The sequence below is a fragment of the Carlito syrichta genome, unplaced genomic scaffold (assembly GCF_000164805.1).
Source record: "Carlito syrichta isolate Samal-C Ts95f unplaced genomic scaffold, Tarsius_syrichta-2.0.1 Scaffold302985, whole genome shotgun sequence".
Classification (NCBI taxonomy): Eukaryota; Metazoa; Chordata; class Mammalia; order Primates; family Tarsiidae; genus Carlito; species Carlito syrichta.
The window spans coordinates 200,203-272,291 of NW_007247081.1; positions in this window are offsets into that span (position 1 = coordinate 200,203).

A 72,089-nucleotide genomic window follows, 5' to 3' on the forward strand; every position below is an offset into this window, starting at 1 on the left:
CTGCTTTGGGATGATGAACTACAGAAAAGGGAATTCCTTAAAAAATGCTGGTTTACAGAGTTGAATGCAAAATCCTATGTTTTGTTTATTGCTTGACATTGTTATTAATTCAGCAAATATTTACTGAGTACCAATTAGGCACCAATCACTGTCCCACTGCTGATAGTTACCCAGTAAACCCAGTGCAGACCCATGCCATGCTCCTTTATAATACTGCAGAGGAAAAGCTGGTCAAATATTTCCTTCAGTCTCTCTGCCTTTCCATCCATTCCCCAAAGCTCATTTGCCAAATATACAAAAAACATAATTTTATGATGCCATTCCATAGCTCAAAAATTTTCACTGGTACCCATCATCTAGAGAAAAAAAGCAGAAAACTTACTCATAATATTTTAAATCTTTTCACTGCCAGGCACAAATCTAACTTAGCATTCTCTTCTTTTTCCTTTTCCAGTTTATCTTCAGGTACTTGAAAGTCCATTTAATCAGTTACCTAATAATACCTTGTCACCCCTTTACTTTGACTTGTATGTTTCCATCTTCCAGGGATGTCTCTATCTCCAGATCTCAAAATTCTCACAATTCTTCAAGAGAGTTAAGGCAAATTATTATTTTTTATTTCAAAAAGTTTAAAAAAAAAACTAAGACAGTAGCTATAGTAAATATGGTCAAGTCTCTAATAAAAAATTTTATTCATAAAGTTCTAATTCTACCTAATGATACTGCTTATTTTTAAAACTTAGTTGACGTATATCTATATAGAAAAATGCACTATAGTTTATGAATTTTCATAAACTGAACACACAGCTCGCAGTTCAAAGAAACAGGATGTTGCAAGCACCCCAAAATGTGCCTTTCTTTCCCTACCAGTCACTACACCTCTCAGTAGTAGCTCTTTACTGGCTCGTAACAACACAAATATGCTTTGATCTCTTCTTGGTGTAAATAGAATCATACAGTTCCATTTATTCTCTTTTTGTGTCTGACTTCTTCCACTCAATATATTTATAGGATTCTCTCATGTTGTCGTATGTGTCTAGAATTTATTTGTTATCATGGCAATAATGTAGTTTATCATGGAACCAAACTGCAGCTTAGCCATTTATTCTACTGCTGATGTGCATTGGAGTAATTTTCAGTTTTTGCCTATCACAAATAGTGCTGCTATGAATATATTATGTGAACATATACATGCATTTCTTTTGGGTATACAACTATTTTTTAACTGCTTCCGTAATCATACAAGACTATATGCGTCTTCAGGGCAATGTCTCAACCTGCTTTTTTTCCCCATCATTTTTCTTACAGTATTCATGCAATAAGTATGGATAGGTTGAATATGTTAGTGTACAAAACTTATTACTTACTACTTTATTTAAAATGAAACATCTTTAATTATTATTGTTATTACTTTAAATAATTGAGGTCATTATTTTCTTAATGGAATCCATATATTTCACTGGATGCCACTAGTTTTTCACAGTGACCCTGGGAAAGGTCAGTCGTCCTTTCCTAATTGCTACAATCTTCAAATCCAAGTAATAGAGTTAAGGTGATAAAATCTACAAAGAAACACCCATAAGTTAAGCAATAAGTATGTTAGAAGAGTCACAATTAAGATAAAATAGGGTATCCTAGGTGCAAAAGTCCATGTACTTTTCTAAAATGAGCAAATCTCCCAGTCAATGGAGCCGATTCTGGTTCCCATAAGACTAATAAAGTCAGTGTATGGCTCTCACTAAAACTGAGATTTGTGCATCTCCACATAGCTCAAGCAACCCAAGAGAGATACTGTAAATTTTTCCACTTGCAAAGGAAAAACGGGCAATGAATTTTGCTAGTTTTAACACCCGATTCACACATGCTCTAAAAATGTTCAAGGGCAGCCAGTCCTTATTTATAGTAAGTCACTCTTAACACCAGATATAAACTTCCTAAGTCTTAAATTTATACCTCGATTTGTGGCCATTCATTATCCCTGCTGTAGTTAAGTATGTTGTGAGCAGCCTAGGTAAATCCATTGTGATGTACACACCTGATCTCTTTAGCATTTTCTATAAAATAGCACATAAAACCACAAACATGTTCATTTAAACTGCCGTAACAGGTACTGCAGCTGAATTTAATCAACTCTGAATACTCCTCCCACCCAACTCTCCCTTCTGCATTCTTTCATAAAATGACTTGACAAATTTAGTTTTTCTCTTGCCTACCACTTCTGCTGGGGACCAGTTTCACCACGTTTGGGATTTTCAAAAAATGAACAGTGCTCTGATTTTTGAGGTTACACACACAAGAATCAAAGTATTTGATCTGATAAACTAAAAAGGATCTGTCAAAAAGAATATCGATCATTTGACTTTTGATAATACTGTAAATCCTGTATTCAACATTTACCAGACAAATAGTCTAGAAAATATACAGATCACTTTAAAACTTAAAAAATAAACTTAAAATATTTAAAATGACCTTCCAACTACCTGAACATTTTGGGGGAATGGGGTGGATATAGGCAAAAGAAAAGAAAAAGAACTGATTTTCATTTGCATTTTTACTAAAAATTCTATTTTCCTCTTGCTTATTTACTTCCTTAGACAATATATTCAATTCTTTTGTCTTCTATAAGAAAGGCAGACTTTAAAAAATTCTTCACTTACAGGTATCTAGCTGAACACCCTAACTATACGCTTCTACATATTTTATCAGCGTAAGAAATAAAAATTTAAATATCATGAGGAAGCATCACAGGAAAAACAGACAAAAGAAAGTACGTTTTCAATTATGAATTAAGAAAAAAAAATTTGAATGACCTAAAACTAAGCTTCTAATTCATTATCCGCAATGACTAGTGAGGCAATTGGGAATTTAAAAAATAAATAGGTCCAAATTTCAGTCCAAATTGCTTGTCTTATTTGTAGTTTGAAACAGATATAAACTTTTCTGAGAAATAACTAATACTCATTGATACTCTCTGTTAGCTCACTTCAGAGTGTGTGTGTGTGTGTGTGTGTGTGTGTGTGTGTGTACACAGGCACTAGTGTTGAGGATAGGGAAAGATTCTGTTTGGACATATATTCTAATCGGGCAACTTTAGGTTCACAGGAATCTGTCAACCCTTCTGTCTCCTGAATAATCTTGCTCTCAAGTCTAGCAAATCTTTGAAAAATGGTCAAGTTACATTTAAAATATTTCTTCACCTCGGAAGAGATAGGAATGACAGTCACTATTGTTCCTGGAAGATGATCCAGTGAAGCTCCGACCATTTAATCACAGCACATAATGTATACATGTTATAACAGGAGAAGGAAATGTAGAAACATTACATTAAATACGTTTACATATCTCTGCCCAGAAAAGTATATATGCTTGCCAGTTGGCATGTATTGTGAGTATATACTTTGAGCCAGACAATGGTCTAGAAGTTTTGCACATATTATTTTTTTCCGTTTAATACCTTATCAACATCTCTTGTCACATCTCCTAGACCTCTTTTTGCTGCTAAAGTTGCTTCAGTTACCAGGTATAATCTGACAACATCTTGCCTCTGTGTCACAATGAACCTCCCAGCTTCTGTCCCTCCCAGCTTCTGTCCTCCCAGCTTCTGTGCCAGAGCTAGGAGAGTCTCCTATAGAAATATTCTGTATACATGTGCAAACCTACACCTCCAAGAGAGTGAGCACCCTTCATGGGCCATCTTTGGCAGACAGAATGGAAGGTTTTATAGAAATATTCCTTTCCTCAATCAGGTGGAGACAATTCTACAGTGCATTCTGCACAGGCCTCAAAGGGTCTGCAGCAGGGTCAAGCCCCAGTGTCCACAGCAGCTTACAAATATAAATGTGGATTAATTTTTCTCCTTCCCTGTTTTACTTTTTCTGTGCTCCTATTCCTTAGAATCGCTCTGTGGTACAAATCACCCAATCCCTTGTCTTAGTCTGTACTTTTGTGGGAAAATCAGACTGAACAATTCTTCAAAACAACCTAGTAAGTGTAGTATTATATTATCCTCATTTTAAGATGAAGATATTGATACACAAAGAGGTTGAGTAACGTGCCCAAAGTCACACAGTTTTTAAGTATTAAAACCTGGATATAAACCTGACCAGTCCAGCCCAGAGGCCTGTGTTCTTACTTCTACAGCGTATTGCCTCTCCAACCCTCTCAGAACCTTGTGGATGGGAGAAGTTACTCCCAAAGAGGACCATGCTACCTATTGAAGGCAGATAGGTTATAACTCTGAGAAAAACCAAGCAAATACATGCATGTATACCTAAAATAGCCATCCACTTCATTTCAGATTTCCTTCAAAGACTGTGCTACTGAATTTTTGTTTAAAGTCAAGAAAACATAAGGTCTGATAAAATTATTAGCCAGTGTACTTCCTTTTCACATCTGTCTCCGTTCTATTGCCTAAGGTAATAAAGAAAAGTTCCAGCCTAAAGACGAAAGTCTAGAAACCCAGCCTTACTCCTTGATGCTGTACTTGATACTCTTCCATCTAGTGACTTGGAGAGAAAAGGTATTTAATTAGAGTAACATAAAATATATGAGAAAATAAATTATTAACTTTTTAAAAGTTAGATATGGAAAGCATAATAGTTACCATTTATACTACAGAGACCACAAAAAAAAAAAAAAAAAAACGGAACTATTTTTTGGAGGACAAGCCTCTACTAGGTAAATGTTCTAGGAACCCATCAGTATTCGTGTACCAGCTAACTTTGCTGTGAGAGACTGCGTTTGGCTTCAGTGGATTTTTTTTTTCCTTTGTAAATCCTTTCAATGTGTTTGCCCATTTCATGATGGATAATAAGTGAGCCCACCTGCCCACACCATGCTGAGTGTTCCGCAGTTTTTGACCAAAGCAGCATGACTCCAGTGTCCCACTCTACCTAGTCACCTGATCTTATCCCAACCACTTTTTAAAAACTTTCCCCATATGAAAAAATTTCTCAGAGGGAAACATTTTGCTGATGTGGAAGAGGTGATACAAAAAACAGCAGAAGCATGAAAAGGCATCAAATTTGATGAGTTCAAAAACTGTTTTGAGATCAGAATATCACATGTTCTCACTCATATAATGGACCTTGAACATCCAAAGTAATACTATAAGAAAATGACTGACGGTACTGGGAAACTATGGGGGGGAGGGGGATGGGATTAACAGTAGCAAATATCTGTCTGGGGCTGGGAAAACACCTCTTATCAACAGGGTGCCTGAATGAAACGTAATTGTACACCTAACCCTTAACTGTACCCCACAAAACCATAATAAAAAATACTGATTAAAAAATAAAAACAAAAAACAAACAAACAAAAAACTGTTTTGAGCAGTGGGTAAAGCATCTTGACTAGGTATATTGCATCAAATGGAGAGTACTTTGCAGGTGACTGAAGTTTAAACATATAAGAATACACACTTTTTTATAAATAAATTCCATTTTTTTGGTTTCCTTTCATATACATGCCAAGGTATATGAAAAGTTGGAAAGCATGATATTAACTTATTTGTAAAGTTAATCTTATTTGCATTTTCAATTATTTTTCTGATACATATTTCAGAAGTACCTTTAAATTTAAAGCAACCCATCCAATTATAGATAATTTGAAAAATACAATTCAGTACTTTACTGCAAAGCAGTGTCCAGTGTCTTAATTTTGATTTATTTTATTGTCTATACGTGCCTAGCATAGTACTCCTGGGGGTTGGCACCTTTCCAAGCAAATACCATGTTAAAAAATTTTTTTTTCTTTGTATGGTTGCCAGACTGTCCCCTAAAGTATATAAAATTTGTAAGCCTTTACTACAAAACTGAATGATGCAAAATTATTAAATTCAGCAGTTTAAGTCTAGGTCTAGGTAATGATGCTCTCTGAAATGTTTAAAGGTACATCTGACTTTTAGCTATATTTAAAAAAGGTTCAGAGGTTTTTTTGGTTTTTCTTTGTAAGTTCTCCAGGGAGCTCCAAATGCTGAATGTCACTCTGGCCTTGATGTCCTCATGCCCTGACATGAGGTGGCAGGCTGCCTCCTAACTACAGATAGGACTGCACCTATCCAGTCTCACAATGAAGAAGGTTCAAGGCCATCTCTCCTGATGTCTTGAAATCTGTACCCACACAGATAGTGTTGTTGTTTTCATTCCTACTGAGACTTGCTAATGTAAATACTAGTTTTCCTGAAGGCCCACACATTGCCAGGATATTTTCATCTGCCTGTCTCCTCTCACAGTGCGCTCCAAATTCCATCTGAAGTGCTGAGAAGTCATTCCCTTAATTCCCTAATTTTTCCATGGATCTTTCTAAAGATTAGGAGCATCAACTCACAAAGCACTGACTGTATTCCAACCCTACTTTCCCTCTCTCTCATCTGTAAAAGACTTGGGTTATTTATTTTATTTGTGCATCAAGTGATGCTCATTTATTATCCCACAGTTCTGTACCTCTGGTTTCTGGATATAGTGTGGATCTACTGTGTCCTCTACTTAGAATCTCATAAGGTTGAAATTGTCCTCTTGTCTGGAGGTGCTTAGGGAGGAGACTACATTTCTGAGTTAATTTCACTTTCTTGTAGCTATAGGACTAAGGTCTTTTCCCTGCTGACTCTCAGCCCTGGTTCACTCTTTGCCCTTCGAGGATATGACCACCTGTCTCAGAGCATCAAAGGTACTTAAAATTTTTCTTGTGCTTATAGTTTCTCTGATTTCTTTACAGTCACATCTCCTCTTCAGTATATTATTTAAGCTTCTCTTACCTCAGTGTTTTTATTTGCAAAAGATTGACCATAACACAGAATCGGTCCCAGGGCTGGTGTATAAAAGTGAATAAGATGCTACATGTAAGTTGCTTAATATTATTTTTAGAAAATAGTAAGAATTCATAAATTTGGATCTTTTCTTTGGTTTGAATCCAGCATCTCTTTTTCAAGGCCAAACTTTAGTGTATATACAACTAAACTAGGTGCTTTTCTTGGTGGCACCAATACTCAGTCTCAATTTCTGCCTATCATTAGGTGCTCAGTTTATTTCAAAATAAAACCCATAAAATGACTTTGTTTTCACTGCCTTAGAGTTAATATCTTTCCCAGATTATTTTCTTTACTTTTTTACTTGCATCTTACTTTTTTATCTTCTCCTCACCCCAACTGCCTTACAATATTAATCTTTTTTTCCCATTTTTGTACTGTTCTCTTAATTCACAATTCCTGCCTTCTGTACCATTTATTTATTCATTCTTGCAATGAATATCACCAAGTGCTTGCTATATGCTAAATAGGAAAATAGTAGAAAAAATAAGACAAAAACCATTCTATTAATCTTTTGTCTCTGACATTTTAATTAACTGTAGTATCATCATCTTAAAACTCATAGTGAGGCTGGGCGTGGTGGCTCAAGCCTGTAATCCCAGGCTTGATTCACTTCCAGAGGCTGAGGCAAAAAGATTGCCTGAGCCCAGCAGGTAGAGGCTGCGGTGGCCGTGAGCATGCCACTGCACTCCAGTCTGGGCAACAGAGTGAGACTCTGATTCAAAAAACAAACAAACAAACAAACAAACTCATAGTGAATCAATTTACATTATCTTTGAAATATCAGATATCATAAGAAGTCACATAAATTTGGATGAGGTTATTTATCAAGGATAAATAGGGATGCATACTTTCAATGTTCAAACATCACCATTAACTTCTACATTGTACTTTTCTTATTTTGCACCCAAAATATGATGATCTTCTTCCTACAGTTATTAAGCAAAGACATCCACACATAATCACAAAGATTATGCTTAAGACCAAGCTTAATAACACCTTGACTTACAAGAGCCATTTGGTGTATTTTTGAGCACCTATTGCTTCTCAGCTTTCTACATGCCATTCTACCTAAATGGTTTATATTTCAATGACTTCCATCTTAGTACAACTGTTACCAAGAAAAAAATTTTAAAATAGAGAAGAAATGTGAACATTCAACAGTATTTTATAACTCCCTGTGCACATTTTCCCTCCCTATTCCATCCCAAGACACTTCATAACTAATACTAGAAGTTTAGAAACTAGAAACTTGATTGCATTCAAAAGACTGCCTCATTCTGTCCCTCCGTGTATTTGCTTATCTAGAGTCAGTCTGTACTCTGAATATATTTGCACCTTGATTCTTTGTGTAAGGTATTACATTAAAGTTAGCAATATTGAACAAAAAGAGTGCTTCACAATGAACAAAATTGCAGTTATAGATGTATTCAGCAGATTATTTAGTGATTACAATATATCACCATATATTAGATAATATTTCTTTTGAATGTATTGAATGAAGACACACTTAAAGTCAAGGTAATGAATTCACTGATTCACCTTAAATCACCTTCTTTTTAAATATTGGAGGCAAGGTAAAATATTGAGTTATACAAGTTATTTATAAGTTAGAAAAGAATAAATCTGTGTTTTTATTCAGGGGAAGGCATTAGATGCTACTTAGATTATGAAATAATGAATTTACATCTTCTTTGCTTGAATTGATTGAAAGGTTTCTAACAACATGAACAGTACTTTCAAAATGTAATTGACCTTCCCTTTGAACAAAATAAATTACAAAGAAAATGAAAACATGTTCAGTAATGCTAATGACTATCTCAGCTGGTTAGCAGAAAGTAATACAACTTTAGTCAGGTATTTTCAGGACAAGACTATACAATGATTAAGAAAAGTAATCATATACTTCAAGTAAAACCAACAAAAACAATACTTTGACCTGAAGAACTGAGGCATTAAGAGTCTACATTAAAATTAACCACTCTTCATTTAAGAAGAAACCAACTTGGTCATAAAAATACATATATATATATGCAAAAATACATTTTAGATATATATATAAAATCAGCAAGGAACAAAAATGACAAAGGCCAAGGTCAGCAAATTTAGAGAAATTATGTATGAATAAGAATGCCCCAGTGAGGTGAAGAAAAACAATATCACTAAAACAAAAACTGAGTTTCAAACAAAACATAATTTACACACATGTTCAGATATGATAGTTTAATTTTTATATGAAATAAATGAGTATCCGATACAGACTTTGGAGGGAGATAGAACTGTAGACCCTCTATTGGGAGAGAGGTACAACTATTTAATCCTAGATCACAAATGAAGGACCAACAAACGGTAGCTTTTGAATAAACTCTAATGTATCTTTTCCTTTTGAGTCAAATAGTATCAGCTCCAAGATTGCTTTTTATAAGTCTAAGATGTACATACAGTTACACTTAAAGTCCAGGAAAGCATTTTCTTTGGATATTTTTTTCTTGGATAAATTAGAATTAATATAGACATTTGAGGCAAGATGAAATATAACTTTAACATTATGCATGCTTTAATTTTGATTGAAATAAATCTAGTTGAAAATGATGAAATTACTGACACATTCCTACAAATAATTTGTATGATACAGAAAACCATTTTCTTTTAAAGAGCTGTAATTATTTTAAAATTAAGTATTATAAAATACTTAATTGCTACATGTTCCATTGGTAGGCGTGATCAACTGCATTGCTGCTTCACTCTCCCTGTCGTGGACTCAGTGTGAGTAGAATATATCTTGCTGACCCTTGACTTTGGATGTGTCTGTGTCACTTGATTTGGCAAATGAAATACTGGCAGAAGTAATGATGTGCCATTGCCAAGCACAGAAGTCTCAGCATGACTTTACTCTTTTCACTTCTGCCACCACCATAAGCAAAGTATGACTTGGCTCTCCTGTGTTTCAGGAGCTCTAAGAGACATGTGGAGGAGAGCTTTCCAAACCCTGACAACCAGACCTACAATGAGAAGAAGAGCCACCCAGTAGCTGCAGTCTAAGACAGCATATCCTAACCAACCCTTGTTCAGTCATATCCCAACCAACCTGTAGACACACAGACAATAATAAGTGATTATTGTAGTTTTAAGCCACATAGTTTTAGATGTTTGTTACATAGCAAGAATGAACTAATACAATGGGGGGGAATACATAGAAAATGTAACTTTAGTTACTTATACCTTGGTTAAACATTTCTTTATTTCCTATGGCACAGTGAGATTTATGTTTTTTAGCCATTTATTTATTTAGTAATTTTTATTATACACCTACTAAGTACCAGGCATTGTATTATACATTGGGAATATACTGATGAATATAATAAATAATTAGACTGTAGTTTGATAAATGTTGAAGGGAGAGGTATACAGTCTTTATGAGCACATTAAGTTTTGCAATCCTTGACTTAGGTGAGCAGTCAGGGAATATTTCTCAGACAAAATGAGAAATTAGTAAAATCTAAAGAATGAATAAAGATTCAACTTCCTCTACTCTACTGGCAGCAATGGTCTTGAGTTTGCAAGGGCAACAGAACTCATAAGACACAGCCTATTTCAACTAGCACTAGGTTTACTGAAAGCTTTCCTTTGCAGAAAGGAAGCATGCTCAAGTGCACTGTAGAATTCCTGTGACTCCCAGGCACATCTTCTAAGTATTTCCATACATGAGAGAGGCATAGTCATGAGAGATGAGCTAAGTGTATGCAGAAGCTCTGAACTCACTCCACCTTTTATACTTAGCTCGTTAGATACCCACTCATGAGTGTGACTTGCCTCCATACTCTAGGATAACTGTATCTCATCACCACACATTGCTCAAAAAACAAATACTTCAGTCAGTTTTATCCTGACTGGATTCTCACTTAACTTTATCTGATATAGGTAAATTCTTAGCAATTCTTTGAGTTTATGTCACAAAAAGAATTAACCATGGGCAAATCTCAGATGTCAGGAGGCTAGAGTAAGGGCCACACATTCAGCTATTGACTCCTTTCATTCATGAGATTAGCTAGAAATGGGAGTGGAGAAGCAGGAGATTATAGCTTGAGAAATGACAAAAAAAAAGGTGCAAATCAAAATAAAAGCATGTTTTTCAAAAGGAGGGGGAAGAAGAAAGAGTATCATCATTATTCTGGAACTGAAAGTAGTTCAATGCAGATAGGTGATAAAATTTGAGGGTGATACAATATGAAATGGTGTTACACAAATAAATAGAATTAAGAGGTAGAGACAGAAGAGACTACATAAACTCTTTATAAGCCAAATTAGACTTTTAGAAGCTTATCCTCAGAAAAACCAATGAACTTTAACACGCATACATGATATATACATACATATACGCATATGCACATATCTATACAATGTACACATATACATGCTTATATTATTTGCTTTTGAGAATGTTGTTTGCAATGTAAAGAGGGGAATGGAGTTACAAAGGGTTGTGACAATAAGATTAATTAGAAGGGCAACACTATAATTCAGGCAAATGATATTAGCCTTAACTAGACTAAGGTCTCAAGGATAGACAGAAATTATAGATTAGAAAAATACCTAGGAGGTAGCATTGGCCTTAATTGGTGAACAAAACATAGGATTAAAAAACAGATTGAAGGAGTCAATGTATTATTTGAAACTGTAATTTGAGCGAATGATTGGAACATATAAGAACAAGGAGGAAGATATTGAGCTCCACCTTGCAAAGTCTGACTGTGAGGTGTCTAGGGAACACCAAGACAGAAATAACCAGCAGAGAGTTAGATAAATAAGTCCAGAGCTTAGAGCTGCTGAGAGGTTAAATGAGATAAAGTCTTAATAACAACAAAGATCGTGTTCGTCTATTAAGAACACTGCAATCATATTGTAGAAGTCAAAATCTGAGTTATAAAAAAGTAAAGTGAACAGGGATAGAATACAATCTTACCATACATTTGACTGAAATGAAAGGTCAGTGATATACATGATGGGAACTCAATCACTATCAATCATTTGATGGCGACTTAAAATAATAGGGATAAAAAAATTCTCTTTCCAATTAAAAATAAAAATCTAAACTATTCATTTTGGATAATGACTTGCATCCAAGATTATCTGACTGTGCTTATTATCCATATAAAATTGCTCTTGTTTGCCCACAATCACCAAATTTCTCCTCACTATTTTGAGTTATGAAATTATTGGTGCATATTTAAAAATATATTTTCTTCATAAAAATAAATCTTATCTTTATTACAAAAAAACCTTTGGAAATTCTGGGGCTTTTAAAAATTTTTTAATGATACAAGTTATCCTTTCTCTGGTAATGTAATAGTAAACAGTTTGATTCATGCAATGTTCTTTGTGTGTTCGATTGATAATTGATTGATTATGATCTTCAATCTCACCTTGAAGGGTTATCTGGCTATAATTAATCAACTTTATATTATTTATTTTCTAATAATTTCAAGAGTCAAAATTTCTATACATTTTGATGTCATTAGCTAGGACATGGATACAGTAGAATTGTCTAGTAGAAGTTGTTTCAAATACCATCAACTTTCTCAAATGTATTGAATTGAAGCCCTTCCAGAAAGTTGAATCTGGTCATTTCCTTCTCCTCTAAATTATCAGCATTCTATTTTTCATCTGTTGTTTTACCACCTGTTACTCCATCTGTTTCCATGACTATGATTAGGATTTATAAACATTCCCTACACTATATTTTACTCCCAGTCTGTTTTTTCTAGTGACAACTCCTTTGAAGTCTATCTCTTATTTTAGAATTTTCTCTCATGTATTGTCACCAGTGTATTCTCAATTTTTAAAAAGCATAAATTAATTCTCATAGTCATTTTATTTTCTTTTTTATACTCTGTAAACCAGAAAACTTGTGAAATAAAAATGTCCTAGGAGAAAAATGTGATACAGATGACACAAGTCAATGGAATCTTTCTATAGATAGTTCAAAACTAAAAAATTAATCATATCTACTTTTTCATGAAAAATGATCCAAGAACAAAAAAGATTATACAGTGTGGAATGTTACTTTTTAAAATAAATGCCTGTTGTATTTTATCTATTTCTAGTCCTGTTTCTAAGAAACAATCAGTTTTAATAATGCTCATCACCAATTTTGTATATGTTTATACCATTCTTTGAATTTTTTTTCAGGCTTAATCAGGACCTATTTTTTTTTCTGTTATGAAAGATGATGTGCTTCAATCACTCATTTAAGTTACTTAGTGCATCCTTATTGCATTTTCATCTTGTGTTGTGATAGTTCTTACATTTGTTTGCTAGGGCTGCCATAGCAAAGTACCAGAGGCTGCCATAGCAAAGTACCATAATAACAAAAGTTTACTTTCTCACATTTTGGAGACTAGAAACAAGATCAGGGATGATTTCTTCTGAGACTTTCTCTCCTGAGTTTATAGATGGTCCTCTTTTTCCTTTGTCTTTACAGTCTTTTCTTTGAATAAGCCTGTGTTTCCAACTCCTCTTCTTAAAAATCCGTATTGGATTAAGGGTCATCCTAAATACCTCATTTTAAATTTTTTTCCTCTGTAAGATCCTGTTTCCAAATATAATCACATTCTGAAGTATTGTGGGTTAATACTTCAACATATGAATTTTGGTGGGCCACAATTTAGCCCATAACATGATTACAATTATTGCTATTTATGTTGTTATATATTTACTTATATATTTGTTTTATTTATTTATTTATTTAGATTCAAGGGGCACATCAACAGGATTGTTCCGTAGGTATACTGGGTGATGGTGAGGTTTGGGCCTCTATTGAGCTGTCATTCAGGTGGTAAACCTGGTACCCAGTGGGTAGCTTCTCAATCAGTTGCACTTGTACACACTAACACCATTATCTTGCCTGATTGCTCTGGCCAGGACTTCCAGTACTATGTTGAATAGGAGTGGTGAGAGTGAGCAACCATGTCTTGTTCCATTTCTTAAGGGTAATGCTTCCAGTTTCTTCCCATTGAGTATAATGTTGGCTGTGAGTTCGCCATTGATGGCCCTTATTATTTTAAGGAATGCTTCTTCAGTGCCTAGATGCTTGAGAAACTTATCTTGAAGGGATGTTGAATTTTGCCAAATGCTTTTTCTGCATCTACTGAGGTAATCATATGGTCCTTCGTTTTTGCTTCTGTTTATGTGGTGAATTACATTAATTGATTTGTGTAGGTGGGAACACCCTCACATCCTGGGATAATCAACCCAGCTGATCATGATGGATTTTTTTGAAATTATTAAAAAAAAAAAAATTACTGAATGTGGTTTGCTAGGATTTTGTTGAGGATCTTTGTATTTATGCTCATCAGATAAATTGGCTTGTAGTTTGCTTTCTTTGTTGTGTATTTGCCAATTTTGAGTGCCTTGATGATATTGACTTTGTAGAATGAGTTAGGAAGGAGTCCTTCCTTCAAAATTGTTTGAAATAAATTTTATTCGTTTTGGTAAAAGCTCCTCCTTGTACACCTAGTAGAATTCAACTGTGAAGTCATCAGGTCTCAGGCTTTTTATTGTGGATACATTTTTTTTTTACTGATTCAATTTCCTAGCTCATTGTTGCTCTGTACTGGTTTAATTTTCTTACTTCTTCAATCTTGGGAGGTTGTGTGATTCCAGGAATTTATCCATATCCTCTATATTTTCTAATTTGCACACACACAGATGTTTATAGTAATTGCTGGTAAATTTTTGTATTTATTCTGGGTTGAGTGTAATGTCACCTTTTTTTCATTTCTGAGTGTATTTATTCGAATTTCTCTCTCTCTCTTTGTTAGTTGGAGCAGAGGTCTGTTAAATATGTTTATCCTTTCAAAGAATCAGCTTTTTGACTCGCTGATCCTCTGGGTTTTTTTGTTGTTGTTGTTTTGTTTTTGTCTCAATTGCATGTATTTCTGTTCTGATTTTGGTTATTTCTCTTCTTCTGTCAGCTATGGTTTTAATTTGTTCCCATCTTTTTCGTCCCTTGAGGTGAGATGTTAGATTGCTTATTTGAGATATTTTTTTTTTTATGTAGACTTACAGTGTAATAAATTTTCCTCTCATCACTGATTTTGGTAATGTCACTGAGGTTTTGATATGTTGTGTCTTCATTTTCATTTTTTTTCAAAGGAACTTTTAAATTTCTGTCTTGCTTACATTGTTTACACAAAAAACATTCAGGAGCAAATTGTCTAATTTCTACATATTTTTGTGTTTTTGAGGATTCCTCTTCATGTTGATTTCTGGTTTTATTTCACTGTGGTCACAGAAGATGCTTCATATGACTTCAGGTTTCTGGAATTCAGTTTGGCTGATTTATGACCAAGTATGATTTGTGTGCAAATGAGAAGAATGTCTATTTTATAGTTTTTGGGTGAAGTGTTCTATATATGTCTGTTAGATCTGGTTGGTCAAATGTCAAATTTAAGTCCAGGACTTTGTTAGTTTTCTGCCTTGATGATTTGCCTGAAGTTGTTAGTGGAGTGTTGAAGTCCCCCACTATTATGGTGTATCTATCTATGTGCTCTCTCAGGTTAAGTAACAAATATTTTATAAATCTGGGTGCTTCTATGTTGGGTGTGGACATATTTAAAATACACAATTTTGTTGTTTAATTGAGCACTTTATCATTATATGGTGCTCTCACTGTCCTTTTCTACTTTTATTGGCTTAAAGTCTGTATTATCTGATATAAGAATAGTGACCCTGCTCTCCCTTTTTTCCCATTTGTATATAGATCTTTCTCTATCCCTTTACTTTGAGCCTATGGGTGTCATTAGAGGCAAGATGGGTCTTCTGAAGACAGTAAAAGGATGTGTCTTGTTTTTTAATCCAGTTTGTCACTCTGAGTCTTGCAAGTGTCTCATTAACACCATTAACACTCAGGGTCACTATAGATAGAAGAGGGTTTGTTTCTATCACAGAGTTGTTGAAGAGTTGTTTAGTAGTCACAGTTTTGTGGATAATTTTTCTTGTTTGTAAGCTATGGGTTTACTTGTGCTTTTGTGGTGTGGAACATCTTTTGTTTCCATCTTTAGAAATTCCTTAAGTATCTCTTATATGGATGGTCTAGAGGTGACAAGTTCTCGTAGGGCTTGTTAGTCTGGAAAAACCTTTGTTTCATCTTCATTTATGAAGTTTATTTTGGCAGGTTAGGAAATTCTTGGCTGGCATTTATTTTCTTTATGAATATTATAAATGGCCTCTGTCTCTTCTGGCTTGTAAAGTTTCTGCTGGGATGTCTGCTATTATTCCAATTGATCTCTTTTGATAGGTGTTCTGACCCTTCTCTTTAGCTGCCTTTCATATTTTTTTCTTCTATGCTAATCTTGGATAATCTAATGATGATGTGCTTTGGGAATAGAGGTCTCATATAGCATTACACAGGAGTTCTCTGTATATTTTGTATCTGCATGTCAATATCGCTGGTAAAATTTGAGAAGTTTTTATAGATTATATCTGCAACTATTGTCTCCAGAAAGCTCTCATGTTCTATTTCTTTCTTCAGAATGCTGATCAGACATTGATTTGGTCTCTTTACATAATCTTAAACCTCTCAAAGGTTTTGTTCATTTTTTTTGACATTCTTTCTTCTTTATTTATATCTGACTGGGTTGCTTCAAAGAGTTGGTCTTCAGGTTCTGAAAGTATTTTCTGTGTTTGATCAAGTCTGTTGTTAAGGTTTATGGCTGTGTTTTAAAATTCTTGCAGCAAGTTTTCATTTCCAGGAGTTCGGTGTGTTTTTGTTGTTGTTGTTGTTATTGTTTTTTTCTCAGAATGACCATATCAGCTTTAAATTCTTGAGTAGCTTTCATGGCCTCTCTGATTTGGTAGTTCACTTTCTCTTGGATCTCAGTGAGTTTATTTGCCATCCACAGCCTGAATTCTGCCTGTCATAATAGACAATCAATTCATTCTATATATGCTCCATTACATAGGTGCTGATGATATCATGTGACAGCAGCAAAACACTGGATTTTGTTGCCAGAGTTCTACTGATTTCTTCACATCTGAGAATGGTACTTCCCTTCCTTTCCCCCTCCTTCCCCCCTCCCTCCTTCCCTCTCTATCTCTGTCTGTCTCTCTTTCTCTCAGGGATTACTAGTTGTAGAAATTTTTTAAAAATTACTTGTTGTGGTTCAGCTTGTAGATGGTGTGCAACCATTTGAATAAAAGGCAGACAGCTTATTTCTCCCACTTATTTTGGCTTCCCAGTAGCTTTGGCAGTCAACCTGAGGGCCATAGGTCTGTGTCATTGCATTCAGATGATTGTGGAAAAGCTGCTCTCTCTCTTTCTTTCTCTCTCTCTCTCTTTTTTTTTTTTGCAAGTCATCTTGTACATATATTGGTTTTTTAAAAATTTTTATTATAAAGATGTGGGGTACAATTCAGGGTTAGGTATACAAACACAGATCATGCAGGTACCCTTGCTGATGAGGTATGCCCCTCCTTCCCATAGCAGTTTCCCTCAACTGCCAATCTCCCCACCGACAGTTTCCCATGACTGCCAATCGCTTTCTTATAGCATTATAATTGTTCAAGCTGCTCTCCCTTATGGCCCAGAGCAGACTCTTTGTGCCTGAGAGGGAGTAGCCAAGATGGAGGAGATTGCCCGCACTCTGATCGCTCTTGGCTTGCACTTACTTCAACTATAGAAATTGTGTTGTAGGCCGGAGTGGGTGTTAAATTGTGCAGAGGGCCTTCTTAATGATGGTAGTGGCTGGCCTTCCCAGTGGGTGGGACAGCGGGATCCTACTGATGTATTTAGGCAGCTACCCTCGTCTCATGCTGTGTGGGCCAGTAGTAGGCTGTCCATACCTGGGGAAGCAGCTAAGGTGGAGGAGGGCGAAGAATGCCCCCTGTCTCTTCACTGCCCCTATTAATTTCAGCTAGGGATCTGTTCTGGGGATCCACACTATTGCTCTGTCTTGCTATTCCCTCCCTAGCTCAAGAGCAGCAGAAGCAGGGGCCATAGGGCAAAGCATCTGCTTCCTCAAGAGAGGGATTCTGAACCTCTCTCCATGGCTGGCGGTTGTTGGCTCTGAGCTGCACGGAGAGGGCTGGAGGAGTCAGTGGCCTGCAGGATTCCATGTGGGCTTGGACGAGGCCTTTTTGCAGTCTCCACAAGGAACTCTATGCTGGCCTGGGGTTCAGTGGGTTCACAGAGGCTCTCCTTTTACTCCGATCACAAAGGTCCATGGTGGTGGCTTAGGCTCCTAGGGAATTCTTCCTCACTCCTTCACTCACACCTTCACCGTGTTGGGGAACTCTAGGGGGGTTCTGTTCTATGTCAAGGGGCTGTCTGATATGAGAACTGTTGCTTCCCAGTTGAGTCTCAGGGGGTATGTTTCTCCTCATCCTGCTTTGTGTGTAGAGACCCACTTCCTATTGTTGGTTACTCTCGGTGAGATAGGTGCATACCAGCTGCTTCTAGTCAGTCATATTGCACTCCCCTTACTATTCATTTTATTAATTTGATTCATTCAACAAATTCTCACTGTGCAACCCAATCAGGTTAAAAATATGTTTTTCTCCTGGAGCTTATATTACATTATAAGACAAAAGACATACTAAACAAAAAATACCACAATACTAGATGGTGGTAAATATTAAGCATACAATAAAGCAAAATAATACAGTGTAGTGAAGCAACCAAGAGGTAAGGTAGAATGATGGAAAGTGACATTTGAAGTGAACAAGAACAAATATAAGAAGACAACCATATAACAAACTTTAGTTGAAATTTTCTTGGCAAAGAAATGACAAATGGAAAGCAACAGAGACAGGAAAGAGCTTGCAGTGTAGGAGGAACCAAAAGAAAGTCATTGTTTTGACCTCCAGTAATGAGAAAAGGTCAGAAAGATAAGTGAATTTGTGATTGCCATAGAGCTTTTATGACCTAGACAGAAATTCTTTTTTAGGTTTTCTTAAGTTCAAATAAATGCATAATACTTAATGTCTTCTGTCAGTATTAGGCAGTAGTACAATTATGATTCCCATTGGGAAAAATCAGGCAGATAGTTACCCTAAAATTATTCCCCTCCTGCCTGTCATCCCTTCTGCTCTCTATCAACTCTACATTTAGAATTATGTTTTAGATTACAGTGAGAATCTATTTTGTCATCACAATTAGATCTCTCAAATTATGCTTTATAGGCATTTTCCAAAATGAGAAAATTAATTATCTACAATTGCAATTGTTCCAATAGTATGATTGTGTGAATATTATTTATTGCAAAATCAAAAATTATGTCTAGACGGACAGTATAAAATTTAGTTGCTAAGTGTGGGCAACTCAGAGGAGAGCTTTTCAAGTGTAAAACCCAACTGAAGTTGTTGGTTTTTTTTTCTAATTTTCTAGCAATTGTACTAAATGATCAATCATTTTAATATGTCCCATATTTGAATCATGACTTTCTTGTCATTAGAGATTCCAAATTCATAAATAAAAACCCGTTCTTTCTTGAAAACAGTCTATCTGCAGACCATATACTTCTAACTTGAACTGATTGCTTTTTAAGCAGGTATAACTCTTCATCTTAAGATCTTATTTTAATGAACACCTGTACTAATTGCATTGTTGAGGTGGATCCCACAACTTCTTATTTCTTTTATTTCTTTCATTTTGCTGAATACAAACTCAGTATTTTCTTCTTGAAATTCTTTTAATCTTTTATTATCAGAGATTTGGGAAGAATATATTAAATTATTAGACTGTAACAACTCATCTAGTTTGGCTCATTGGTTGAACTTTTCAATTTAAAGACAGTTTTGATTTTTTTCATCCCAATTCTTATTATTTTCTAATACTTTACTTATTTACTTTCTTCCCTTTGTTTTTAAAATGTTTTTTGAATTAAATACTATGTCTTTTAGCTTACTAATCGCTCTCATTTTTGTTGTCATTGAGTTATTATGCCTTGATCAATTGTATTCATTCATATTTTTAATATTTCTATTTATCTTTTTATTTTGAAAAATTTGTATTACATATTTTTAATTTTAAAAATTTCTGATACTTTTTAACAACATGATGTTTCTTTAACAAATTTTATAAAACATTTTGTGTTTTGTAAAATTCTACTCTCATAGTCTCAGGTCTAATAAGAGCTTATTCTAATATCCTTTAATTTTTGCATTTAATATAATTTGGGGAGGACCTTAAATTATGTGTTTACTTGCCTATATTAAATATAATGTTTGAATAGCTTTTAGAAAGACATTCTTTTTTTTTCTTTTTTGAGTTGGAGTCTCACTCCGTCGCCCAGACTGGAGTGCAGTGGCCGCTCCCGGTCACCGCAGCCTCGACCTTCCGAGTAGCCGGAATTACAGGCGCGCCCTACCATGCCCGGCTAATTTTTTGATTTTTTATTGTACAGATGAGGTCTCGCCTACCCAGGTGGGTATGTTTGGCTTATAATTGGCTGTTTTCATGAAAAAGCTACTTGTAGTAGCAGATTAACTCTTTATTAGAAAATAGTGTACATATTTATATTATTTCATTAGCCATTTAAATTTAATTGAACTAAGGTAAACGTTATACAAGTTGATAAATTATGACAGTGATTATACAATTGTACATAATTGTTTCTTTTTTTTTTTTTTTTGAGTTGGAGTCTCACTCTGTCGCCCAGACTGGAGTGCAGTGGCCGTTCCTGGCCTTGACCTGCTGGGCTCCAGCGATCCTTCCGCCTCAGCCTTCCAAGTAGCTGGAACTACAGGCACGCGCTACCATGCCTGGCTAATTTTTTGATTTATTGTAGAGGTCTCGCCAAGTTGCCCAGGCGGGTCTCGAACCCGCGGGCTCAGACAATCCACTCTCCTCAGCCTCCCAAGGTGCGGGATTACAGGCTGAGCCACCGAGCCCGCCTCATAATTGTTTCTTGATAGTAAAGTATGCATTTTAATAAATTCTGAATTTATTACTCACATGAAGTGTAGGCTGTTTAATTTTGGGCTTATCCTTTAACAACTAGAGAAACATGAACATTTTAAAAGATTTTAAGAATTTGGGTCTAAAAATTTAACTTATATCAAAGTATGTCTTGACTATTGAAATGAGAATAATTTTACAGTTTTAAAATAACTTGTTCATGTTAACTCAGGAAAATGTGAATTGTTTAAATGAGAGGACTTTACTTGATTACCTGGATGCTAATAAGTGTAAATACTCATATCTATTTTAACAGTGAAGTGATAGGTTTGTATGGCATAGATTTTTAGTTTTATTCTCAGCTCTGGGGATGATGAGGTAACCTGAATTCCACCCAGAGTTGCTAGACTTTGAGCTAATGTCAATGACTGGATGAGTAGTTGGAGGCTCAGGAGGTTCTTTCTTTTATGATCAATGTATCTGAAAAGTTAAAAGAGGGAGAAAGGACTTATCTGAATATAGAATAAACACAGAGATAGATCATGACAACTATAGTTTGTCACCTGAAAATATTCATTATTCATCCCTTACTTTTCAATGGAAACCTGATTTTTTTTCCTCAGGGGTCAATGAAATCAGCCCCTCTTGTAGCTAAAAGAGGAAATCCTACCCAATGTAAGCATAGCCATTGTGGTATAAAGGAATGAGTGTAAAGAAGCAAGTTCCTCTTCCCACACAAAAAGGTCAAGCTATTCAAAAGGAAGACTATTGATTTTCCCCCTTTCTTCTCGTCTCATATGTGGTTTCAACAGCTGATAGTGCAGCAACTATCTTGTGAACATACATATAAAGCCACATGCTGATAAAATCGAACCAAAGAGAAATAGCTAGGATCCATGAACAAATAAACCAACCCCCGATTTTCTTATATATAATGTTATGTGTGGAAATATGTATTTGTCTTATTATTTTTTATGTCAAACTTCCTGTTGCTTGCAGCTGAATTTAATCCTTTCTGATACATAGACCTGATGAGCAATATAGTAACTTAATTACTTCAACTCTCTAAGCTTCAGTTTCTCTCATATATTAAAAAAGATGATAATATTAGTATCCAGATTATTGTTATGATGATAAAACAAGATAACGAATGTAATAAGCTTGTGTATATTAGTTATTTATTGCAGAGTAGCAGTTATCCAAAAACTTATTGGCTTAAAACAATAATAAACTTTTATAAGCTCATGCAATGAATGTGAATCAGAATTTTAGGAGTGGCATAGCTCAGAGTTCTAGCTGAGAGTATCTCATGAGTTGTGATCATATATTCAACAGAACTGCATTTAAGTAGGACTGGAGGGCCTGCTCTCAATGTAATGTTGTTGTGTGGCTGACAAGTCAGTACGAACTGTTGGCAGGAGGCCTCAGTTTGTCTTCATGCAAACTTTTCCACAGGGCTACTTGAGTTACCTCACTACATGGTAGTTGTCTTTCCCAGATAAAAAACAATTTGAGAGAGGTCCAGACAGAAGATAGAGCTGGATCCTTTTTATGACTGAGTCTTTGATGTCACACAGTACCACTTCTACCACATTCCACTGTTAGTAAAGACAAGAAATCCAACCACATTTCATGAGAGAGGAATTAGTCTCTAACTTTTGAAGGAAAGTGTATCCAAGAATTTATAGACATATTTTTAAAATTACTATAGTGGGACTATAAACTTTCAGCCTACCTTTTCTTCCATGACATTCTCCTGCCATCACATCATCAGACACTCATACACGAACGTGCACGAACACACATGCACATCAGTTTTCCTTTTTTCTCAGAGAGAGAGACTAAGTTGCGTGTAAAAGTTAATAAAGTTGAGGGGGGGTTGGTTGTTTTTGTTGTTCCACAAAAAATGTAAGTAAGATCAAGCTTTATAAAAAATAAAAAAAATAAACCAGCTTTTGGCTATCCAGAGAATTCATTATTGAGCAGCAATAAGATGTCAGTAAAGGCCATGGCTTGTTATTATAAAAATTACAACATGCTTTGGCTCAAATCTAATTCCTTGAAATGTAGCATCTATACCAGCAAGAGGTAGATATACTGGGGTTAGCGTATGGCAAGTAATGCCCTGACCCCTGATTCTAGAACTAAATGATGTGTGACTTTAACAGAAAGAAACCAATTTCCATAAACTTCATGAGAGGAGCAGTTTCTTTACAGTTTCACCATCTGCTGCTAGTTAAAATTTTTGTGTCTGCAAAATGGTATTTTTACTCCCTACCCTCTACCCCTTTAAATTCTGTAATGAACAAGAAGAATTATTGAAAATGAGGAGAGCTATCTCCATACATACTTCAAAGCACTCATTAATGGAAGTAGAGTACCAATTTCATTTTTTGAAAGCATACTTCAGCTTCCAACATACTGGAAAATTTTTACTGATTATGAATTATGGCATCATGTTAAAAATGCCTTTTGATGCTTTATGATAGCAAAAAGAAGATTGCACTTCTATGTTTTAATGATTAGTTACAGCTTTCACAAAAATCTCTGCATGTTTTCGTGTAACAATTTGGGGACAAATCTAGTTAGCATGTATTAGTTAAGGATTCATTGGTTTTCTAATCATTTCAAATGACTTGAAAGTATATAGAAAGATACATGTAAGACACGGAGCTGAGCCAGATTCTGTGATTAGTGCGAGGTAACCTGGAGTGGTTGACCTAGGAATTGTAAGCTGTGTAATCACCTTTGATTGTCTTCTCTATTAACTCATGTGATGTTTCAATCAGTTATTTTGAACTACTCTATTTAATCACTTTAGATCATAGCCTTAATAATCTTTACCTATTTATATTATATTCAAATTATTTCACTTATGGTGATGAGCTCAGGCAACAATCGGCCTTTGGCCTTACACCATCTTCCCTATAAGTTTATGTGGGAACTATGTGTACAAGTCAACTCCTTTTGGTGGTTATCACCATCATCATCATCATCATCACCATCATCATCATCATCATCATCGTTACTTTTAGATATGGAGTCTAGCCATATTGCTCAGGCTGGTCTCAAACTCCTGACCTCAAACAATCATTTGGTCTTAGCCTCCTGAATAGCTATGATTACAGGTTCACAGGTCAATTCTTGTTGCATAGCAGCCATTTAAACTCAATGACACTTAAAAATAAGCACATATTTTTGTATTGGGTTTGCAGATTAGTTGGGTTGTCCCTGCTCCTTACCTATTCAATTAAATTCATTCATATTACCTATTTTAAGGGGACAAGAGATTTCACGAGGAAGCGCTTCACAGATAGTGGTAGAAACACAATTGTTCAAGACTATTACACAAGCACAAGGTCAGTTTTTGATTATATTATGTGCTACATCTGCTAACATCTCACTGACTAAAGCAAGTGACAGCCAAACCTAAAGTCAAGAAGCAATGAAGTATACTCAAGAAGATAGATGGGGAGGAGATAAAGACTTTTGAATAATAATCTAATATAACACATTTTGATTTAAAAATTATGTTTTTAAATTTTTTTAACCAAAGCTACTCACAATAAATAATGCTATAAGCCTCCTTCCCTGGAATAATTATAATTTGGACACCATTTCAAAACAATTTCTGGCATAACACTGATTCTTGAGGTTTATAAATGTTTGTAACAATTTTATTTGGACTAAGTAATTTTAAAAATAAATAATGACTCTCTTTCTAAATATAAGAATTTACATTATATGAATACTATCCTGATTAATGTCTCTCATGATTCAGTGATGCTATATAGGTTAAATTAGTGTTTACGGCTAATTCCCAAATAGGTCATCAGTATTATGATCCATTTAATCCAGCAACAAGTTTTTAGTTAGATCCTACAATGTGTATGCACTCTGCCTAGTGCTGACTATACAAGATAAACAGAAATAGAATGGTTCCCAATTTCCTGGAGCCTATATGTTAGTAGAAAACTCATTAGGTACCTGTGATTTTTTACAGTTGATATAAAAAGTTTAATATTAGATAAAATACAGGATATTAGGAAAGTTTATAGCAGAGAGAATCACACAAATCTATGAAGTATAAAAGATCTTTATGAGCAAATGACATTTCAGTTTAAACCCGAAGGGGGAATAAACAGGTGAAAGAAGTTCTCCAAGCATAGTCCTAGCTTGGAATGGGCATGACTTTTGTGAACAGCAAACAGAAGTCCCAAGTTTCAAAGGGTTTCTTTGCAAAATAATAGGAAAGAGAATGAGATAGATTAAGCTGGAAAGGTAGACCAAGACAACCTCATGCAGAACTCCTGAATGTGGAAATTATCTAAGGCCTGAGTCAATGACACTTTTTGAAAAGTTTTAGACAGTGGGAAATGGTGGTGGGGGTCAGGTGTGAACAGAAGTCAAACGCAGCAATAGATATTTAGAATACAGAATGAGAACATCTTAGTTATTGAGGTTGGGGGTGACTGAAAAGAAGCAACAGAAAAGATATACAAATATATAGGCTAGTTTAAATGGAGTTATTCTGCATCTCTACTGATAATGGAAAATGACTGGCAGTTTGTTGGAGACCCACAAAAACCCGGTGTTTCTGATGATTGAACAGTTCCTGCCACAGGGAATCTCTGACTCTTTCTTTGGTTCTCACCTGTTACCTTTAGCTGTGGTCAACTTTTTCCATGAAAATCTTTCTCATTTTCCACTTTCCATTCCAGAGTCTTTGATTGCCAGAGAGGAACACTTTATTTTTATTAGTCTCATGCTAGATTATTGAGTAAAGTTTGAAAATAGTATGACTGACTTTCTCTCCTCAAAAAAGATAGCGATGGGGATATTAAAAATCTCCAAGAAATATAAAGGAGTTCTTGTTGTAAATGCTGAGATTTGCAGCTATGTCTTTTTGAAACCAGCTGCACACTGTACCACACTTAATAGATGTCATTGTCACTACAGAGATTAGAACTTGCCACCAGATAAAATGCTCTACAAGGGTAGAATACAGCAAATAAATATTATTCAAGAAAATTCTGTGGCCTCAAGTTAAAGGCAAACAAACCAAAATAAATAAATAACTAAACAAAAACACCGTTATCCATTATTATGATAAAATATTTTGCGGGATAAAAGCAGTTTTTCTATCAGAAAACAGATGTCCAAACCCATTTTGAACAACTTATTTCTTTCCCAGATGTTACTTCTGCTGTGTAGCCATAAGTACCAAGAATAATCTAATATCCTTGTTCAAAATATCCAAGAACCAGCTGAAGAATTTTAAGTGTAAGATATTTCTGGGTTGTCAATATTTTAGGGCCATGGGTGTGCTATAAAATTGTTTCCGTCATGTAGGAGAAAGATATAGACAAAGCCTAAATCTTTTCTGCTAACCCATATTCCTTGAGTTCTCATGAATGTTAATTTTGAAGTAAATAATGCACTAGAAAGAGTACTAACTGCCAGCCTCGTAGATGATGAAGTGCAGATCTATGGACTCAATTACCCTATCCTGAATGCAGGCAAGTCTCAGTATGAGTCTATTCCATTGTGCCACCAACAGTGAGTTCTGCATGCTAAATTTAAGATATTTCTTCTGTCACAAAACTTAGGCTAGCATATCATAAATTAAATCATGAAGTTACTATTTTCCAGATACATCATTGAAAAATTGACCACTTGGTCAAGATCCAACAGAGGAAATTTTATATACATATGTAATGCCCACCCTTCTCTTTTAAACTGATTTCAAAGTAAAAAGTTTAGAGAAGAAGGGAGGGAAAAGAAAGGGTATGTATTTGGAGGGAAATTGTTATATTTTTGACTGAGGAAGACATTTGAAGACAATTCTATCTGAAGAATGTTTTGTCTGAAAGCTTTCCTTGAATTGATTTAATGAGAATAAAAACTATGCTTCATGTCCAGCGCCAAGCATTGGGCCTAGAAAACAGCTGCTTAAAACATGGTTATAGGAAGAAAAAAAGAAAAGGAAAGGGAAGGAGGGAGGAAAAGAAGGAGGAACAGAGAAAGGGAGGAAAAAAGGAAACAAGGTAGCTTAGCTCCTTTCTTTAGTCTTCTACAATGAAAGTTCGTTGTATTACCTGCTCATTACCCGTTCTCCCCTTCTTTGAGAAACACCACTCCTGTCACGCACTCTCAGTTCATGTGTTCTGGGTAGAAGCATACCACTCTTGCACAGTCTGAAGGGGCTTTCACACCAGCATGTGATCATTCTGTGCATTCTCTTTGTGTAGGTGATTATTTCATACATAGGCTTGTGATATAAAGCAGTCTAATGACACTAAAATACAAGATATTTGCTAAAAGACTTGAAAAAGAAAAGGTGTCTCTACTCTCAGTATATGCAACTAAGACTTCAAGTGTGAGGCTGTCTTCAGTTACAATTTAGAGCAAGTCTGACTGAATATGAAGTCCACCCAAAAGAATACATAATAGAATGATAGGATGGATAAAAATATCCAAGTCCTGGTAGTATCCTTTCAGGGTTTTGTCCTTCTAAATATACTTCTGCCTTTTTGTGCTAAAGATGATTGAATTGTGTTTATGTTACTTGTGATCAGGAGGCAGGAGAGGCATAATGTTTTTTGAGGGAATTTGACCCAAGGAATCTTGGGACAAATTCCCATCATAGTGTTCTCATAGTTCTTTATATACATTTCTATTAATGTTTTTATCCATCATTAGTTCATAGTCTTTGAGTAAACACATTATTATCTTTAATTTTGTAAAAAAAAAAAAACCTTACATAAAATAAGTTCACAATAAACGTTAAAGAGTTACTGTATAAAATAAGTGCAATCTCTTTCTTAGAAAGTCCAGTTTATTCATTCGACTCTAGTATTACTGTATTTTGAGATTTTCTTTTTGAAAATTGAAGTGTGGGTAATAAAATAATTATGAAAATATTTTGAAAATTGCTTCATATTTCATAGCTTACATTGATGTTTCATGCCATTATCACAGTAGGGAAGAATTCTCTTGCACTAGAAAAAGTCACAAAAAATAATGAATAGCAATTTATTTTTATTTTATGCTTGTTTCACTCTTCATAATGATTGTTTTGCTACTATTCTCAATTATTATGGATGTTAAAATGCATTTAATAGTTATCTCAGCACCAAATATACTCCTTAGCCATTTAGCAAGTACCCAAATTTATAGTTTTTATTATAGTTTGCTTTCCTGTTTCTATAGAAATATATTGCTATTTCTCCTTTCTTGGGGAGTTTACTACTTCCTCAGTCCTAAGAAAAAGTCAGTACTAAGTAAAATATGCTATTGCTTTAGAATATAAGAAATGAGCAGACAGTAGCATAACAGTTGTAACCTAGAAGCTTCAATCACTACTAGTATTTTCTCTCACTGTAATTTATGCAGCCATGTTGATCAAAAGGAAAGTAATCATTTGTGTCATTAAGAACAATATCATTGGCCAGTAGAGATACTTGTCTTTATTTATTTATTTATTATTTATTTTTTTATTTTTTTGAGTTGGAGTCTCACTCTGTTGCCCAGACTGGAGTGCAGCAGCCACTCCCGGCCACGGCAGCCTCAACCTGCTGGGTTCCGGCAATCCTTCCACCTCAGCCTTCCAGGTAGCTGGAATTACAGGCGCGCACTACCAAACCCGGCTAATTTTTTGATTTATTGTAGAGATGAGGTCTCACCAAGTTGCCCAGGCGGTCTTGAACCCACAGGCTCAGGCAATCCACTCACCTCAGCCTCCCAAGGCGCGGGATTTCAGGCTGAGCCACTGAGCCCAGCTGAGATACTTGTCTTTAAAAAGGCAGGGTAAAAAATGTGTCTGCCAAATAAATATTTGATGATAATATTGATACTATGTTTGAAAAACATTCTGATTTTTAAAAGTTGGCTGATTAGAAAATGTAATATGAAAAGTTTGACAGGCATTGAATTCTGTAGGAGTTGATAAGAGCACGATATAATTTATAAATCATCTTTTTGATTTGATTGATCATTGCTTCCCCCAAGAATTTTAAGAATTATATTGTTGCTCAAAATGAAATAAAACGAGTAATAATTTATTGTAAATGCTATGTCATATATTCCTGTGTACTCTGCATTCATCATTAAAACCACTGACACATAGGCAAAAGTATATTCTGGATAATCAGAATGAATTTGTGGTGAACACCCAGTATTCTCAAGTAGTCCCTGGGGTCCTGACAGAGCATAACATTGCCACAATGTAAGAGTAATTCTTTAATACCAGAATTGATCTCATAACTTTGAGCTTATTTTTGACATGTTATCTAAGACAATAACAACTAACTAATCTGTCAACCTTAGAGATAATAAATAACCCTCCAGCAATAGAAAATTTTCCTCTTAGAACTAACTTCCCAAGATGATTTCTTCAAATAACTCTATAGACCAGTTAAGCTTCTTTCTTAAGCCTCTGCTTTTCCTTCTGATTGACACCCTGGTGGAATGTCTTCAAATCTCAAAGGTACAATTTAAGAAAATCAATGATAACAGTACTTGGCATTTTATGTGTGTTTCTCTGTAACCTCGTAAAACAAAATACTTGTTAACAAAATATGGTTAAATGTTAACTGACATATAGAAAATCATGCTGAAAGAAAGGGATATGTGTTTCAGCAGCATATTATATATAGTTCAGATAAATGCATGGCCTGACTTCCAAGTACTCCTATTTCTTTGTCTTGATCTCTCAGTGTATTCAACAAGAACACCATCAACTCTGAGATGAAAATGTAAAGTTGGTTAAAAAGAAAGTTATGATTATAAAGAGTTGTTCTCTAGATATGTTGATCAATGCAAAGCTTCAAATTAATATATCTCTCTTGTCTTTATAAATGTGACTGTAAAGATGAAAGTTATTGACTGAGCTATTAAAAGAAAGAGTCCAAGAAGCATGAACTCTCATGACAATTAATGGATATTAATTTGATCACATAAATTTCATACTTTTCCACCAGTCTTTGCAATCCTCCCACCTCAGCCTCCAGAGTAGCTGGGACTGTGGGCACATGCCGCCATGCCCAGCTATCTTTATTTTTTAATTTTTAAGCTTGATTTGTTTATTGTAATTTTATTTATTATAGATACAAGCCACTGTGCTGGTACCCTTTCAGAATTTTCATTCAGGATATTCAGAACTTCCATTTAGGATATTCAGAACTTAATTCACAAAACACTTGGCTGTATTTGCCTTCTTGTTTTTCTTAAAAAAAAATTTTCCACAAAAGTTACTTTTAAAATTATCCCATTGACTGAGTATGGTAGCTTGCACTTATAACTCCTGCTACTTAAGAGGCTGAAGTGGGAGGATCACTTGAGACCAGGAGTTCAAGACCAGGCTAGGCAAGACAGCAAGTCTCCATCACTCTCCATCTCAAAACAACAACAACAACAACAAAACCCCTCAAATCTCCCCCCACAAAACCAAAATTATTCATTTATTCTATTTAAAAATATTCATTTATACTCTGTCTTCAACCATGTTATACTTTCTGCTATTTAAAAATAAGGAGCAAAAAAGCAACTCGTGGGAATTTTTTATTGAATTTTATTTTATTAGAGGGATGCGAGGTACAAGTCAGGATTAACTACATAGGTTTGCTACATGCAGGTGAAGTTTGGGCTTCTATGTGGCCCTCATTTCCCCTGGTAGTGGACCAGTTACCATTTGTGTTGTCCTGTGCCCTCATCCTCCTCCTCCCTCTGTCCCCCACCCAGCAGTGCCCAACTACTGCTGATTCCCTTCTTGTGCTAGTGTGACTAATTTTCAGGGCCCATTTATAAGTAAGAACATGCGAAATTCAGTTCTTTGTTTCTATGATAGATCACTTAGTGTGATTGTCTCCAACTGCATCTGATTTGCTGCAAAGTTCACGATTTTGTACTTCTTTATGGCTGCGTAATACTCCATCATGTATATGTACCACATTTTGTTTATCTAGTCCATTTTCAATGGACAGTAGGGTTGGTTCCATGCTTCTGCTATTGTGAATAGTGCTTCAAAAAACATGTGTGTGCATGTGTCTTTTTAGTAGTGCTATTTTGTTCCTCCTGCTATATTCCCAGAAAAGGGATTGCTGGATCATATGGAAGGTAATTTTTTAGTTCTTTTATAACCACCACACTGTTTTCCATAGAGCTTGAACTAGCTTGCACTCCCACCAACAATGTAGAAGCATTCCCTTTTCTCTACACCCATGCCAGCATCTGCTGTGGGTTTTTTGTTTTTTGTTTTTTTTTTGAATTATTAATTCTCAAGGTGAGTCTCTAAATTTAAATCCACAGTAAAAAGGCATGACTAATAAATAAGAATGAACAATTTGAACCATTGGGACAGCAAAACATTTCAGTTGAGCAACAGACATATCAGACCACATGAAATACTTTTTCCTCTGTTTCCCCTCCCAAACACACACACACACTGACACTTACTTATGCCATTATTAATTACATATAATCAGGACTATGACCTCCAAAGTCCAGCATGAAATTCCAGCCGATTGAAGTCATCTTCAAATTACTGTCTATGTCTTTTTTTTTTCCTTTTTGATTCTCTATCTGCCAAAACACTTATTTGAGCAAACTAGTACTGAACTACTAGCTAATGATGATGCAGGGTGATGAAAAGATCTCAGTAAGTACTCCTTTATTTTGTTCCCCCAACATTTAGTGCCAATGGTTTCTCACAATGGAAATTTTGTGTTCTGTATTCTGTGGCTGCTTCTCAGGAACTTCCAGGAGATAGGAAGGGTGTGATGAAGTGGGGTTCATTTAACTACTACTGCATTTTAAAAATCACTTCTTTCAATGCACACACACACACACATATTAATATGATCACATAAATTTCATATAAATACATACTGAGTAGTACAACAGATCTGTAGGGATTTTACCACATCCTAGTGAAAATCGATCTTCATAAAGGCTGTAAACTATTATAAGAAAAGTAGAAACATTTTATAAGACAAAACACCATGGATATATTCATAGATATTCATATATATATATATATATATACATATATGTGTGTGTACATATATATATTCACTAAAGTACATATTTATCAGAGCTTCTGCTGGCTAACCATATGGTTTGTGGCTCATGTTTTGTATTTCTCTACCTTGGTATGAGTCATGAATTCCATCATTAGGGCTCCACAGCAGGCAGCAAACTGAAAACTCAGTGTCTACCACATATGGAATTCAGCAAGAATGTGGGTGCAAATTAGACCTTTTCTCTGTTTATGTTTATGCTGTTCTGCCCTCGTTGCTTTGTTGGGGCAGCTTCTTGCAATGAAAGGAAAGACTGCACAAAGATTCTCCTCAGTGTGTTAATAGAGTGATGAGACAAAGTCTCTCTGCCTGTGCCTCGTTTTAATCCCCCATAATGCCTGCTCTTGAGTGCTGGGTTCTAAAACGCCAAACAAGAAGTCCAATAAGGCAAAGTAAAGCAACTTTCCTTTTCAGTGTTTTTCTCTCCTCTCTAGTCAAGCTATGAGGACCAAGAAAAGTGAAGTGAGTGAGTTGCACAAAAAAGGGGTAAAATTGAGCCATAGGATATAATATGATATAATACAACAAAACATAATAATCTTACCTTTTTATGTATTTCGGGAATAAGTCACAAATTTTCACCTGCATTTAGATTTTATTACATTCTTATTTTCTTTGCCATCTGGTCCTAATTTCTAAAAGACACTCACACACTCCTTCCAGAACATGCAAATAAGTAGATGATTTTTAAAGATTAGCAGACACAAAACACATCTGGAGAGCTTGATCAAAATGCATATTTCTTGTATCTGCAACTCGCTCCTTCTTTTATTATTCAACAAATCTCGGTTGTAGTCCCAAGAATGTTTATGGGGAAAACAAAAAACAACAACAACAAAAATCTCCTGGCAATTCTGATACACATGATGCTGAGATCACAGTTTGAGAATTGTTAAACTAAGAAGCAAGAAAAGTCAGATAAAGGAAGAATTAAAGGTGACAAAACAGATGTGATGGTTAATTTTATGTGCCAGCCTGAGTGGGCCACTCGGTGCTCAGATTAAACATTGTTTCTCACTGTACCTGTGAGGATGTTTCCAGATGATATTAGCTTTTGAATAGGTAGATTCAGTAAAATAGATTGCTCTCTCCAATGTGAGTGAGTCTCACTCAATCCACTGAGGGCCTGAATAGAAACTGAAATGGGAAAAAGACAAATGTGTCCCCTTTTCTCAGTCTCACTTTTTGAACTGGGATATTTCATCTCTTCTCCTGACCTCAGACAGAACCTATTGGTTCTGTTTTTCTGGAGAATTCTGAATAGTGCAACAGATCTGCAGGGATTTTACCACATCCTAGTGAAAATCAATCTTCATAATAGCTGTAAACAATTATAAGAAAAGTAGAAACATCTTATAAGAGAAAACACCATGGATGACAAAGAGTTGTAGTATTTACATGTAAAAATTGTGGAGTATTCATATAGAGGCATTGGACTGTAGAAGTGGAGGAAACTTTAAATAATGTATTCTAACCAGTGGTGAATATAGATTTTATGAATTCAGGAGCAAATACCATTAGGGGTAAAGAATGTCTTTCTTAAGAAAAATAATTTAAAAGTATGAATCCCAAAATATTTGAGCCTCCAGGGTTTGGGAAGTGACCTGTGCAAGTGAGGATTCCTGAAGCTTAAACTTCATAAACTTGACGGTAAACTTAATCAGTAATTTCAAACTATCTTTATTGAGGATGTGGAAAGGAAGCCAGAGAGTCTAAGACTGTTAGCACGCTCTCCCACTGAGTCAGAGGCAGAACTGAGAAAAACCTTTAGACCTCCTGATTCTTCATTTCATAATCTTATATAATTATATATTCAATATTGACTTTTATACACATAATTTATTTTTCAACTTCCATACCAGGAATGATTTGGACTCCCATAGAGCTTCCTTTGAAGTGCAAGGAAGCCCTTTAAAGTAGTCATTGCTGACTGTTAAATATTCAAGAGTAATTGGTTGTTAAAAATCCAAAGTCTTTGTCTAATAGATTCACTGTCAGATTTTTTTTTCAGTGACTGATTTTTTTTCTTTCAATGAGCCATATTTTCTGTGTCTTTGTATGACTTGTGACTTCTTTAATTGTTGAAAACTGATATTTGAATCTAATAATGTAGTAACTTTGTAAGTATCTGTCTGGGGATGGGGAGACACCTCTTATCAACAAGGGTACCTGAACGAAGCATATTTGTATACCTAACCTTTAACTGTACCCCACAATATCATAATAAAACATATTGATTAAAAAAAGAAAATTAGATTCTCCCTTTTCATCAGAGTTTGCTGGGTTATTTTTATGTTTTTCTGATGTAAACAACAAAGTTTTGTTTTTTATTGTAGGCTGTCACCGTGCCAAGGAGCAGCCTGAGGTGTAAACTCAAGGCCTTCTCAGGTCTTCCCTTAACTTGTATCTTTCCTTGAGCATGCACAGTGAATTGTTAATTTCCTTATATATGGGGTTGCCTTTGAATGTCCTAGTCTTTACCATCTGACTTCCAAAAGAGGAAAAGGAGAAAAATAAAGGCTGGAAAAAAGGTACCAACTCTTTAAATCCTTTAAAAGTCACTTCAGTCAAAGTAGAATGAGCTTGCAACAATGAGGGAAGGTACAACAACAATGTTTGCCTGCCTCTTTGTCTGAAGCTCTGTGATTAGAAACAGTAATCAGCAATCAGAGCACATATCCCCAACATTTAGAAGAACGGGTCCTTTTTGTCCAGTTTGGCTCCTGCAAGCTGCATGCAAACTACTCCTGAAACATGCACAGAAGCCTGCCACAGGCAGGAGAATTGGAGTAGATAGTTTCATCTGTGCTAAAAGTAAATATATAACCAAAACATATATTTTTAAATCTCTCAAATGCTATGTAGGAATGCCAATTTGGGTTAAAAAAAATTGTGATAGTGCCAACTAGAATAAATTTCTAGGAAACAATTTGATAGTATTTAACAATTTTTTTGCATACTCCTTATTAACTCAACTTGCCATGCAGATAAATCAGGACATAAGTATTCAAAGATGTATTTACAAGGATTGCAAAAAATTGAAGTAACCTAGAGAACTATTGAAAACGACTAATGGAATATTTTGTAATATATAAATAAATGTACAATATAAAAGATAAATTATGACAAAGTGTTGGGAAGGAAGTAAAAGTGTAGTTTTTGTATGCAGTTGAACTTATGTTGTCATCAGCTTCAAATAGATTGCTATATCTATACAATGTATTATGTAACCTATATGATAACCACCAAAAATACCTATAGAGGAAAAACAAAAGAGAATGAGAAATTAATCAAAATATATCACTGCAAAAAAATAAAACAAAACACAAAGGAAGGCAGCAAGAGAGAAAAAGAGGTACAAAATGTACAAGAGAAAAAACAATTTTAAAAATGGCAATATTAAGTTCTTCGCTACCCATAATTACTCTAAATATAAATAGATTGCATCTCCAAACAAAAGACAGAGTGGCTGAATGAAAGAAAAAACAAAACAAGCACACAAAACAAGGATTTAACTATATTGTACCAACAAATGACTCACTTTATACTTAAGAACATACATAAACTGAAAGTGAAAGAATAGAAAAAGATATTCCATGCAACCAGTAACCAAAAGAGAGCAGGGCAGCCATAATTATATTAGGCAAATAGACATTAATTTATAAACTGTTGCAAGAATCAAAGAAGAACATTATATAATGGCAAAAGGGTGAATTTACCAGGAAGATATAAAAATATATGCATCCAATGTTAGAATACCTAAATATATGAAGCAAACATTTACAGAGCTGAAGGGAGAAGTAGCTGGTAACACAATAACACTAGGATATTTTAATACCCTATCATGTAATGAATAGGACATCTGGCAGAAAATCAATAAAGAAACAGAGAATTTGAACAACACCATAAAACAAATGTACATAACAGGTATACAGAAGCCATCCAAAAGCAGCAGAATGTACCTTTTCAAAAGCACACAAAACATTCTTCAGGATAGATCACAGAAAACAAGTCTTAATAAACGTGAAAAGATTGAAATCATAACAAGTATCTTTTCTGAACACAATAGATTGAAACTAGAAATCAGTAGCAAAAGGACAACTAGAAAGTTCACAGATATGTGAAAATTAAACAACATAATCTTGAAACAATCTAAATGTCCACTGATGGATGAACGAATAAAGACAAGTGTGGCATGCACAGGCAGAGGAATATTATTCAGCCATAAAAGAGAAGGAAATATTGTTGTATGCTACAATGTGGATGAACCTGAAGGGCATTATGCTAAGTGAAATAAGTCAGTTACAGAAGGACAAATACTGCATGATTCTATTCATAGACATACCTAAAATATGCAAAATCATCAAAGCAGAAAGTAAAATGGTGGTTGTCAGGTATGGAGGGAGTGGAAAATTGGGAGTCGCTGTTCAACGGGTATAAAGTTTCAGTCGTGCAAGTCAAAAAAGTTATAGAGATCTATAGTTTATTGTTAACAATACTAGTATACATTTTAAAACTTTTTAGGAGGGTAGATCTCATATTATGTATTTTTTCACGATAAAAAAATAAATAATCAAAAGTAAATGTTCTATTAGTGGTCTGGATTTTAAAAAAGAAAAGGTCATTTTCACAATGCTTCATAAAGGAATTAACTAAAAACAAAGTAAAGTCAGAGGAGGGGATATGAAAAACTAATAGTCTTTTGTCAATATTGGTTTAGGTTAACATATCACATAAGGATTTTTTATTGGTGGTTCTTTTGATTATTTTTTTTTAAACTGTAGGTTTTCACTGAGTTGTCAAAGCATCATAAATAAGAGTCTATTATATGGAGTCTTACTGAAGTAAAACTTGAATAGAAAATAAATAGTTTCAAATATATATATTTTTTGTAATTAGAATATTTAAAATTTCTACCTCTCATGATGCATGTGCAAACTGGTCTAAATGTGTGAGAAGCAACTGAACAGTCTTCTAAAAGAAAAAATGACTCATTACCAATGGAGAATTCCAACTTTGGACTTAGGAAATAAGGTGACTTTACAATTATAAAAGTTCAAAATTAAATGGCAGTATTTGTTCGGAAACCTGAACTCTACTTCAATTTGATGAGAATAGAAAATTTTACATATAGATATAGATTAAAATGGAGAAATGAATATTTGAAGGACATTATTCATCTTAAAGTACTATCCTCTGTGTCAAAAGATTCCCTCCTACTGAATCTGTGCATAACTCACTAGTAATAGATCTTCATAGTTAATCAGAAATCAAACGTTCAGGACAGATGCTTTGGTTACCTATTAGAAGTGACACTTTATCCAAATCTGTCCCAATAATTAATTTGATATATTACTAACCCACTATCTGGAATTATGCTTCACAAGCAGTTCCGCTTTACATCATCAGTGAACTTTCATGTATGTGAGCTTTGTGCAGAGTAATATAGAAATTTGCAATCTTATTTTAAAATTTTACCAACTGTTAATAAGAGTTTGAGTATCAAAAGGCATAAATCATTCCTGGGCAGAGCAGACATCATGAACACCATTAAATTCAGAACACGTAGAGCTACAGAACTAAACATCAAATAATATGTTGCTTTATTGAACTGAAAGTGTGTTTGAATCATTGAAAATTTTTGACAGCCTATAGCTAAACTGAGGAGGTAGGGAAAATATTACTGATTTTTATGATACAAGCTAGAATATTTCCTTCTGAGGCATCTCAGAATTTCTTTCATGATCTCAAGGCTCCTCTAAGGAGTTCTTTGCGAATGAGTCACTGAGCTTCAGATTATGTATCTTCACCAACCTTGACCACAGTTGATTGCACCATCATGGGTGTGTGATTTCGAGAGGTCTGTCCAAAGATTGGTAGGCTGCAGGTTAGGCAGTGGACTGACCTGAAAGTTTCACCAAGAAGAACATCATATAGATTGGATGAAAACTAACAGACCCAGTAAGATTTTCTCTCTGGAGGAGCTTGAGCTGAGACTCAAGCAGAAAAAAAAAACATGAGAAAAGTAAAAGTCACGAGCTACTGGTGTAGCAGCAATTATGAGATAGAAATCAGAGCACAGAAAATTTAATGGTGTTACCAAGCATGTGGAGAAAGAAGCAGAAAGAGTACCTGGGTTAGCAAACTTATCATGGGAAGAACTAAATGCCTACTTCAGAGGAAAAATCTTCAAGGAGGTAATGAGTCACCAAAGGGGCTAGCAAACACCTTTCTTTCTGAACCAGGACAGCATTGTATTCTTCTTACTCTGTGGCTTCTGAGGTGCAATCCTCTCTTTATATCATCATATATTCTTTCACGATATATGAGCAGTGAGCAAGAATACGTCTTTATTTTTGAGATCTGGAAAGGTCTAAAGAATGCATTAAGTCACTACTAAGCTGACTAACTTTAACTAGTCAGTAGTAGTCATAAAAAAACCAAGCACCTGGGCTAATTAGGAAAATAGTTCAAAACTATGTTAAGAATTTATTATCAAAATTATCAGACACATAGCTGCTTGCTTTGGATGGGGCATAAGTTCTCCCTTTTGTCAAGGTCTCTATAACCTCACATTGTTCCCTGATATTGGGATAGGTTGTCGGTTACTATTTATCATTATGCTTACACATTTATTTATTCTTAGCATTAAGAAGAAAAGAAAATATTATTGAACCTATGACTCTACCAAACTGTGGGAAAGTGAAAGATAGACTGAGAAACCTCTGAATTTTGAAAGGCAGGAGAGAACATATCTTGGTAAAATGAAGACTATTTGTGTAAGATTAAATAAACCAATAAGTGATTAAATCAAAGAAGCACAAGCTAAATTTCCATACGGAACTATTCAGGTCATCTTCTCTCTTGCTCTGTAGGCATTTGGATTTTCAACACTGCCCTAAATAATGTCTCACTGTTGTAGAGAAAAATGTCTTTTTACAGCATTCCCTTTTCTGGGTAACTGTTAGCTGGTTAAAGTTGTGCTGAGGGTTTTGAAGAAAGAAAAGGAGTTTAACCAATCCACAAAGAGCTAATAATCTATATGGGAAGATAAAATTAAAATATAAAAATGAAGATATTCTCAAATTTTCTTATTACTGTTTATAATAAAAATTTATTATTGTTAATAAATACCAACAGTTACCATTTACTGGGCAACATCTCTATTGGAAGGCCACATATATACATAATACTACATTCTTAATTCAGCTCTTGTATAGTAGACATTATTACACTAATTTTAAGAATGAAGAATCTAGGATCACAGAGGTTAAATGACTTGCCAAATTTCAAAAAATATTATTCAATGTTGGGAGCTGGAATTTGAACAGTCTATTTGGATTCAAATCCAATGCTATATCTAATGTACTGTTTTTCTATACTTAAAATGCGTTTTTCGGGTAAAAAATTTTCCATTGATATTTATATCTTTTGACAGCACAAGAATTTTTGGCCTCTCATCAAGATGAAATATATTAGGAAATGAGATAGAATGTTAGAATTAAATTGTTTTGAGACCTCTAAATTCCCATTGCCATAAAAATCATTCTGTACAATGCAAATATTTTAACTGGCTAACACTCAAGGTTTTCCAGATTAAATTCTTTCCTTTCTCTTTATAGAGTAGTAGTTATTTACCTTTGTATTGCTCATCTATGGTAAATCTCTTAATTTCCTTGGTGATATTTATTTAAATAATTGATTTCCATAAATGAAAGCATAATTATAACAAGACAACTTTTTCTTTCATAAAACATACACATAATAATTAAAAACCTCATCTAAACTTCCATCACAGAATTATTAAAGAAAATCTTCATGTCATATTTAGGTTTGATGTCATCTTTCTGTTTGATTTCATAACCCTTTCTTTCCTTATAAAGGATACTACTCTTTAGAAATTCTATTTTAGATTTACAAGGTGTCGTTTGTAATAACTTGAGACACCTTAGACCAAAGCCAATAGTAATTAATATAATTATCGATCATTAAGAGAAGTATTTTATTTTAATAAATTATACATATGAATGTCTATGACACAGATATATCTGACTTATTTCAATCAGAATTCTATGTCACCGACATTTTCTTATTTTTGCAGGTGAGGGATTTCGCTATCCAAGGAATGATACAGACTGGATTCACACTCAGCTCTGACTTCTTCAAGGATAAGCTACTAAATTACACCACCTTCCACTCCAGTGATTAAAGAATGAAACGGATTTGATCACAAATGGATGAATCATTCTTAGTTTTGACTGGGTGCTTAGCAAATGAAGAAGAAAAGTTATTCAGGGCTCCATACATTATCCATCAACCTATTTCTAGGAGTGCTTTCATATATTGGGCAGGATCAGAAATCCATCTAAGAGTCCATCTAAGAGTCTAGAAAAACATTGCAATCAAAAATACAAATTAGGGTTAATGCCTTTCTAAGATGCACTTTTGCTGGAATCTTTCCCAGTCTGGATATCTGGTCCTGAAAGGTCAAATGTGGTTCAGCATTCAGCTTTGCTTCATTCACCAAACCATGAACCAGGACAAGTTTTATGGACATGTGGCCTATGCAGTCACACAGGGCCCAATTTAGAGGTCTCAAACTGAGATGGGCCTTGTGCTTGATTTAGTGCTTTACAGTCACCACGTTGAAATTCTTAATAACTGGTCTGTGCAAATGCCATAGCCAGATATGCCATGAGCCCTGGTGGGTGATGCAAAATGTACTTTTTCTTGAGTGTACAAAGCTGCAGCGTGGGCTAACAGTAATTTGGTTCTGCATGTCTAAGGCAAAAATGAGTGACACTTAAAAAAAATTAAAAAAAATGTTGTCAAAAGAAAGCACATCATTTTAGAAAGCAGATACTAGCAGATGTGTATTGCTCATACTAGCCTTTAATGGACATTCTGGGCTCCACCAAAGTTGTTGAAACATATGTTAACCTGAGTTCTTAAATGGTCTATACTAAATACATAGACTTTTTTTCCCCACTCCCATTGCCTACTACTACATAACCAAATTACTGCTCAAAATGTCTGATTTATTTTGTCTTAGGGGACCTAAGCAAAAATTAAGTCCATTCTTATTATAACTTGTAAATTGATTGTGGGAGAAAAGTGAATGACGGTGTTTTTAACTGTGGTAGTATACTCTACCATCAAATTTCCCATTCAAAATAGACACAGGTGAAATTTCAAAATACTCAGATATATTCATTTTTTAACATGACATCTAGGTTGCTGAGGTCTCTCAACTTTCTTCCAAAGAAATTTGGTACTTACAACATTTTTGGCTTTTAATATCACCCAGGGAGATATAAAGCCCTGTAGAAAACTGTTTTCTGTCAAAATTACAACAGGCCTGCATATTTTAGCAATTTCAGCTACATTATGTAGTCTGATCAGGCCGGTCATTGACCAGTTGCTCACCTCTATCAATTGCATTAGCATTTAACTTGTCACTTTAAATTACAAAGGTAACAAAAGTTTGAGAAGTTTGCAAAAGATTTAATCCCCTACTAAAGAAAAAAAGAATATCACTGAATTACATAGGTAAGTTATCTTCCTCTTCCATTCAATTTTGGTGGAAAATATATTGGGGGTTTTCTTCCAGAAATGTTGTTTTTATGAGGCTTAAAAGATGTAAGATCTTAGAGCTAGTAAGAATCAATATGAATTTCCATTGCTGTGCCTATCAAAATAAAGAAAGAGTTTGTAAACAGCTTTGAGGTCTTCTCAGTTCACAGAAAAGCAAGTGAGTTATGTGTGTCATAACAGTCACTAAAATGTCCCATTTTCTAGGTGCAACATCCCAGATTGCTTTCCAGTGACAAGACCAATGTCGAAATCATGCAGGAGAGAGTACTGGAACTTTCTTCCTCTCATCCGGATGTCACACTGATGGATAAACATGTATATGTTTAAAAGTAGACAGAGACTTGCTAAGTTCAAGAATAAGACCTCAGTCAATTAGGTATACTAGACTCTTTTCGATCTCTTAAAATTTGGAAAGAAGAGCTTTGCCTGACAAAAGTATAAAAAGTACTCTTTTAAATTGCCAGACTATCTTAGCATATTTTACTACTCAAATCTCGTCTACTTTGAGTGGTATTTTTACCAATCTCAATGAACAAGTCAATCATACACTCAATTAATTTTTTAAAGTATGTTTATTGGCATTTCCTCAGTTTGAACTAAATGATTAGTTTGTCAAATGCATACAAATCAGTTAGTTTGTTGATCTGTAATTATGTGGTGCTTAGAAAGTTCTTGGCTGAGAGTGTACCTGTATGAACACATGGCTCAGTAGAGATAAATAATACACTGTTGAATTAAGTGTTTTAAGTGCAGAGGAGTGTGTGAATAAAACACACAATGTGAAAACATGAACTCATGCATATATAATTGAGTGGTAGATAGAGACATAAATGCTAGAAGGAATATACTAGCAGAAAAAAGAATTGCTGTGTTCAAGACAAGAATATATTATCATGGAGACACATTAGCCATATCTGATTACTGAATATCTTTTTAGTTTGCAGAGGACAATTACCTCAAGGTATCAGTTCAGCTTTATATGTGCTAGTTCATTCTTCCAAAGCCTGCAGAACTGCCTGCTTCTCTATATGACTCAACAACACAAAATTACCAAAGCAAAATAGCTCTCAACAGTTGTTAGTATGTTCCTAAGCCAAGTTATGTAAAATAACCATTAAGACTCTTAGGCAATAAACTTTAATGTCATCTGCTAAGGTCCCTCATGAGCAATTTACAGTGTTGCTAGCAACATGTAAACACATTTGCCACTGACAAGAATTGTTGAGAGACCATACTGATGTTCCTTACAAATTTATTGGTTTAAGACAAAGAAAGATTAATCTAAAATTAGAGATCCCATTTTACTAAAAAAAAAGTGACAGGAATTGTCAGAATTGTCAGACTTCTGTAGAGTGAACTATCCCAGTGGTATTCAGAAGATTGCTTTATCCTACAACGTGTATTTATTGTCTTATAGGCTGAAGGATACAACAGAAATACAGAAAAGTTATAGTAAAACAAAAGAGTACAAAGATAATTTTTTAAAATGCAAATCCTTCTCTAGTGTTTAGGAAGAGAGTCTTTTTAAAGTAAACATGCTACAGTGAGAATATAATACTCAAATCAACGAAACCTCATTCTTAAGATAGGACCTAGAAAAAAGTCAGTGGAAAAGACACTATTCTTTTAATAGGTTGCCTACTTACAAGAACAACTGAGAAGCAGACTAAAAATTGTTTGCCATCACAGAAATGTCTTCATGAGATATGACTAGACATAGAAATTCAAATAAGCTTAATTGAAGTGACAAACACACATTCATGTGTGAGCACACATACACAAACATACACACACAAACATGCTATAATTGCTCTCTATCTGGTACATGAGGTAGGAAGAACAATGGTTAATAAAATAAACTTTGTCCTAAAAAGATCACAAACTAATATGTAATCCATACTTACATTTTGAATGAAGTAACATTTATTTAGAGCCTGTCTCATTCTCTCAAAGTTTGACCACCAAATTTAGAAGTAAATGAAGCTGAAAATAAATGGGAAAAGTAAGACAGATTATGTGAGGTCACATAAAATAAAGCCACAAATGAGATCGCTTCAATATGTTCATTGCATACATTTGGGAAAAAAAGGAGAATAATCATGCAATCACATTAAAAACAATACATACCGCCGGGCTCGGTGGCTCAGCCTGTAATCCCATGCCTTTGGGAGGCTGAGGTGAGTGGATGGCCTGAGCGCGCGGGTTTGAGACCCGCCTGGGCAGGCGAGACCTCATCTCTACAATAAATCAAAAAATTAGCCAGGCGTGGTAGCGTGCGCCTGTAGTTCCAGCTACTTGGAAGGCTGGGGCGGAAGGAACGCCAGAGCCCAGCAGGTCGAGGCTGCGGTGGCCGGGAGCGGCCACTGCACTCCAGTCTGGGTGACAGAGTGAGACTCCAGCTCAAAAAAAACAAAACAATACCTACCTCAAAATACTGTAAGGCAATGTATGCAAAGTATCTATATGATGGTGCCCTATACATAGTAGATACTCAATAAATCTTAGCTCTCTCCATGCCAGCATTAACTGAACTTAAAGTCCTGATATAAAGGTTAGTAGTTTAAAATAGCAATGTTTAATTCTTTATTTGTCTATCACGAAATTTGAGCTCTCTATAATACATACAGTTAAAAACACATCATCCTTCACTTTCCTAATGGGAAAGCTCTGGAAATTTTCTAGCACAGACAGATCTCATCTTCTGGCAATCAACATCTGGTGATCCACATTTTCCAGCACAGTCAAATAACAGTCATGTTAACATGTACAGTAATTATAACACTAAACCAGGACAAAATGAACTTATGCTATTCATGGGCTCTCAGAAAGACAGATTCTCTTTTGTGGGCAGTAAAACCCCTAAAAGTGAAGATATAAAAATACACTGTGCGATGGCATCATCATTTGAGTGAATGAGAAATCTTTCAAAAGGAGAGCTTTAAAGAACAACACATATATACAGATGTTATCTGTACCATTCTTTTACTATTTTTCAGATACATTCCCCACTTTTCTGCAAAGCCAAAAAGCAGAAGTTAAGGTATTCCCCCCCGCCCCGTTCTGTCATGGGTATGTATATGGGTGATGGCTGCACTTCTGGGTGGTTGCAGGTCCCTCCAGTCAGCAGCTGAACTGCTCCCTGAGGTCTGATACAATCTTTTCCTTCAGTCTCTCCAGTCCTGGGGATAGTAGCTGAGTCTGCTATTGTTAATTTCTGTTTGCTTCTTCATCCTACTTTGTAGCTTTTCTGTTGCCCCTGTCATCAAATTCCTGTATTGAGTTATTTGCATAAAATGCTTGAATTGGTTTCTGTATCCTGGTTGAATTCTGGCCTACATGTGACTCTAATGTGTTTGTTTCCATAATATCAATTACATTAATCTGTAATCATGCTGTATCTTTACATAGTAATATATCGGAAGATGATTCACTAATGAGATTTGAGATCCTCATACTATTTTTAAAATACAGTTTGGCATTGCTAAGTGATGGAAATACATTCTGAGAAATGGGTCCTGAGTTTATTGAGTCATTGTGCAAATATTATAAAGTGTAATTACACAAACCTAGATGGTATATCCCACTACACATCCAGGCTTGATGGCATAGCTTATTGTTCATATGCTATAAACCTGTACAGCACATTATTGTACTGAATACTAAAGTTAATTGTAATGCATTTGTATTTGTGCATTTGTGTATCTAAACATAAAAAGGTACAGTATATGGTATAAAATATTTTTTTAAAGGGTACACCATGGCAGAAAATTTACCATGAATGGAGCTTACAAGACTGAAAGTTGCTCTGGGTAAGTCAGTGAGTGAGCAGTAAGTGAATGTGAAGGCCTAGGACATTACTGTACATTATTGTGAATTTATAAACACTGTACGCTTACCCTACAATAAATTTATAAAAATATCTTTCCTTCTCCAATAATAAATTAACCTAAGCTTACATCAAAATTAAGTTTTCTCCTTATGAGAGGGGACCAAAAAAACCCAGACTGATTTTTTGTAGGGCAGGTCCCTTGTAGTACACTCACAATTTGTTTCTCCAGTTAAAACAGTCAACTAAAGTTTTTATCTGGAAATTTTGAGAGGGTTGTGTCACAATTTGCAGAAGAAACATCCTGAGCTCTGGCAAACAGGCGACTAGTTCTTCTACCAAGACAATGCACCTACCCATGCCATGCTGAATGTTCAGTAGTTTTTGACCAAAAACAGAATGATCCCTGTGTTCCACCCTCCCTATTCACTGTATTTTGCCCTGAGTGACATTTTGTTTGTTTGTTTGCTTCCCTGGATGAAAAAAGTCCTCAAAGGGAACGATTTTGCCAGTGTGGAAGTGATGAAATGAAAAATGGTAGAAACAATAAAAGGCATCAACATCGATGATTCAAAAACTGTTTTGAGTAGTTGAAAATGTGTCTTGACAGGTGTATTGCATCAAATGAAGAGTACTTGAAGGTGACTGAAGTTTAAACATGTAAGAATAAATATACATTTTTTTAAATAAATAAATTCAGGTTTCTTTCAGTCTCCCTCATATAAACTTTTTAGCATTGTAAACTTTTTGACTTTTTTGTAGTGACACAGCTTAAGACAAATGCGTTGGACATTTGTAAAAAAAATATTTTCTTTCATTATGTCTTTATTTTGTATGCTTTTTTCCTATTAATCACACAACTGACAGTGCTGTAGGTTATTTTTATAACAGCATTACCACAAACTCTTGAGCAATGTACTGCAACTTGATGGCTACAATGTCACTAAGCGAAGGAATTTTTTGGCTCCACTGTAATCTTATAGGACCATCATTGTATATATGGTCTATCATTGACCAAAATGTGTTATGCAATACATGACTGTATACACTTTTAAAGAAATAATTTTGACTCTACAGAATTGACAAAATTCAGTTCAATGCCATTAAATATGACCATCATTCAAGCCTCAAATTTAACCTCCTAAATAAATCAAAGATTTAAAACTTTGGGGCAAATATGTGTTAACTTGTGCTCTTGCGAATCAACTAAGTATCCATCTATGATGCATGGAGTATATTTGCTAGTCTTGGTAAAGTATTAACTTTTAAGAAAACTAAAACACTTGCTTACAATTTAGCAGAATAACCAACAAATTGACCATTAATTCTGATAACTTGGTCCATAAAAATTAATGGTAAGAAAAAAAAGACCAAAAAAGACAATACTAAGTCAAAATAGCAATTGGGAAATTCTTATAATTCCACTGTTAGATATTAAAATGCTTGACAAATATCTTCAAAAAGTGTAGCCTTTCTGACTTCCAGAATGCCAATGATTTTCTTTTATTTATGCCTTGTTGCATTAATAAAGGGAGATGATATACGGAGATATAATAACTTTACAGAGTACACGAGGATGCAGTATCACATAAGTCATTGGTGACTCTGTGACACAACTTAACTGATTGACACTATTTCAAAAAGCTTTATATTGTACCGGTATATCACCTGCATTTGACTAAACATGCTGTTTGATCCCATTTCATGATGTGGCTCTTGAATAACAATAGCTTCATTGAGTAAATCAGATTTTACTTTGTATTATTTTAACTTATAACACCAACCCACGTAGGATAGTATACCCTAAGAGATAATCTACTTGAATGACATCAATATAAATCCTAATCTATTTTTCACATGTCAAGACTTGGGGGAAAAAAAAGACTAAGTAGCAGATGAATGCAAATATGAATCTTTTCTGAGACTATTCTGCTCTTTCTCCTTTTCTTTTTTCTCCCTATTTATCACCCTGACTCCTTCACTCCTTCCTCTCATTCATTCCTCCCTCCTTTTTTTGCCTCATCTCTTCTTCTTTTATCCACTCTCTACTCTTCATCTCTGGGTAGGAAGTTAATAGAAGTGTCAATAATCTGCATTTTTTTTCCACAAGCTTTTCTGGCTCTTTATCTGCACCATAATGTCTGAGAACCATTCTTTTAAAATAAAATTATTGTGTAATCACCTATTTTCCTAAGGGAACAATAAAGACCAAAAGATGCCTATGTTTCAGTTCTTTGATATTTAAGAAATTGTTTTTCTCTGGTCTTAGAAATTTACTGCTAAATTAAATTTCTTATTTAGGGAAATTAGAGATTTCCTCAGTTATTATAAAACAGGCTTCTATGATTTCTGACAAGAGTTAGTCTACATAAAATGTTCTGAAGATAACTTTATGTATAAGTATTCAAATGGAGAAAGTCTTTATTATATATGGTGATTTATTCATTCAACAAATATTGACTTAGACCCTAATTTGATTGCAAATTTCAACGAGACAATTAAAAATGCATCTTATTATTTTTTAAAGTAATTGCTTAGGCTAGAACTACTTGAGTTGCAAGTTTTAATGAGCGATCACACTCATTGAGATTTATTTTCAGTGTGGTTCAATGAATTCCCAATGGTTGCATATCTGAAAAATCTTATATGGTATTTTTTATTCTAATCACATGATATTTAGAACTATCAGTTATCCTCAGATGACTATATTTAAAATAATAATAATTATAACAATAGCAAGTATTATTGTTATATTAACAATATCTACCACAATGTTTGAATAGAAATTGTTTGCCAGGCATTACCTGAATCTTTATAATAAATCCAAGGTAGATATTATTGTGTGCATTTTCAAATGAGAAATAAAAAATTATGAATATGAATTACTTGTCTAAGTAGATTTAGCAAGTAGCTCAGCAGGAATCTGAGTCTAGTACTACCTCTTCAAAACCTTTATCTTTTATCATGTGAATCTTTCCCTCGGTTATTCTAAAACAGCCTGCTATGATTTCTGACAAGAACTAGTCTACATTAAATGCATCTATTTCAGAAGATGATTTCATATACAAGCATACAAATAGAAGTTTTTATTTTATTATATATGGTGATTTATTTGTTCAGCAAATACTGACTGAGATCCTAAGTTGTGCCAAAGGCAGTGAGAAAATACAAAGTGTGAGCTTTGGATCTGATATTTTTAAATTAATTTGTAGTTGTTCCAGGTGGATATGTGGTTAGCCTCATGAACAATGGCATGCATGTGTAAAGAAACAACTGGTGCGGATAATGCAGAGCAGAATGAATGATGTGGGCACATCAGTGGAGTACCAGTAGATGCTTGCCACTGAGAAGCATTGCTGTTTATCTCCCAGAGGAGAAGAAAGAAGGGGAGCCCTATTTCTGACATTTACTGATTCCTATGGAGCAAATATTTTTAATATGGCTTATTGCTAGTCAGCAAGGTGACATCACTAACAAGGAGTTGGGAAGAGATACAAATAATGTACAAGCTACCTTTAATCCACCACTGGATGGTAATTGATACTGATTTAACTCTAAACCCTTACATAACCTTTACATTTCTCATTCCCATGATGGGATGTGAGAGAATAAAGGCCTTGCTATTTCCAAGATTATACTTTATGAATTGCAGTAGTGTTTTGATCATTTCATTAGCACTCAGAAACTAAATACACTTGTTAATTTATAAAGAATCTGCTTAAGAAAAGCATCTATCATTCCAATAAGAAAAATGTTGGCACTTTTTTTGGCTGTCCTTATTTTCAAGCCTTAGGTCTGGGCTCAGACTTTTTTTTTTTTTTACCTTTCTTTCTCTGTCATTTTTCTTCTTACCATGAAATATTGCTGGGTTTATGAGAGCAGAGAAGAAGGGAGGGTAGGTGAAGTGAAAATGTGAAGTAGCCATCAGTATAACTCATGCTATCACATAGTAATTTCAGCAGAGTATGATTAATGTGGCTTAAATGAACTAGTTCCTCCTAGTTACAAATGCATTACAAGCAAAAGATGGAGAGTGATGATTGAGTTTAACCACATAACATACTAAACTGTGCAAAACTGTAGAAACAACTCACAAATAAACCTTGAGGTGTAACTCCATTATAACACAACTTAAATTTTTACAAAATAGTAGTAGTCCTTGTGTTAGTTAACAACAACAAATAAAAGGATAGGAAGGAGTCTTCCTTCCAAGCAGAATCCATACAGGATCGTCTAATTCCTTTATTATCAAGAAGACTCCTTGTCTAGCCTTCAACATTTCAGTTGAAACTACCTCCTAAATGATGGTCTAGATTCTTATTCTTTATATCTCCTTGGGGAGTCCAACTCTAACCCAATTAGATAAGAACAGTCACTCCTCTGCTTTAACAGGACTCAAGTGATTGCAAAATAAAACATACATTTGTCCCTTTAAAGGTCCTCAGGGGGCCCACAAATTTGTCTGCCTTCCATTTCTCCTTTGAAAGTTTGGCTGTGAAATTAAAAAAATTATAAAAAAGTGAGTGTCTGGCATCAATTGGCTACTATAGGCTAGATCTCTCTATCTTTGGCCTGCTCAGATGTTAATATTTCTTCAAGAAAAATTGTCAAGTCAGAAAATAACACTCAGAATCATGTCGTAGGAAAAAGATACAGTAAGAGGAAATGATACAAAATGGCCATGGCCGCACTCTGGCACACATTATAAACGTATTCAGACTTTCCTTTCATTTTCTATCATTTTGGAAAAATTATATTTTTTACTGTCACAGGATAGTAGCTTGTACTAGCAGACTGGCATTGCCTCGCTAAACTTATTCTCTTTTTCAAAGGAGAAAAATAGGACTATGTGCTTGTTGAGAAGCACTAAAGCTCAATCTAAATTGTTTTACCCTTTTGAAGGTAGTTGTATGCTACTGTGGCTAAGGGTAACTGCTCTCAAAACAAGCTTTCCTGTGTTGTTTTTGAAGGCTGCTCTGTTTGGCACTTGTTGGACATTTATTCAACAGACTCAGAACCTTACAATGAACTCTGACACACACACACACACACACACACACACACACACACACACACACACACACACACAAACACCCCACACACTTTGAAGGATGAGTATAATTTCTGGATTATTGCTTATGACCTCTGCGATTTTGAACAAGTTATCCAAAACTTTACTGGGCCTCTGTTTTCTTATGTGCAAAATGGGAAGAACTATATATATTATCCAATTCATAGGATTTTTAGTATATTCAATGAGATAATGAAATTGAAATGATTAGCAAATTTGTTGGCATGATGCCAGTGCTTAACAAAACCTGCTATTGCTAGCATTATCTGTTTAAAATCATGCCTATTATTTTGAGTATATACAAAAAATGAAAAAAATGGAATGATTAGCCTTTATTTTCAATGGTGGTCACACACACAAAGATTAACATTTACAAAATTTTCTTGTGGTCCATAGGGGAAAGTGTTGTTTTTAATTCATTTCCCAGGGAGTAATCAAAATTAAGTTCTTCACATAGGGTTCAATAAATATATCTTGATAGAACTTACTTAAGTTAAAAGAATGCAGTAAAATTCGCCTTGGAATTAATTATCAGAAGAATTTTTGCTTCATCAAGTTTTAGAAAGCTTGGTAGAATGAGTTAATTGGTATGGTAGGAAGATGAATTGAGAAATTCTGGGGCTAAGACTAATATTTCTTCTAGAATTTCTTATAAATATGTCCAGTTTTAATAGAATGTAGGTAATTGCATATAAATTTTAATTCACTGTAATTAAATGATAAAGACTGGTTCCCTCAAAGCTATAAATTCATGTAAAAAACATACAACTTTAATTCTGAAAGAATATCTTCTTTTGATGACTTCCAAATTTGAAATTATAGCACACTCCGAGTTATTCATGCTTAACTGCTGATGCAGTTGATGATTTATCTGGGTTTGATGCCAATTAGTATCAAGAGACAATAAGATATTTCTAATAAAATATATCTCCACATTTTCTAAAACAGCTAATGTGCCCTGAATAACATCAATATCATAAGCAAACAACAACAAACATAAGAATCAATACATCTAGTAGCTTTATAGATCTCTATAATTCATTTTGTTTAGGAATCATGCTTTTCTTGCAAATAAAGCTCATAACATCAAGCTATCTAAATGACACTCCATAGTTCAGTGCTATCTCTTTAAAAAAAAAAAAACCTTTATTATATTTTTAAATGTCACTTTCATCAAAGTTTAGGTTTAAAGCCAATCTCATTTGATTGCCAATTCCTGTAATTTAGTATAACAAATTAGTCATAAATATCTGTGGCGAGAAATAAATGGTGCATCTTAAGGAGAAAATATAACATGACATTTTATCAGGGTTAGGTTTTCTCTATTACATAATTTCAAAACAACATTAAAAAATTGTCATGTACTCCAACACTTCTCTAACGATTGACTGATTTTTTTTTTTTTTTTTGAGTTGGAGTCTCACTCTGTCGCCCAGACTGGAGTGCAGTGGCCGCTCCCGGCCACCACAGCCTCGACCCGCTGGGCTCCGGCGATCCTTCCGCCTCAGCCTTCCAAGTAGCTGGAACTACAGGCGCGCGCTACCATGCCTGGCTGATTTTTTTGATTTATTGTAGAGATGAGGTCTCGCCAAGTTGCCCAGGTGGGCCTTGAACCCTCGGGCTCATGCAATCCACTCACCTCAGCCTCCCAAAGCGCGGGATTACAGGCTGAGCCACCGAGCCTGGCTGATTGACTGTTTTTTTAAGATGTGGTTTCGCTATGTTGCCCAGGCTGGTCTCAAACTCATGGTATCAAGCGATACTCCTTCCTCAGTCTCTCAAAGTGCTGAGATTATAGGCATGAGCCACTGTGCCTCGCCAGTAATTTATTTTAAATGCAGACTCTTATTTAGTTGGTAGGATTGGGCGGGACAGCTGTACTGGACCACCTCACAAGTAGCAACAGCTCTCTGGACCACATCTCAAGTAGCAAGGCTCTAGAAGATTCCAGGACAAATGACTGTATGTTTAAAATGCTGAAATGTGATGTTCTGTAAATAAAAGTATAGAATTGGTTCTGAAGTACAAGAAAAAATTTCCTATAACGTCAAAGTCAGAGTTGAAATTTACAATACTTACCAACTTAATTTGCTTATTTAATCGTTCATTCACTCATTTATCAAAATACTGCTGGCTATGTATTGTGGGCCAGGATTCTTTACCTCTTCTCATGATTGTTGTGACACTTTAGGAAAATATAATGATGTCAAGAAGCCAAAAGTTCTTCTAAATGGCAGATTCAAAAGCTAAATTTTAGGTCAAGATTGAGACAGGAACAAAAAAGCACAAGGTTAATTTTGAACCAAATTTTTATAAAATTTTGTATATTTGTATGTCATTACTTTAATATAATTGCCAATTTCCTCCAAAACTCTCTCTTCTCATCAACATACCAAATCACATCACATTTTGAATATTAAAAAATGATTTTTGCTTCATTGAATCTTATATTCTGTCCATCATCCTAAAAGAAATGCACCTCTCAGTTTAGTAGCTTGAACTCTAAATTAATGCTTTTCAGCCCCTATGATAAATTACTTTCCATATATAATGTGCGTGCGTGTGTGTGTGTGTGTGTGTGTGTGTGTGTGTGTGTATTCGATACACATATATAGGAAAAAAGCTACAGAAAGAAAAAGTAAGTTCATTATCTAAGCAAAGAATATCTGTTTTGTTTTGAATTCTTTCGGTTGCAAACAATGAAAACTCACCTGAGTTTAGGTTAAGAAGAAAAATTTAGAATGAAATTTTAGCCCACCTATGTGTTAACTTAGACAAAAAATCAGTGGTTTTATCAAATGTTCCTCTGTACCTTCCTGAAAATTAATAGATGATTTTGACCTTGAGAGAGTAAATCATGACCCAGTTGTTGATCAATATAAAAGAGGTTTGTATATCCTTAGTCCTTAGTCCAACAAGTGTTGGTTATACTAACACATTATATGGATTAAATGTCAGAGAATGACAAATATTCTAAACAGATCTATTCTATCTCAGTTCAACTTAGTGTATAATTTTTTGTACTTTAATTTAGCTATTGAGAATCTATACAGTATTTAATAACATATTGTGTTTTTAAAAATTCTAATTTACAAATCATATGTACAACATGCTCTAAGATTTTTAGTTTCTTATCTCAGTACCAGAGTCCCCCAAATCAGCTGCTTGACTTATAAGAAGCTTTCACATGAAACACTTTTTATCATGGCAATTGATGGGAGAAATATCCCATATATTTTATGTGTTTACTACACGCTGCAGTCTGTGTGATTCGCTTTATCTGCATATCCTATTTTAATTCATCAAACCAAGAGAGTCTGTGAGGAGACACAAAAGCAAAGAGATTTCAATCCAATGTTGATAAATTGCCTAATAGTAACCATGCAACTTTCACAATGCTCATATTTAGCATACTTGGACACGAACTTTTTAAATTTTTATATTCTACAAGTTTATCAGTTATACTAACAAGTATTATATTGACCATGGCAGTCACATAATCTTAGGCATCCCCCAATTCTTTTCATTATACACCCCCTCCTGGAATACTAAGTTTATATACTTGAATTTTTTTACTTATATATAATATATGGTGTGTGTGTGTGTGTGTGTGTGTGTGTGTGTGTGTGTGTGTGTGTGTGTTGAATTAGAATGCGAGGCTGGGAAAGATGAGAAAGGTTATATATACTCTCTTCTGATCAATTCATCCTTGAACTACTTTCTCAATGCTAGTAGAATTCAAAAATGACAGATTGAAGAGAAATTATTGATTTAACAATCTTCCACTGTTGATACTTTGACCTGATCTCTGTTATTAGATTTTTTTCTAATAGCTTTCCTTTAATCTTCATTTTCAGTATGGCAAATACATAAACATAAACAAAAGTATCTCCTTTCAGTCCCTCAGTTGTTTTTGTTTGTTTGTTTTGTTTTGAGTTGGAGTCTCACTCGGTCACCCAGGCTAGGGTGCAGTGGCACGCTCATGGACTGGGCACAGGTGATTCTTCCACCTCAGTCTTCCCAGTAGCAGGAACCACACCCAGGTAAATTTTTGATTTATTGTAGAGATGAGGGCTCGCCAAGTTGTCCAGGTTGATTTTGAACCTGCGGGCTCAGGCAATCCTCTCACTTCAGCCTCCCAAAGTTCTGAGATTATAGGCATGAGTCACCTGCCCAGCAAGTTTTTAAATACTAGTACTGATCTTTAAGTAAGCATTAAACGTGGAAATAAGTTTCAAAGTCAGAATACCCACAAGTGAATTTTCTTTTTTAAATTAAGACATTTATTTTCTTAATTGACACAATGTAATTATACATATTTATGAGATACAATTTGATGTTTTGAAACGTATGTTACATAATTATCAAATCATTCTTTAGCACAACTATTACCTTACACATTTATCATATCTTAATGATGATGACATTCAAGTCTCTCTTGCAGCTATTTTGCAATATGCCATATCTTTCTGTTAAAACATTGTCACTCTACCGTGCAACAGAACACCAGAAGTTGTTGCTCCTATCTAATCGTAATTGTTTACCCGTTGACCAATTTTCCCCCATCCTCCATGCCTCTTCCCCTTTTAAACCTCTGGTAATTGCTGGTCTACTCTTTGCTTTTATAATATCAATTTTTTGAAGATTCCACGTTGAGTGAAATAATACTGTATTTGTCCTTCTGTGTCTGACTTATTTTACTTAACATTATGTCCTCCAGTTCCACACATGGCATTACAAATGACAGGATTTTATTCTGTTTTATGATTGAATAATATCCCCTTATGTATGCACACTACAGTTTTTAATCCATTCATCTATTTTTGGGCACTGGTTGACTCCGTATCTTGGCTATTGTACATAATGCTGCAGTAAACATGGGAGTACAGATATTTCTTCAACATATTGACCTCCTTTCCTTTAGATATGTTTCCAGTAGTAGAATGGCTGGATCATAGGGGTACTTCTATTTTAAAAATTTTGAGAAAACTCTATACTGTTTTTCACAGTAATCGTACTAGTTCAGAACCCCACAAACAGTGTATACATGTTCCTTTTTTCCCATATCCTTGTCAACACTTCTTTTCTCCTTTTGATTATAGCCATTCTAACTGGAGTGAGGTGTATCTCATTGTGGTTTGAATTTGCATTTCCCTGGTTCTTAACAATGTTGAGCACTTTTGGAGTGTGTGTATATCTGCTAGTTATTTGAATGTCTTCTTTTGAGAAATGTCTATTAAGGTTTTTTGCACATTTTAAAAATTGGGTTTTTTTGTTTGTTTGTTTAAGTTAAATTCTCTGTATAGTCTTGATATTAACCCCTTGTCAGATGTAGAGTTTGCAGATATTGTCTCCCATTCTGTAGGTTGTCATTCTGTTCACTGATTTTTCTACTGTGCAAAAAGTTTTTAGTTTGTTGTATTCCTATTTCTGTTTTGTTTTGTTGTCTATAAAGTCTTATTTTAAAAATCCCTGCCCAGTTAAATGTCAAAAGGCATTTCCCCTATATTTTTTCTAGTAGTTTCATCATTTCAGGTTTTACATTTAAGTATTTAATCTATTTAGAGTTGATTTTTTATACAGAGTACAAAATAAGCAAACAAAAATCAGTAGCATTTCCAAAAACTAATAGTTAACTGTTCAAAAGAAAAATCTTTTAAAATTTCATTTGTAATATCTACCAAAAACAACAACAACAATATACCTAGGAACAAACTTAACCAAGGAAGTGAAAGATCATCACACTGCAAACTACAAAATATTGAAGTAGACACAATTAAATGGAGAGATATTCCATGTTTATGGGTTGGCAGAATTAATATTGTTAAAATGGTGATATTACTCAAGCAATCTAAAATGTAATGCAATCTCTATCAAAATATCAACGACATTCTTCATAGAAATAGCACAAGCAATGCTAAAATGTATATGGGACCATGAAGGACCCTGAATAGACAAAGGAATCCCAAGCAAAAAGAATAAAACTGGAGACATAACACTACTTGACTTCAAACTATATTACAATGGTAAGTAAAACAGCATATTAAAAACAGACACACAGACCAATGGAATGGTATAGAGAGCTCAGAAATAAATGTATGCACCCACATCCTACTGATTTTCTAAGATGTCAATAGCAGATATTGAGGAAAATCCTTTCTCTTCAATAAATTGTTCTGGGAATATTTGACATCCACAAGTAAACTTTTACTTAAAAATATATTATCTTGCCGGGCTCGGTGGCTCAGCCTGTAATCCCGTGCCTTTGGGAGGCTGAGGTGAGTGGATTGCCTGAGCCCGCGGGTTCGAGACCCGCCTGGGCAGGGAGACCTCATCTCTACAATAAATCAAAAAGTCAGCCGGGCGTGGTAGCGCATGCCTGTAATTCCGGCTACGCTGGAAGGCTGAGGCAGAAGGATCGCTGGAGCCCAGCAGGTCGAGGCTGCGGTGGCCGGGAGTGGCCAATGCACTCCAGTCTGGGTGACAGAGTGAGACTCCAACTAAAAAAATAAATAAATAAAAATAAATAAAAAATAAAATAAAATAAAAAATAAATAAAATATATATATATTATCTTAGCGAGGCTCCATGACTCAGCCTGTAATCCTGCGCCTTGGGAGGCTGAGGTGAGTGGATTGCCTGAGCCCGCGGGTTCAAGACCCACCTGGGCAACTTGGTGAGACCTCATCTCTACAATAAGTCAACAATTAGCCGGGTGTGGTAGCGCATGCCTGTAGGTTCAGCAACTTGGAATGCTGAGGCGGAAGGATAGCAGGAGCCCAGCAGGTCGAGGCTGTGGTGGCCGGGAGCGGCCACTGCACTCTAGTCTGGGCGACAGAGTAAGACTCCAACTCAATATATATATTATCTTTATGATCTTAGTCAAGTTATTTAAGACCTTAAGCTCTAGTTTTCTGAAAATAATACTTCCTCATAATATTGAAATAGTTTTTTGAGACAACATATAATGAGCTTAATATTTATGTAGTGTGTTTAATATTTTTGAATATACTGTGTACTCATTATTAAATATTCTTAAATCAGAAAACACAATTTTTTTAAGGTTCATAATTTTTTTCTTTTTTTCCCCCTAGAAAAAAAGAGATATCCTCTAATGAACATCCCTCATTAGGATTGTTGTTTTGGGCTACTAAGGATTCTAATAATGGTAGATCTCAAATCCAGTTTCCTTTGATTGACATGGTAGACACTTGTTTAAAACTAACTGCATAAGTGGCCATATATCAAAGGCTCTCAGCCAAGGGCAATTATATCCCCAGCCCCTGGAGACATTTGCCAATCTTGGGACACATTTTAGGATTCTGCAACTTGAGGGAAAGGGAGTACTACAAGTTTCTAAGTTTTAGAGGCCAGAATGCTGCAAGATTCTTAAAATGCACATTTGACGTCCCATAACAAATAATTAATGTACCCAAAATGTCCACGATGCAGGTTGCATGAAACTCTACATTATACTAATCATGGGGGCTGAAAGATTTTCCATATTGTTTCTGCTGTCAAGAGCCTGCAATCTATTAAGAAAAGATACATGCATACCTGACAGTTAGAAACTACAAGACGATAAATGGTAATAACAGTTAGCATTTTTATAGGCTATGTATCAGGCAATGTACTGAGTGCCTTCTGTATTATTTCATTTAATCTGCAGGACTGAGTACTTTTATAATCCTTATTTTATTGATAACGAAGAAAATTTGGCAATGTCACAGAATTTCCTCAGCTTAGGCCACTGATGAGTTTTGGAATTGAAATGTAAGCACGAATTTATCTGATTTAAGAGTCAATGTATAAAACTCTTAAGATATAAATAGTCCCATGTAATCTATGTTCTAGGTGACTTGCTGAACTTAAGTTTTAACAGAATTCTGTTGTTTTAAATGTGTAAAATGTCAAATAAAGAAAAAAATAGGACCCCATAAATATAGGGTGTTGATTTTCATTGTTTGTGGATTCCCGATTTGCAGTACTTTTATAGTCATCTGTGGACACATGCAAAGAAATAAAAAACTTAAACCACCCAGTGCAAAGGTTCTTAGCTGAGTTCAAACAAGAGAATGGTCTGCTTTCTTGTTTCAGCTTTCATACTAAAACAAATGACTTTTGTTTATTAATTTGTATTTATAGCTGACACAAATATTTCTGGGATATAGTGTGAGGTACCAATGCAGGTATACATTGTATAATAATTAATCAGGACAATTTTCATTTCCATTATTTTAAATATTTCACATTTTTTGTGGCAACAACATTCAAAATCTTTTCTTCTAACTATATTGAAATATATAGTATGTTATTATTTATTATAGCCACCCTACCATTTCAGAACTCATTCTTCTTGTGCTCATCGGCCAGCCTCTCCCAGTTTTTCCCCATCCCTAACATTCTCTAGCCTCTGGTAACCACTATTCTATTCTCCACTTCTATGAAATCAACTTTTTAAAAAATTTCACATATGAATGAGATCATGCAGTATTTATCTTTCTATACCTGGCTTCTTTAACCTAACACAGTGTCTTTCAGTTTCATCTATGTTGCAGGAAATGATAAAATTTCATTCTCTTTTATGACTAAATAGTATTTTATTACATATATATATTATATATATAGCATTTTTAAATCTTTCATCTGTAGATGGGCATTTAAGCTGATTCCATAACTGGGCTATTGTGAAAGGTGCTATAATAAATGGGAATGAAACGATCTCTTCAGTATACTGATTTCATTTTATTTGGATATATACTCAGCAATGAAATTGCTGGATCATATGGTAGTTCTATTTTTAATTTTTTGAGGAACTCTCCATACTGTTTTCCATAACAGAAGCATTAATTTACATTTCTACCAACAGTGCATAAGGGGTTCCCTTTCTCCACATTCTACAAGCATTTGTTATTTTTTGTCTTTTAGATAAAAGCCGTTCTAACTAAAGATGATGCCCTACCGTGGTTTTGATTTGCATTTCCCTGATGATTAATAATGTTGAGGATTTTTCAAGTATCTATTGATTATTTGCATGCTTTTGTATGTCTTCCTTGAGACATACAAAAGGCACATTTAGGTCTTTTACCTAATTTTTAATTGGATTATTTGTGAGCTGTTGTTTGTTTTGGGGTGTTTGAGTTCTTAATATATTCTGGATATTAACCCCTTGTCATTTGTAGAATGTGCAAATACTTTCTCTCATTTTGTAAATTGTCTCTTCACTGTATTAATTGCTTTCTTTGTTGTGTGGAAGCTTTTTGGTTTTGTATAATCCCATTTGTCTACTTTTCCTTTAGTTGCTTGTGCTTTTGAGGTCTTATTAAAAACATCTTTACCCAATCCAGTCTTGTGAAGCATTTCCTTTATATTTTTTTATAGCAGTTTTATGGTTTTGTGTCTTACATTTGTCTTTAATCAATTTAGAGTTGATTTTTTTTTCAATATGGTGAATGATAGGTGTCTACTTTCATTTTTCTGCATTTGGATATCCAGTTTTTGCAGCACCATTTATTAAAGAAACTACTTTTTCCAATGTTTGTTCTTGGACATTTGTTGAAAACCAGTTGGCCGTAAATGCATAGGTTTATTTTGAGGTTCCTATTCTCCATTAGCCTGTGTCTATTTTTATGCCAGTACCATGCTGTTTTGGTTACTATAACTTTGTAGTATATTTTAAAACATTGTAGTATGATGTCTTCAACTTCATTCTTTTGACTCAAAATTGCTTTGCTTATCTGGGGGGAGTTTTGCATTTCCATGTGGATTTTAAGATTGTTTGTGCTATTTCTCTGAAGAATGTTATTGGAATTTTGATAAAGATTGCACTGAATCTGTAAGTCACTTTGGATAATATGGCCATTTTAACAATATTTTTCAATTCATGAACATGGGATATCTTCTTACTGATTTGTTTCCTCTTCAAGTCCTTTCACCAAGGTATTAAAGTTTTCAGTGTAGAGAACGCTTACCCTCTTGGTCAATTTTATTACTAAGTACTATATTTTTATTTTGTAGTCATTGTAATGGAATTGCTTTCTTGATTTTTTTTTCCAGAAAGTTCACTGTGGGTGTACATCAATGCTAATAGTTTTTCTGTGTTGATTTTGCATCCTGCAACTTTACTAAATTCATTTATTAGTTCTAAAATTATTTTGGTGGAGTTTAATTTTCTCTATATATACAATCATGTCATCTACAAACAGGGAAAATTTGACTTCTAATTTGGATGTCCTTTATTTCTTTCTCTTCACCAATTGCTCTGGGTAGAATTTCCAGTATCATATTGAATAAAAGGGATGAAAGTGAACATCCTTAATTGTTCCAGATTATAGAGGAAAAGCTTTCAGCTTTTTTTGCTTGAATATGATGGTAACTATGGGTTTATCATATAAAGCATATATTGTGTAGAGGCATGTTCTTTCTAAACATCATTTATTGAGAGTATTTTTTTCATTAGGAGATGTTGAATCTTATCAAATGGTTTTTAGCAGTTATTAAAATTATTATTTTTTGTTGTTCTTGGTTCTGTTAATGTGATGTATCATGTTTATTGATTTGCATATGTTAAACCATCCTTGCATCAGTGGACAAATGCCACTTGACCATGGGGAATTATTTTTCAAATGTGTTATTGAATTTGGTTTCCTAGTATTTTGTTGACAGTTTTGCACCTATGGTTCTCAGTGACACTCCTCATAGTTTTTGGTTGCTGTGGCTTTGTCTTTGTCTGCTTTTGGTATCAGGAAAATGCTGTCCTTATATAATAAGTTTGGAGGTATCCCCTCCTCTCCAGTTTTTTTTTTGAAAAAGATTGAGTAGAATTGTTATGAGTTCTCTTCTTTAAACGTAGGTCAAAATCATCTGTGGAGCCTCCGAGTCTGGGCTTTTCTTTCATGTTATTACTGCTTTGATCTTGTTACTTATTATTGGTCTGTTCAGAGTTCTTATTTCTTCGTAATTCAATCCTGGTAAGTTGCACGTTTCCAGGAATTTATGTATTTCTTCTAGGTTTTCCACTTGTTGGCATAGATTTGTTCATAATATTCTCTTATAATCCTTTGTATTTCTGTGGTATTAGTTGCTACATCTCCTTTCTCATCTCTGATTATATTTATTTGAGTTGTTCTTTGTTCTTAGGTAAAGGTTTGTTGATTTTGTATATCTTTTTTTTAAAAAAACAGCTCTTCATTCATTGCTCTTTTTAATATTTTGAGTCTATATTTTGTTTTTTTCTTTCTACTTACTTTGAGTTTAGGTTATTATTGTTTTTCTGTTTCCTTGAGTATAACATTGTTTATTTGAAGTTTTCCTACTTTTTTGATATAGATGTACTTGCTATAAACTTCTCAGAACTACGTTTGTTGTATACCCACAAGTTTGGTCATGTGCTTCTGTCACTATTTGTCTCTATAATATTTCTTCTAATTTCCTTTTTAATTTTTTCATTGACCTATTGTTTACTCATAAGCACATTGGTCTATTTTCATGTATTTGTACAGTTGCCAAAGGTTTGCTCCTTGTTGAATTATAGTTTATTCCATTGTGGTCAGAAGTAATACTTTGCATATATTCTACTTTTTAAAAAAAATTGTTAAGACTTGTTTTGTGGCTTAACATATGGTCTATCCTGAAATAGTTTGAATAGGACTGGTATTAGTTCTTTAAATTTTTTGTAGAAATCAGCAGGGAAAACTCCTGAAGAATGTTTCATATGCTGTTCTGCAGCTTTTGGCTGGAATGTTCAGTAACTGTCTGTCTACTCTTAATTTTAGAATAAAGTTTAACTTCAATATTTATTTGCTCATTTTTTATATGGATGATCTGTCCAGTGCTGTAAGTGGGGTATTGATGCCTACTGTTATTGTATTGCCATCCATCTCTCCCTTTGCGTTTATTTGTTTATATTTGTTTTATAATATGTTTTCCAGTGTAGGGTGCATATGTATGTACAATTATACTTCTCTCGCTGTATTGACCTCTTTATCGTTATATGATGTCCTTCTTGATCTAGATTTTTCATTTTTGTACTTAATATCTATTTTGTTTGATATAAGTATAGCTACTTTTGTTTTCCATTTGCATGGAATATCCGTTTTACAACCTTTACTTACAGTCTATACATGTCTTTATAAGTGAAGTGTTTATTTTAGGCAGCATATAGTTTGAGTTTTCCTTTTAATGTAAATAGACATTTCATATCTTTCCACTGGAGAATGTATTCATTTACATTCAAGGTTATTATTGATAAATAAAAGGTACTACTGTCATTAGGTTACATATTTTCTGGTTGTTTTGTAACTTCTATTTTCCTTTCTTCTTTGGGATTATGTGGTTTTCTGTGAAAGTATATTTCTATTTCTTACTTTTGATTTTTAGGCTGTTTTTCTTAGTTTTTGCACTGCAGTTGCATGATGCTTGCAAAAAATATCTTATAGCTATAAAAAGGTTATTTTTAAATGATTACAGCTTGACTATCTATCATCACAAATAAATGACAGAAAAGAAATATTTAAAAATTGTATTTTGACTATATCCACTTTCGCAATCTCAATTCATATCTTTTAAAATTGACTATCTCCTTAAAAATTGGTGTAGTTATTATTTTTAGTAGTTTTGTCTTTCAGTCTTCAGACTAAAGGTTTGAATGAAAGTGGTTTATACACTACAATTACAATATTAGATTATTTTAAATTTGTCTGTATACTTATTGTATTAGTGAGTTTTATTTCTTAAATTTTTTGTGAAATGTTGGCATTCTTTTCTTTCAGGCTAAAGAACTGGTTTTAGCATTTTTTGTCATACTGATCTATTGGTGATGAATTCTCTCAACTTTTTTGGGGGGTGGGGAGTTCTGGGGAAGTCTTTATCTCTCCATCATGTTTGAAAGATAGCTTTCCTGGTTACAGTATTCTCAGTTGGCTTTTCCCCTTCATTGTTTTGAATATGTCATGCCATTTCCCACTGGGTTGTAAGGTTTCTGCTGAGAAGTCTGCCACCAGATATATTGGAGTGCCTTTACATGCTGTTTTCTTCTTCTCTCTTGCTGCTTTTAGAATCTTCTTTTTGTCCTTGACCTATAAGAATTTGTTTATTACATGTGTTTTGGTAGTCTTATCTAGGTTGAATCTCCTAGATAGCTTTGGCCTCTCTGTACCTAGATATTTATATCTTTCTCTACGTTTGAAATGTTTTCTGTTATTATTTTTTGGATGGTTTTTTATCAATTTTTTCCTTCTCAATTCCTTCTTGAAGGCATATAACTCTTAAATTTATTCTCTTGATGCTTTCCCATAGATCTTGAGAGCATTCTTTTTTTAAATTTTTTCTTTCTCTGACTATATTTTTGGATAGTCCATCATCAAACTCACTTATTCTTCTGTCTGATCAATTCTGCTGTTGATGCTATCTAATACATTTTTCATTATGTTTATTTTATTTTTCAGCTCCAGGATTTCTGTTTGATTTTTTTTATTATTATTTTAATCTCTTTGTTAAGTTTATCCAATACATTTGTGAATTACTTCTTTGTGCTTCCTTGAAATTTGCTGAGCTTCTTCAAAACAGTTATTTTGAATTCCCTGTGTGAGATGTCACACATGTCTATCTCTCCAGGGTCAGTCATCGATGTCTTATTTAATCTGTTTGGTGAAATGATATTTACCTGAATATTCTTAACATGTGTGAACAAATATTGATGCCTGGGCATTGAATAATTAGGTATTTATTTTATTCTTCACTGGGACTTGTTTGTATATATCTTTCAGAGGGTCATCTGTAACTTGAAGATGGGCTTATTGAGTTCCATATACTTGAGGTTACTGCAGCGGTTTCAGCACTAAAAGATGCCCTAAGCCCACATTTTCTGCAGTTTTCCTAAAGAATTCAAGGTCCCTAAACCTGATGAACTTGGGGAAGATTAAAGATAGCTTGGATTTCCAGGCAAAGTTGCTTCTCAGTTCCCTCTCCCTCCTTCAAAAGGGATTCATTCCATGCTACACTGCCTGGAGTTGGGGACAAAGTGACATGGGCTCCCCTGCCTACTGCAGTTGGCACCATGCTGACTCACAGCTGACCCTGAATACCAGACCAGCACAGTACCACAGTACCAATTCTTATCCAGGGATGACAGCTGCTACTTCCTGCCACTGATATTTTTTCATAGCCCATGGCCACTTTAATCAGCTGGTGTTAAAGCCAGTTGGGATTTGATTTGGGTTGCTGGAGCAGTGGATTTACTTCTGGATCAGGGAGAGTCTAGAAGCTCTATTTGGAGCAAAGACTTGAAATCAGGGGCTATGGGCTTCTGTAAGGTGCTGTGTTTTACTGTGGCAGGGCTGGTACTGAGTTCCAAGGCTAAGTCCCCATGTACTTCCTTCCCTTCCCCTCAAGCAAAATGAGTCTTTATTCATGCTGCACTGCATGGAGTTGGGGGAGGAAGGAGTTGATGTGGAAACTCCCATGGCTGCCACAACTGATGTTCTGCTGGGTCACACTTGAAGCCCAAGGCCTCCCAGACCAGGGCAGTACCAAGTCTCACCTGAAGGCTGCAGTTGTTAAGCCCTGCCTGCTGAAATACAGTCAGAACCTAAGGCTACTTTAGTTAGCCAGCAGTCAAGTGAGTGGGACTTGACTTTGTTCCTTAAGAATGACAAATTTCCTTCTGGCTTGAGGTGGGTCTAGGAGCTCCATTCTTGTGTACCAGGCTTGAATCTGGGGTCATGGGTTTCTGCCTGGTACTGTGTTTTACTGTGGTGTGTCAGAACTGAGTTCCAAAGCAAAGTACTATGCATACTTTTTACTTTCTCTCCCAGATGGACAGATTCTGAGGTTGTACTGTTTAGGGTTGGGGGAGAGTAATGTAAGCAATGAGAGACTGTTCTTCATAAACTTTTCAATGAATCTTGTTATTATGTTAAAACCAGTTACTATGATCACTTATCTGGTCTCTTTAACTCCTGTGAAGGTTTTTTGTTTTGTTTTGTTTTTGATGTGTGTGTGTGTGTGTGTGTGTGTGTGTGGTGTTATTAAATTTGGTGTTTCTGCAGTGGGACAATTACCGTAGTGTCCTATTTGCTCCTTCTCTTGCACAAATATCCTGTTTGTTTTATATTTAGTGTCATGTTTTCACATTTGTGTCATTTTTGTTAGTGATTTCATTGTTTAAAATGGCCTCCAAGCATAGTGCTGAAGTGCTGTCTAGTGTTTCTACGTGTAAGAAGGATGAGATTTGCCTAGGAGAAAATATGTGTGTTAGATAAGATTTGTTCAGGCATGAGTACTATTGATTGTGAGTTCAATGCTAATGAATCAACACTATATATTAAATAGTCTTTAAACAGAAACACAGATTTAAAAAAAATTATTAATTGTTTAGTGAGAATATTTTCACCAGAGATGCCAAGGAGCCTAACTCCATATTTATTTTAAAACCAATAGTTCAATATTCTCTAATCAGTGTTTGTGTGACTGTGTCCAACATAACTAACTACCGTGAATAATGAGAATCAACTATAGCTGCATCCAGAAACAAGATAAAATTCCCTACAGATCCAAATCTGAATAAAGGCAGAAGTAACAGGTTTAAAGTTCCCAATCTATAGGGCCTGAGATCCTAATGCTGGTGTTCATGGCAAGTGAAGCTATTCAAAACTAACCCATATGAAGCAGTCAGGCCAGACTCAGTGGTTCAGATGATGGAGAAACGAAATTGTGAGATGAGAGCTGAGCAATGTTCAGAATATAGAGAGTCATTACTCTTCAGATCAAGAGTGTTCCTACCATGGAACAGAATAAATAGGGAGAGATTCAAGCCTAGCTACATGACCATGAAATTTCAGACATCAAGAATTACCGGAGAAGAAGATAAATTGCCTCCAAAAAATAGCAAAAGGACTGAAAGGAAACTTCTTACTGCTACCAGTAGTAGTCAGAACACAGAAGAATAATTCCCTTCAAAGTGCTGAAGTAAAATATCTGACAACCTAAAATTGTATTTCCAAATAATTAATTTTTCAAAAGAGAAGGCAAAAATGAAATTTTCAGAAATATAAAAAGTAGGAGGTGTCACCAACCAATAATCCATACTACAAACTATTACAGGATGTACTCTAGCAATATGATAATTGAATCCACAAGGGAGACATAAGCTACAAGAAGTAATTTTGAGCTCATAAAGTGATGAAATAGCTTTAAAAATTTCTGTAAATTAAAAAAATATTTTATACGTTTTCCAAAATTTTATACACATTCCTAAATGCATACATGATTTAGCACAAATACAATCATACAAATACTTTTGCTTTTATTTTTTTTCTTAGTTATCTCTTTCTCCCCAATTTCTTGATTCCTCTCCCACCTAGGTCATGTAACCTACCTTAAGAATTTGAAATATACGTTTTCATATTTTTCATGTTCATATATTACTGTAATATAGATCATGCCTATGTTATTGTAATAGTTATTCACACACGTATAACAAAAGGGGTAAGTTTGGCTGTTTTGCAAAAAATGGGATAATATTATATACAGTCACCTGCATGTTATTTTCTCATTCTACCATATTTTATGAAAATTATCTATGTCAGCATTTTTTAACCTAGCAATGTTGATACTTTAAGCTGGATAATTATTTGTTGAGGAATGGAGGCCAAGGGTTATCCTGCACACTTTGCATGTTTTATATCATTTCTAGCTTCTAAACAGATGCCAGAACTGGTCCATAAGTCAAAATACTTCCAGAAATTGTCAAATGTTCCCTGGGTTATTCACACAGGTTGAAAAATCATGACTCTAAGTCAACTAACTAGTAGCATGTATTCGATGGTGGGAATGTTTGGATGCATTTAGGCAAACTCCAACACATATACACCCATGTTGTTCCATTTTTGTTCCACTTTGTTTTGTTTTTGCACTATACAAAAATAGCAATAAACACTTAAGCCTAGCTCTTTTCACACAAAACATTCTTAGAAGTTGACTCACCGTGTCAAAGACATCTATGTTTTCTTTTTCAATACATGTTGCCAGACTGCTTTGTAATAAAGGGCAAAACATTATGTATTTTTTCAGTAATAGCATTTATTCAGCTGTAAGAAACAAAATGAATGAAAAATTTGACATTATGCTTGGAAATGAGATAAAATTAAAATTATGGGTAATAATAAAAATGTAAAAGGACACAATATGCAATGTAAAGCACTGAGAAGCACTGAGAAGAAAATTGATTCCCAGGAGGACAAAAATGCATTTTTTATTTTTATACAAAAGCACAGGTATACATATGGAAAATAAACAGATAAACATATATCTGGAGTAGTGAAATGTCATGGGAGTGATTAAGAAAGAAATGTCTTCAAAGGCTCTTTGGGTTGGAGATGAGACAATAAAAAATATTTTGAAAGCACTGGTTTAAAACATGTTAAACAAGAAGAAAAAAGGTAACTTCTTCTTTAGTATTTTCAATGAACTCTTCTTGGTCTTTGTGTCTTTCATTCCTATCATTCATTAATTTCATAATTGTTTAATATTCTTCATTTTTCTTCTTTTCGATGGTTTGTAGAAAATAATTTCTGTTTTTGGTAATCCTTAAATATATAACATACATGATTAATTATAAATTTCTCTAATAATATACTATTAAAGTTATTCAGCATTTTGGTACCCATGCCATAAGAGATAAGACAGATAAATGGGACCTAATCGAACTGACAAACTTCTGCAAAACCAAAGTAACAATCAAGAGAATGGGGAGACAGCCCACAGATTGGGAAAAAATATTTGCCAACTGTATATCTGACAAAGGCCTAATATCTAGGATCTACAAGGAACTCAAATGTGACAAAAAGATAAAAACAAACAGACACCATTACAAAGTGGGCAAAAGATATGAATAGACACTTCTCAAAAGAAGACATATTAGCAGCCAACAGATACATGGGGAAAAAAATGCTCAGCCTTACTAATCATCAAAGAAATGCAAATTAAAACCACACTAAGATACCACCTAACTCCAGTCGGGATGGCCATCATAAATAACTCAAAAAACAACAGATGCTGAAAAGGATGCAGGGAATTGGAAATACTTCTACACTGTTGGTGGGAGTGTAAACTAGCACAACCTTTGTGAAAAACAGTGTGGTGATTCCTAAACAATCTACAAATCAACTTTCCATATGACCCTGTAATTCTTACTGGGAATATACCTGGAGGAACTCAAATCATTCTTTGAAAAAGATACCTGCACATGCACAAAGCAAAAACATGGAACCAATCATGCTGTCCACTGAAAAAGGACTGGATTAAAAAATGTTGTACATACACATAACGGACTATTACACAGCTATAAAGAAGGACAAAATTATGAACTTTGTAGCAACCAGAAGAAGACATTATATAATAATAAAAGGAAAACCCACCAAGTGTGTAACAATCATACAGTATTATGAGCTTAACAACATGATAAAATTTTATAAAGCAAAACTGAAAATTTAAGAGAGATATTGATGAATCCAAAACCAGTAGGAAATTCTTACACATCTCTATTAAAAACTAATAGATAAAGTAAACTGAAAATGAATAAGTGTCCAACAGCATCCCTGGAAAGAAGACGGCAAAGAAAATTTATTTACTGAGTTATGCTATGACTTTTTTCTTCAATAATATTTAACTATTAATATAGAAAAATGTGACAAATAAATTCTACAGATGAAAGGATACTCAGACATCACTTACCATTGGTTCCTACTCAGTCACACTTAAAAACAGATCTTATGCTTATTTGTATAACAGCAATTCAAGTCCATTGCTTTCCAAAGAAAAATGCAGAAAACATTTGTGAAAAATTTTAGCTATTTTTATGCTTTTTGTTTTCTACCAAAGGTTCCAAATTGACCATACCCTTATCTTCCAAAGCCTTTCTACAAGTTATCACACAGGCAGAAACATCTTTCTAGAAAGCTCAATTTACCGTCTTTATTTTCATATGGTGCAAAGATTTCTTAAGCCATTATATCATATTATTGCAAAACTTTATAATAATAGAACACTTCTCTAAGACAGTTGAACATTTATTATTTTTCACATGAACTCAATAATGTAATCATATGCAATATATGACTTTTATATCCATAAGTAGATAGAACCATTGGATTACTACTTTGTTGATTTATAACTAATACTTGAATCTAAGTCTTGAATCTAAATTTGTAGAATTAACAGTGTCAGGAACAGATATTTAAAATCAGCCATAGATATCCAACATCAAAGCTAATAATATCTAGAACTAAATTAAAGAAAGTAAAAACAAATTGTGTGGGGTTTTGTTTTTTGTTTTTTGAGTTGGAGTCTCACTCAGTCGATCAGGCTGGAGTGCAGTGATACACTCACGGACACTCGAGCGTCGACCAGCTGGGCTCCAGCGTGCCTTCCACCTCAGCCTCCCAAGTAGCGGGAACTACAGGTGCACGCCACCGCGTTCATCTAATTTCTGATTTATTGTAGAGACGTGGTCTTGCCAAGTTGTCCAGGTTGGTTTGGATCCCATGGGCTCAGACCATTCATTCGCCTTGGCCTCCCAAAGTGTGGGATTACAAGCTGAGTCACTGAGTCCCGCCCAAACTGCGTTTTTTAATTTCACTGTGACTTACATGTAGGTAATCGATATGATTTATCACCTGAATTACCATGTCTTCACTATTACAAGAAAATGTTACACAAATTAAAACTTTTTTACACATAGGGTAGAAGTGTAGTTTAATCCATGAAAACAACAACAAAACACAAATGTGATTTATAAATTTAAAAGGTAAATTTTGGTATTTTTAAAATATTAGTTAAGTCCTATGATAAATGAACATTGACTAGGAATATTTCAATAAAATTATTGGTTTGGTGTACACAGGCTTTCAGTATGGAATCAATTTTGAAATTGGACTTTAAATAAACATAGAAAACGCTTTTAGAAGCAGTTGTTTATATGAAAAACATAGCATGGCCCCGAAGTAACGGAATGAAGATACAAATCTCAAAAAGTCCATTTGGAAGCTATGCTGTATAAATAATAAACAACAAAAAATACATTTTAGATGATTTCATTTATGTCTTTTTTGCAGGCATCTTAATGTCCTTACTCTTCACATATATTTTAATTAGTGCATTAAATCACTTATTCATTCAACATATATGTAATCAGTGTGTTCTACGCCAAGATTATAGACAAAATATACAGGACAAGCAGAGAACAAGACACAGTCCTGACTCCATACATCTCAGGATCTAGAAGGAAGAAAGTCAAGCAAGGGAGCAACTTCAATTTGGCTTCTGAAGTTCTCTACAAGGAGAAAGCAAAAAGGAGAACAAAACACCATGGGGAGACAGAGGAGCGTCAACAAACATTGGTTTCAGAAATGCATCCTGGAAAGATACCCTCAAAGCTGAAACCTGAAGGCAAAGGAGAGAGAAACAGGAAGGAAAGAATTGAGGGAGGGAGGAAAGGAAGGACATTCTGATTTTTGCAGCTGTGATGAGGCTGGAGATGAAATGCACCTGGCAAGCAAAATGGCTTCTGCATCATATCCCAATTTGTGTTGTAGCAGTGATGTCCTGCTCGGAGTCCCACCCAAGTTAACCTAGAATGGTAACTTGGGATATTTTACCATCTGTGTGAAATAAGAGATTCCATAGGAGAGCAAAATATACAGTCTTAAGATTTTCCAAAGGAGGCTATTTAGAATTAGGTTTGTAATTCACAGAATTACATATTCTTTCACACGAGTAACAAAAGAGAAATGTCAGTGTTGGTCTTCTTCCAGAGTTGTCTTATATTCACTTTGATTTTCCAAGGAAAGCAACAACAAAAATCCGCCTCCCACATCCCTCGAAAAATCTCCACAAATTTTCTTTTTTGTCTGAGATTTCCTAGAGTGAAGACTAACTTCTAAATTTGACAGATTCCAACTTACCTATATCTCTTCATGGAGAGAATAGAGACAGTTTATCGGGGTGTGAGACTTCTGCAGTTGCAACAGCCCCTCTCAGAAATATCTCACACTTGGTTTACTCTACTGTCACTATCATGAAATTCTTAGTAATTTTTGAAAAAGGGACACTGTATATTATTTTACAGTGGGCACTACAACTTATGTCATCAGGTCATGGGAGAGAGAAGGGGGACAGATTTAAGAAGATGATAAATCTAGATCTTATTGAGGACATTCAAGGCTAGAGGAAGAAAGATGTGGACTAGAGTTTTTATCTGTTTTTCACTTAATCTCTTGACTATTTTTGCTGTATCTGTGTGCTCCCCAGACATTTTTATTTAATATCAATACATTTTTTTCAGTTTACTTAAATACTGACTCGGCTTTTATCTTAAAAAATATTTGTGAAATCATGAGTTTCATGTTCCAGCTATATATTTTTTTCTAATATACATTTGAAACAAATGAGTAACTTTAAAAATGCTATCTAAATTTTTCTGAACACTATTGGGCATAGTGCCACACTCTGGGAAACACTGAGACATTTTATGAAAGGAATGTGTGTTTGAAACATTCCCTTTAAAATAATTATCACATTCCTAAAAGTGAACATAGAATGGGGCAAGATATTGTTTCCTTGAAGCATACTCTATAGTGCTTTATGATCAAGCCCTTGTACCTCTCTGTATTGTCCTTACTTAACGATGCATTTTAATCCTCTGCTCATTCTTCTAGGTGTTGAATAAGGTGACAGTGGCCATCCACCCAGGTCAGAGCTGGACTTCTGCACAGTTGGTCACATTAGTCTTAGATGAAGAGCTCAATGGGCAAATAATCCTG